We start from the raw sequence: 72089 nt of genomic DNA on the forward strand, positions 1-72089 counted from the left end.
ACACGATCATGTTTATAATCCTAAAAGGTCACACGTCCGATTTGGGTCCAATCGGACGTAAGAATCACATTCGGGGCCCCACAGGTGGGTCAGACAGCTTACTTGTCTGGCCCACTGGTTTGGCCCACCTGTCTGGACTAGCGGGCAGGTTGGCCCGCCGGTTGGGCCAGGGGGCCCTGTTAAGACCGGCGGGTAGGGTGGCCCACCGGTTAGCCTGTCGGTCTGGCCCGCCGGTTGTGCCCGAAGGCCCTGCCCTCTCAGGCGGGTGCTCACAGGCGGGCTATATGGCCCACCGGTTTGGCCCACCGGTCTGGGCGGGAAACCTGCTGTTTCTTCCTAACTTCCTCCATTCTTTGGGGATTCAAATGGGGGCTTTTCCCCACCCATTTTCCACACTTTCAAAGTCTTATAGGATGGTTCTAACCTAGACCTAGGTTAGATTCAAGTGATGGGAAACCATCTTACCTTCTTTGCTCAAGAACACCTTTAAACCCTCAAAATCACTTCAAACCCACAATGCTTCTCCAACCTTGTCAATACCTTTTCAAATCCTTCAAGATCAACACATAAATCATCTATTAAACCTTAGATTCATCATTTCAAAGGGGATTTACAAGATCTCAAGAAACCCTACTCGAATCAAGGGTTTATGCTTGGGTATGGTGAATGTTTAAGGAACCCCACTTTGCTTACCTCTAAATGTAGATCTAGTGTTGAAGATCACTCTTCCGGCGCCGGAATAGGAAGATGAAGCTTCGGCACCGCTGAAATCCTTCTCTTCTTCCTCTTCCTTCTCTTCTCTTCTTCTTTCCTTTCCTTTCTCTCTCCTCTTTACTATCCTCACCAACGTACGAGTGTCATAAATGAAAAGAAAAGAAAATCATAAATGCTATATATATACTTCCTAAATAACTAAATAGTTCACATGGATGGGTCACTCAGGTGGGTGGGTGCGCCCACCTGTCCGCCTACCTGAGGGCCAAAACATGGGGTTTTGACAGAGTTCGGGCCTCGGCACGAACCCCACCCTTGGTATACGATGTAATATACGTATAAGCTTTAAAATACAGCTACATACCTGCTTTATCCGTACATGGCCTTATGATAGGTGCATGTACACAGCTTGGGTACTCCCGTCTCTTCTGGCACTGGCTTGGACTTATCGGGCCAGCCGGTGTTTAAGGTCACCCTTGCCATCATAGTCCATAAGGAGCCCACTCTAACTCTCTCCGGTTCAGGTCCTGCATAGTTAAACCAGGTCAACCGTGTAATCAGACCGGGTTTAAGAAGTAGGGTATTACAGGTAGCAGCTCCAATTTTGACTATTCCGACTGGTACAGGTGGTATGGTTGTGTATAGTGATGCCTCCAAACTAGGGTTGGGTTGTGTATTGATGCAGCATGGGAACCTACCCATGAAGGATTATGAGAAGAACTACCCTACCCATGAATTGGAGTTGGTAGCAGTGATCTTTGCACTGAAAATCTGGAGACACTACCTATATAGTGAGAAATGTGAGATCTTCGGTGACCACAAGAGCCTCAAGTACTTCTTGACCCAAAAGGAGCTCAACATGAGGCAAAGGCGTTGGTTGGAATTGATGAAGGACTATGATTGTACTATCCACTATCATCTATGAAAGGCCAATGTGGTAGTTGATGCACTTAGTCAAAAATCCCAATCACTGAGTCTTGCATCACTGACCACCAATGAGCATCTCATAGAGGAGGCCAGGAAATTGGATTTGGAGCTACTAGTGGAAGGTGTCACTTTGTCACTATCAGCATTGGTGGTACAACCTAGTCTGGTGGATAGGATCACTACAACTCAGGGTACTAATGCAGAGTTGCAGAAATTGGTAAAGGAATGTGTAGAAGGAACCAAGAAAGACCTGAATTTCTCTATAACTGAAAGCGGGATTCTCAAGTTCAAAGGGAGGTTGTGTGTGCCTAGTGATGATGAATTGAGAGACAGTTTTGAAAGAGGCACACAACTCTCTATACTCCATTCACCTTGGCAGCACTAAAATGTATAAGGACCTCAAGGGCTCCTACTAGTGGAAAAGAATGAAGAATGATGTGGCCACGTATGTGTCTAGATGCCTCACATGCCAAGAAGTCAAGGCTGAAAGACAAAGGCCCCATGGTTAATTGCAATCACTGCCTATTTCAGAGTGGAAATGGGAGAACATTACCATGGACTTTGTCACAGGCTTATCCCGCACGCAGAAGGGTATGGATGCCATTTGGATAGTTGTGGACTGCTTGACCAAGGTAGCTCACTTTATCCCAATCAAGGTCACATTTTCTATGGACAAGTTAGTTAAGTTGTATATTGACAACATCATCAGGTTGCATGGTGTACCAGTTAGCATTCTCTTTGATCGAGATCCTAGATTCACTTTCAAGTTCTAGACATATGTACAGAAGGCTATGGGTACACAGTTGAATTTCAACATTGCTTTCACCCCCAGACTGATGGTCAGTCGGAGAGGACCATCCAGACATTGGAAGACCTACTTCAAGCATGTGCCTTAGATGTAAGTTATAGTCGGGATGAGAAAATTTCCCTTATTAAGTTCTCCTACAACAATAGTTATCAGCCACCATCGGAATGTCTCCATTTGAGGCATAGTATGGCAGAAAGTGTTGGACTCCACTATATTGGGATGAGGATGGTGAGCGGCATATTCTAGGTCCAGAATTGATACAAGCTACCAGTGAGAAGGTGAATGTGATCAGAGAAAGAATTAAAGTAGTTTAGTCCAGGTAGAAGAGCTATGCAGATGTCAGAAGGAAACATCTGGAATTTAGAGTTGGAGACAAGGTGTTCTTGTGGATCACCCCAGTTAAAGGGGTGATGCCGTTCGGGAAGAAGGGAAAGCTTAGTCCGAGGTTTATGGGACCGTATGATACACTGGAAAGGATCGGACTGGTAGCTTACCGGATAGATTTGCCACCAGAGTTGGAGGTACACATGATGTCTTCCATGTGTCTATGTTGAGGAAGTACATTCTCGAGCCCACTCACGTCTTGACTTACATACCCCGTGAGTTGGACGAGGATTTTGCATACGTGGAGTATCCGAAGAAGATTGTTGATCGGAAGAACATGTTCTCTGCAATCGCACTGTTTCCTTCGTCAAGGTGAAGTGGATGAACCACTCAGAATAGGAAGCATCATGGGAGCAGAAAGATGAGATGATGAAGCAGTATCTTAGATTGTTTGATTTTCCAGGTATGTTCAATTTCGAGGATGAAATTCTTGTAAGGTGGGAGGGATGTTACACCTGTGCCCTGACCTGGTCTAATTTGAACTGTTGTGATAAGTCTCTGACCGGAGATCGAAGGTATAGCTGGGTTTTGGCTCAGGCCACTCATTGCCAATGTGGGAGGGATGACCCCACATGTTCGGGCATCGCGTGCCAATCTAATTGGAGGGGGTTCGTATCATCTGATCCTAGATGGTGAGTGACCCAACTCCCCACACATGAATCTCGACACGTATCAATATTGTCAGAAGGCTATGAACACAGCCGAGGGTAACTATCCATGCGAGACCACTTGGAGGGTAGCAAGGAGTCAAGACAGCAAGCTATCTTGACCACCGGAAACAAGCCACCGATATCACTGGGCCTGATCTGGTGGGCTATTTCATGTCAGCCAAACAAGCACTGTCAAGGCTCCGATGCTCGTTGGTCCCACCACTCGCATTGTAGACAATCTCAAATGATCCCAAATCATCCTCCACATCTTCCTCATGATGTGAGCACATTGCGGACTTAAGTAGTCAGGTTCTCAGGCTCTGAAAGTCGTATTAACCTGTTCGGTTCGAATAGGGTTCAACCAAACAGACCTTAAGGCCCAACATAACACATAAGTTAGAAATGAGGACCTCACTTCCTCATTTCTCATTGTGTGAAAACGTGGGAGAGGAAATAAGAGAAGAATGAGAAGGAGAAGAAGAAGAAGAGGAAGAGGAAGAAGGAGAGAAGGACTTACCTTGGCCAGGATCGCCGCATCGTTGTCGAAAATCCCTACCGGAGGTGAGTACAACCTCCCATACAACTCTCACTCTTCATTTTGACCTAGGTGAAGCTAGGTATGGGTGTAATCTTAGTGCACAAACCCTCTTGAGCTCAGGGAATGGTCATTCCACCTCCCCAGTGCTATTGCCGAGCTCAAACCGAGTCTGGTGAACTCCGGTAACAAGATTTGCTAAATGACCAACTAGGGTTTCGATCATTCGATCGACGTATCTCCCAAACAAATCAGTAGAATCAAGATTTTATTAGCTTAGAATGATGCTAGGAACATTCCCTACAAACTCCACAGAACAAATCCTGGCGATCAGGCCCGAGCCGGAAAGCCCCCATTCCAGTTGGGCAGTTTTGTATTGCCACCAGAAGCAAGCCACCGGAAACACTGAGCCTGCTTCTGGTGGGTTGTTTCCGATGAACCACAAGGCCTTATATGCTCTCACCACCACCACTGGAAATAGGACTAATATTTCTAGTGGGTGTTTTTGGTGACATTACTGTCATTGGGGAACCTTGTCTGTACCTTTTGGGAGTAACCCATATGGGCCCCTCCCAATGTTCTCGACACGTATTAATGTACAATTGTCCTTGTGTCTAAGACAGTGATGCGAACGTGCCCTAAAGTCTGAACTAAGTTGATCGATTAGTGGCCTTATTTGAACCCTAGCACACATAGAGATAAACAAGGTGAGGGATGGTTGCTTTATTTTTGGGATTGTTTCATTACTATAGAACTGCACACATGTGTAGATTTGTACATGTTTATTATATTGTTCACATGATGACAATGATCTGTCACATGTACATTTTTATTTAATTTGATATGAAATGTTTATGGATATGTATGGCGGGATTCGGTGTGGCTGAGGTGGTACCGGTACCATGATTGCCGTGTATTTGTTGTATGTATGAGATAGAATCCGACGTGGCCGAGGTGGTACTGGTGCCATGATTGCCGTATGCTTGTTTCATTCATGCATTGATTATGTATATTAGAGTTAGGGCCCGTTTGATAACGTTTCTGCCGTTTCTGTTTCAAGAAACGACAGAAACATAAATTTCTGTTTTTAGAAACAGAAACGAAATTGAAGGTGTTTGATAAGTCATTTTTTTAGAAGTCGATAGTAACCAATGAAAAAATGGCTACAAGTCGTTTCCAGAAACGGCGAAACAAGTTGAACTTGTTTCGCCTGGGTCATTTCTTGAACCATAAATAAGTAAAAATTTTTATTTCTATTTCTGAAAATAAGTGAAACAAAACAGTTTTATCAAACGCTTTTTACTCCGTTTCTGCTGTTTCTGGAAACAGAAACGGCAGAAACGCGTTTTTTGAAACGTTATAAAACGGGCCCTTAGTTGTAGTCACAGATTACACCTTGTGGCCAATGTGTTGCCGGTATCATGTACTCCGGGACTGCATTTGGAAATGGATACACTTTGTGGCCAATGATTGGTACCGGTGTTGCGTAGTCCATACTCAACTATTATAGGCATGCTAGATTAGGTAAACGGTCTCAGGTTACACTTTGTAGCCAATGTGCTACCAGTATCGTGTAGCCAAGACTATATTTGGAGATGGATTACACTTTGTGGCCGAGGTGTTACTGGTATTGTGTAATTCATACTAGTGTATCATTATGAAGGCATGTAGCATATATGTGATTAGGTATCACTCCCTATGCTATGAACCCTTGCCAACATAGGTTAAGGTGTTGGATAACCCATTGTGGTATGTTCGATGTACCTTTCTAGAATGCCACACCAGCGGTACGATGTGATTGTTACCGGAGGCAAGAACTTGTCAGGAGTGGCCGATGGTTGGTACCGGTGCCATGATAGCCAGGATGGGGTTATCAGGGGTCTTCTGGGTGACCCATGGACGCATATGGGGACCGATAGGATTTTACTCATGTCTAGGGTTTGTATCCCTACATAGTCAGTGACAGTTCTGAGATGAGGGACACAGCCTAATGTGCCATAGTAGCATTTAACAGACGTAGTTGTATTGTTAGGTGGATAATAAAATAAATGAATTGCATTACAAGCATCATGGACTATGTGTTTATATTCTGTAATCATGCATCATAAATTATTACTGCATTTGTCATGCTTGGATGTGCTTGAACCCCACCCCTTACTGAGCAAGTTGGAAAGCTCACCCCACGTATACACCCCTTTTTAGATGATGATGCAGGTACTATGCTGCCAATTGCGTGCGACCCAGTATCTTCTGGGTCAGAGTACGGTGTGAGCGATTGGTGGATGCCAAAAATGGAGGAGCATGATTAGGACTGTGCTTGCGACTATTGTGCTTATGTTGGACTGTGAGATTGTACATCATATTTTAATACATTGATATAGATGGTGGATTTTATATTTTGGGATTATATTTATATGTCATGGATGAATGTAACAGAATAACTCGGTTATGAATAATATTTTATGTCACACCCCAATTCCAATCGACCCAATTTACCATTAGGAATACCGATGGTGTGAGTAAGACACATACCTATCTTACAAACCTACCAGGATCTTTGATAGCAGTACATTAACATTTTCACAATCTCACATCACAAATCAACATAAGCAGTGGAATCAGAGTATAGTAGCAGAATCATAAATAAAATGGAGAAACATCTAATAATAATATAATAGGAATAACCAAGTTATTCTGTTACATTCATCCATGACATATAATATAATCTCTCAAAAAAATATACAATCCACAGTTATACCCAAAAGTATCAAAGTATGATGTATAATCTCACGGTGCGGCATAAGCATAGTGGTCGCAAGCATAGTCCTGATCGTGCTCTTCCACTTCTGGCATCCACCAGTTGCTCACACTATACTCTAACCCAGAAGATACTAGGTCACCCGCCATTAGCACCACAGTACCTACATCATCATCTAAAAGAAAAGGGTGTATGCGTGGGGTGAGCTTTCCAACTCGCTCAATGAGGGGTGGGGTCAAGCACATCAAGACAATAGCAGTAATAATTTATGATGCATGATTACGGAAGTTAAACACATAGTCTATGATGCTCATGATGCATTTCATTTATTTATTAACCACCTAACAATACAAACTAAATCTAGTAAATGCTACTACGGCGCAATAGGCTGTATCCTTCATCTCGGAACCGCCATCGACTACACAAGGATACAAACCCTAGCCATGAATAGAAGCCTGTCGGTCCCCGTATGTGTCCATGGGTCACCCAGCAAACCCTTGATAACCCTCTCTTGGCAGTCATGTCACATATACATCATTGGCCACACCAGACAAGTTCTCGCCTCCGGTAACAATTGCATCATACCGCGGGTGTGGCATTCCAGAAAGGCACATCGAACATACCACAATGGGTTATCCAACACCTCAACCCCTGTTGGCAAGGGTTTGTAGCATAGGGAGTGATACCTAACCACATATATGCTACATGCCTTCATAGTGATACAGTTAGTATGAATTACACGATACCGGCAAGACCTCGGTCATAAAGTGTAATCCATCTCCAAATATAGTCCCGGGTACACGATACCAACGAGACCTTGGCCACAAAGTGAAACTTGAGATCCTTTACCTAATCTAGCATACATATCCTAGTTAAGTATGGACTGCACAACACCAGTACCAATCATCGACCACGAAGCTCATCCATTTCCAAATGCAGTCCCAGGGTACACGATACCAGCGAGACCTTGGCCACAAAGTGTAACCCGCAACTATAACTAACTCTAATGCACATAATCAATGCATGAATGCAACATACACATGGCAATCATAGCACCGATACCACCTCTGCCACTCTAGATTTCGTCTCACATACACAACTAAACACACGATGATCATGGTATCGGTACCACCTCAGCCACACCGGATCCCGTCATACATCTCATACAGTTCATATCATGATCGTAAAATGACAAATGTAACATATCATCATCTTATTTGAGCAATTAAAATTAAACATATAATTCTAAGCATGTGAGCAATTTAATAATAATAAACATTCCAAAAATAAACATAGTCCATCCCTCACTTGGTTTATGATCGAGTGTGTTCGGGTTCAAGTACGGCCATCGATCGATCAAATCAATTCTGGCTTTGGGGCACGTGCACGTCACTATCCTAGACACAATGGGAATCGTACATTAGTATATGTCGGGAACATCGGGAGGGACCCACACAGGTCACCCCCGAAGGGTACAGACGCTATCCCCAAGTGATAGTATTGTCACCGAAAACACCCACCGAAAAGCCCTGTTTCTGATGGAGAAGACAGAGAGCACTTAAGGCTCATTTTTCCACTGGAAACAACCCATCGGAATATCTATAGTGTTTCCTGTGCCATATTTCTGATGGTAATACAGAAAGGTCCAACTCGAATTGGGGCTTTTCGGCTCGGGCCTGATCGTCAGGATTTGTTCCATGGAGTTTGTAGGGGATGTTCCTAGTGTCATTCAAAGCAATAAAATCCTGATTCCACTGATCCGTTTGGAAGATATGTCGATCGAACAATCGAAACCCTAAGTGGCCATTTGGTGTTTCTTGTTGCCGAAGCTCATGGGGCTTGGTTTGAGCTTGTCAACGACATCGAGGGGGTGTAACATGCATTCCCCGACCCCAATAGAGTTTGTACACTAAAATCCTGTCCAACCCTAGCCCTAATTAGGTTGAAATGACGGGAGAGAGTTGTATGGGAGGTTATGCTTACCTCTGGCAACGATTCCAACAATAAGGCGGCAGCTGACACCAAGGTAGGCCTCCAACCTTCTTCTTCTTCCTTCCTCTCCTCTCCTACGCTGAGCACAAGGGAAATGAGGAGATGAATTCTCATTTCCCAACTTATAATTTAAGTGGACCCTAGGGTCTATTTAGGTTGGACCCCTTTTGGACCAATCGGGTTAAAATGAATTTTGGGGCACGAGGACCCAACCATTTAGGTTCGTAAAGTTCTCACGTCATGAGGAAGGTGTGGAGGATGATTTGGGATCATCCAAAATCATTTACAATGTAAGTGGCGGGACCCAAGGGCATCGGAACCCTGACAGCAGCCTGTTAACCCATTGAAAACAGGCACTGGATCCAGGCCCAGGCTACTTCCGATGGTATATTTCCGGTGGTCTGCTTGCTGCCATCTAGTTGGCCTCATACGATTAGCTGCTTTAGGCTATGCTCGTGGTATTTTAATAATTTTGATGCGTGCCAGAATTCAAGTGGGGGGAGTCAGGTTATTTACTGTCTGGAATCGGAAGGTATGAATCCCCTTCAGTTAGATAGGCACGCAATGCACGAGCATGTGGGGTCATCTCTACCCCTTGGGCAATGCGCAGCCACGAGCCAAAATCAAATTATACTTTTGATCTCCAATTCGAGGCCTGTCACAACAGTTTAAATTAGACCGGATTAGGGCACAGGTGTAACATTTTATCATTAGATAATTTTCCCCATTTATTCCTGATGATTCGACTATTATACTTTGATTCCACTGCTTTTGGTTGGTTTGTGATGTGAGATTGTGAAATGTTAAGGTACTGCTATCAGAGATCCTGGTAGGTTAACACTGGTATGTGTCTTACACACACCGCCGGTATTCCTAATAGTAAGTTGGGTCTACTAGTTGTGGGGTATGCCATTCAATCACTCAAGGGGGTCCATTGATCCTTGTTGGCATTTGAAATATTCCTTATACACCTAGGACAACTACAAACGGGCTGGTTCTGCATCTCAGTTCAGTTATGATCCATTATTCTTTTTCTGGCTCGAAAAGAATAATCACTTGTACAAGTGACCAAACAGATGTGTACTTTTAATGCAACACATCCATCTTGCTTAGAATCTTATCCTCTCCGTAACCATAAAAAGAAACGGGACCTCTTTACATGTAAAATTGGAGATACGACACCTGATAATCCTTAAGGCTTTTAAAATATAAAACCTGCAAAAAGAGAGTAAAACCCAAGGTAGCTCCATTCTAAATATGTAAAATGCATACTTTTATACTATAGATTTTACACATAAATGTGCTCATTAGAATTCCCCCACACTTAACTTTGCTAGTCCTCGAGCAAAACAAAAAAAAAAGTATAAAAATAAAAAACCTAACTCACTTTCGTAGGAATCACGGTTGTACTTATCATGGGCAACAAGCCTTTAAACCCCTAGGTCATCCTTAGTGGATGAGCTATGTCTCATAGGTGTATGCAGTCAATATACACTCAAAATTCAGGAAAAAGAAAAGAAAAACAAATCCTACCCTTGGCTAAAGGTAAGGACCATATGTATCTGGAGCAAAGATAATTCCTCTTACACTTGATCTGGGGACCCCCACACTTGAATTTGTATTACCCCATATCAATTTTAGGCACAAGCATATTCTTAATTTAGAACTCGCCTTGCCTCTTTCAAAACATCATTATCTTAAGGCAAAACCATTTGTGAAGTAATAGGGAACCCAGGACTAAGGCATTAGAGTGTTTTTGACCAAACATTTTACCAAGGCATTGATGACATTTACATATACTTTCCTGCTATGTAGTTTTTTTTTTTTTCATATTAGACTCTATCCTACTCCACTATGTTGGCCTGGATGATATGGTGGAGCAAACACCAGACACCCAAGTTACTATGTAGCTTTGATTTTTTACATATGGCCACATAGGCAGTGATGCTAGAGTTTTTTCAGAAGTTTTTTCCCTAGAATTTCAATCAAGACACCACACTTCCTGAGGCACAATGCCCTGTTTAGGTCTAAGGAAATCAACTCTTACTTTTCATTTATATCACTTTCCACGCTTCATTTAAAATTATGTATTTGTCAACTCATGCCAATCTAAAAAGAAAGTCTCAACTCCAAATCAAGAGTACAAGGAACCCACACATTTATATATGGTCCAACACCGTAAAACAAGGGTTTCTTACTTTTCAAAAGAGAGTCCCATCTCAAGACACAGGTTTGTTTCTTTTTTTCTCAACAGGGTTTTTATGGTTCAAGATGGGTACCTTAATAAAAAAATTCTTACATTCAAATATCAAGCAACCAAATGGTATGATCATTAGCCAAAAGCCAAAGTAGAACTTATATCCTTAGCAAGCTTAAAAACAAAAAGACAAAAACAAAAAGAAACACTGGTTTTCCTCCCCCACACTTAAGTCATGTAATGTCCCTAATGTATTAAAAGAATTAAAAGGAAAGACAATGCAAGGGGTTCATACCTGGGTAAAAGTTAGTCATTTATGTAAAGAGGTTCATGGAGATCCATGACCTCTTCTAGAGGAGAAGATGACAACTCAATAAATGGCTTCAACTTATGGGTGATTCCAAATTTCTTCATGAGGGCCTCAAATGATCTATTGCAAAAATGCTTGTCCCTGTAAAAAATGTAATAAATGATCCCATTATCCATCCACTTTAGAATTTCTTTTTGAATAGCTTCCTTCATCATTGGGTTAGCTCTCCTCTAGGGTTCCATTGAAGGTTTGGACCCCTCAATGAGGTGAATATGATGTTGAACAATAGAAAGGCTAATTCCTTTAATGTCAGCCATGGTCCAACCTAGGATTTCCTTATTGTATTTTAACACTTTAAATAATTCCTCTTCTTGGCTAGAAGTTAAATCTGAAGAAATTATTACTGGAAGAATTTGGTCAGGCCCTAGGAAAGCATACCTCATATCAGATGGCTACTCCTTAAGATCTAGCTTAGGGGGCTCCACTATAGAAGGTTTGGGAATGGAATTGGAAGCGGGTCCTAAAGGCTCTATAGGTGGTTGGAGACTCCAAACCTCAGACATAATTCTATCATCAAAATCACCTAATTGTTCCATACACTCTTGAAATTCAGAATCAAAATCAATATCAAAATATGTCTCAATGGAATCTGGAATTTCCTGGAGCATATGAACTTCTTTCTCATGGGGATTTGGTTACTTACCCAACCTAAAGACATTAAAATCCATAGAAGTGTTGTCAAAAGAAAGTTTTATGGTACCTAACAATTAATTATGGCATTACTGGTTACAAGGAATAGTCTACCAAGAATAATTGGGATCTGGTCCCGAATGTTTGCAACTTGTTGAGTGTCTAAAACAATGGAATCATCAGGGAATAAAAATTCCCCAACTTTAAGTAAGACATCCTCAACCATCTCTTTAGGAATCTTAACATATTTATCTGCCAACTGAAGAGTAGTTCCAGTGGCTTTTAATTCTCCCAATCCTAGTTGCTTATACACATAGTAAGGTAAAAGATTCACACTTGCACCAAGGTCAAGTAAGCCATGCTCAATGTAGGTGTTGCCTATGACACAGGCTATGATCCTTATACTTGGCGGCTATAGGCTGAGTAATTATGGAACTAATGTTGCCTGCCAAGAACACCTTTTTGGGCACACTAGTGATACATTTGTGAGTACAGAAATCTTTCAAGGCCTTTGCATAGGCGGGATCTGGGATATGCCATCCAAAAGAGAGATGTTCACTTCTACCTTTTTGAAGATTTCAAAATTTTTTCCATAGAGGCAGTCTTCTTTTTGTTTACCAACCGATTAGGAAAGGGGACAGGAGGAACATAAGCACTGTTAGGATTTTTCTCTTTTTCAGAAGAATCATATTTGGTTTTCTCAACCAAATCATTTGTAGTTGCTTTAGGTTCATCAGACAAACTTGGAATAAGAGGCATACTTGTGTCCTCAACAGAAGGAGAGTTAACAGGAGTAATAGATGGGGAAGATTTAGAAACACTCTATTGGTACTCTCAGCCACTCCTAAGAGCATAGGCAACATTACATTGGTTGGGGGGCTTTTGTTGTGGACTCTTTTGAATTGAATTCAATTGATTTGAAACTGGTTGATAATTCATATTCACATTCCTGGGATTTGGTTCAGGCTGACTAGGCATCTTCTCTTTCTCCCTGTCATGCAAACATTAACAAGTTGGGAGATTTGTTTTTCCATGTTATGTTGGCTTGTTATGAAAGTATTCATGAGAAGTTCTATGCTTTTCTCTAAATAAGAAAGCCTAGCCAAATCACCACCTCCTCTCATGAATCCTGGAGGTTGATTTACAGGAGGTGGTGGAATAGCAGATTGAGTGGGGATCCTAAAATTGTTTTGTTGATTGGGGGGCATGTTCCTCTGATTGGCTTACTGGGGAACAAACTGCCCTTGACTCAAGGGTTGAAAACTAGGACCTACTTGATTATTAGCTTGATTCCAAGAGAAGTTAGGATGGTTCCTCCATCCTGGATTATCGGCCTGACTATAAGGGTTGTTTTGGGATATGGCATTCACATTTTCAGGACCTAAATTCAAACTATTCACACGAGAAATGTTAGGGCACTCCTCCATCACATGCTTGGGAGATTGGCACCAACTGCACATAGGCACAGAATGATTTATTTGGTTCAGTTGGGCAGGTCCTTTGACTATTATGACTTCGAGTCTCTTGATAAGACTCTCAAATTGAGCCTCTTTGGCCACAACACCTTCTACAAGGTAACCTTTATTTGTCCTCTCAATTTCTTGAGTAGACTCTCATTCTCTGATTTTCTCAACCAATTCAAGCAAAAAGTTCCAAGTGTCGTCTTCATCTATAAAAGATGTAAAACCTTTGGGGCACATAGACTCTAACAACTGCTTAGTCTAATAATCAATTCCCTCATAATTGATTGGACAAAGTTTCCATGTATCGATTCCATGGTGAGGGCATTCCTGAAGGAGGTCCTTAAATCTCTCCATAAATTTGGAGAACTACTCACTAGATTTCTGCCTGAATTGAAGAATGTCACTCCTAAGTTTATTGGTTTTATGTAAAGGAATTTTTTTTTATGGAAGGCTATAGTAAACCCATCCCATGTGGTAATGGAATTGGTAGGCAGACCATCAAGTCATTTCTTAGCTTGGTCCTTGAGCGCAAAAGTTATGAACTTTAACTTTACAGCATCATCAGTCACTTAGTCAGAACACAAACCTCCTCAAATTCCCTAAGGAATAGGTATGCATCCTCAAAGGGCAGCCCATGAAAGTGGGGTAACATAGTGATGTATTGAGATTTGAGCTCAAAATTATTGTCCTGAGCTTGTGGTAGAACTATGCAGGAAGGTTGAGCTACTCTAGCAGGATAGAACCTATCTTTCAAAGATTTAGGTAGAGGGTTTTGCTGTTGGTCTCCCATATTGAAAGGTATTGATGAGAGTATAGGTATAGGGTCACAACTTGTTGGATTTCTTCTTTCTAACTGATTCTCAATATTATATACCCACCTAGCACTCATGCAACAGAAAACTACCCACAACTAGAATAAGACTAGAACAAAAGAATGGAAAATATATATTTTTTTGATTTTTGTGATTTTTTTTGGCTTTTTGTGAGCTTACGGGCATGGATCCGGGGTTTCTCAATTCAATTCTTGAGGTTCTACTATAGGGCAAAACCTATCCTTATCATACTGTGAGGCTTGGTGACCTCCACCGATACAACTATTATTGCAAGTTGTTCTTCTCAGGAATTCAATAAAAGAAAAGGAAAAAGAAAACAAAGCAAACATAGCACTCCAATTTACCAAAAGAAAGAAAAAAATAACATGGAACTGTCTCCCCAGTAACGGCACCAAAAACTTGTTTGAATTTTAAAAGTAACCACAAGAGTACGGATTAGTGTAGCTAACGGTTCGAACACAAGTAGAGCAACCACTTTATTTTTAACTTCTTTAAGTAATGCGTAAGTATACAGATTGATTGATTGTGATCTAATTCTAACTACCGCCCTAACACAAATGCATCTAAAAATACCCTAAACAACGCATCTAGGGAAATTGGAATTGTAATTGAAATAAAAATTGAACAATCTAACCATTCGCATCTAGGAATTTAAATACTCAAACCACACAATTAAAAAGTAAATAACTAAAAGTAAAAGTGCTAAAATAAAAAGTGTTGAAAAGTAAATAAATAAAAGGAAAAAGCTAGAGAGAGGCACATAAGTAGGTATCTCTACTTAGCCCGTGAGATGCATCATAAATAATATGAGCTTCCCTAATTGATCAGAGAGTACTCTTACAAGGGTTTTTCTACTTGGCTTCAGGGGAAGTGATGCAATATAAATAATCAAAATAAAATGATGGTTCCATGGCTAGAGAGGGGCAAAGCCAACGTATAATCTAGCCATGAACCTTGGAGGAAAGGGACAGCATTAATGTAAAACTGAAAATTTAAAACCTAATTTAAGAATAATGGGTAGAAAGAAGAGGGACTGAGAGGGGGGGGGTGAGAAGACTACTGTAGAAGCCTACTTACCTGAACTTCCATACTTCAATCCTTGAATTAAAATAACCTGATTGATTTGAAATACTACCAGCCCTAAGAATCAGATCTGAACTAAATCAAATCTAAAATTGCTAAGACTAATGAAGACAAATCTAGAAGAAAAAAACTGATCTTAAAAGAGATGCTCCACAACTTGTTCTTGTCAGCTAAAACTAAGCCTAGAACTAGAAATTAAAATTATTACACCTTTGAATAAATTGAACAATAAAACAAAAGGTTTGCATTAATCAAAATAAAAGACTTGCATTAATAAGAAAAAAAGATTACAAAAGTGCTTGCATAAAAAACTAAAAAAAAGAACTTAAGAGAAAAAGAGAGCACAACTAAAAACCAAGAAGAAGAGAGGAATAGAGGGATGCCTTCCCAGGGCTTGGTCGATCCTCTTATATAGGGGATAGGAGAGAGAATGCAATGGTTTTTTTTGGTAGAAAGAGTGCAACGGTTTGGGGGATTGGGGAAGAGAGAGATAAAATAGGAAGTAGGGGCGATTTTTATTTCTTGCCTTTTTTTTCCTATTTTTTTTTATTTTCTTCAAACTTGGGTAGCCTCTTAAGGTCGATTGTTGGTGAGGTGGAGGAGAAAGAGAGAGAGAGAGAGAGGAGAGAAAAGGTAGGAGGGATTTCCAATGATTTATTTTCTGTTTTCTTTCCATTTTTTTCTCCTCTTCAAACTTGCACACAAACACCCCTTACACGATTTCTACTTTCCTTGCTTTAAGTGATGAGTAGGAGAGAGAAAATCTTCTAAAAAAAATCTCCAATAAATTGTAGCCATGAGGTTCAAACTTGAGACCTCTTGGTGAGCAAGGGATTTTTGCACACCACAACTCACTAACTACACTAAGTAATTGTTGTTACCATAAAAGAATCTTCAATCACTCAAGGGGGGTCCATCGATCCTTGTTGGCATTTGAAATATTCCTTGTACACCTGGGACAACTGCAAACAGGCTGGTTCTGCATCTCGGTTCAGTTCTGATCCATTATTCTTTTTATAGCCCGAAAAGAATAATTACTTGCATGGGTGATGAAACTGATGTGTATTTTTAATGCAAGACGTCCATCTTGCTCAGAATTTTTTTGTCTTTGTAACTATGGAAAAAAAGAGGACCTCTTTACTTGTAAAATTGGAGATACGACGCTCGATAGTCCTTAGGGCCTTTAAAATACAAAACCTACAAAAAGAGAGTAAAACCCAAGGTAGCTCCATTCTTAATATGTAAAATGCATGCTTTTATACCCTAGATTTCACACATAAATGTGCTCATCACCATCCTCACGTTGCTGTTCATTTACTAGCGTAGGCTGGCTGTTCGGTAATTTATCCATTCATTGATGTCAATAGGCCAACACCGAATCCGGACAAGGTAACGATTCTCGACAGGAGACGTAGCTCGATTGGGACTAAAACAATCAACTGGGCTAAGACAAGCTATTGGTGCTCACTTGGCCCACTCTACTTGCATTGGTCACGTGCTTCTAATGGTAGCATATTTTACCATAACAGATGTCACACCCCACTCCTGGCAGACCCAACTTACTATTAGGAATACCGGCGGTGTGAGTAAGACACGTACCTGTCTTACAACCTACTAGGATCTCTGATAGCAGTACCTTAACATTTTCACAATCTCACATCACAAACCAGTATAAGCAGCGGATTCAGAGTATAGTAGAGAAATTATAAGTAAAATGGGGAAACATCTAATGGTAATACAATAGCAATAACCAAGTTATTCTGTTACATCCATCCATGACATATACTTATAACCTCAAGAATATATACAATCCACAGCTATATCCAAAAAATCAAAAAATAATATACAATCTCACGGTGCGGCGTAAGCACAGTGGTCGCAAGCACTGTCCTGGTCGTGCTCCTTTGCTTCCGGCATCCACCAGTCACTCACACCGTACTCCAACCCAGAAGATACTGGATCACCCACCATTGGCACCGTGATACCTGCATCATCATCTAAAAAGGGGTGTATATGTGGGGTGAGCTTTCCAACTCACTCAGTGAGGGGTGGAGTCAAGCACATCCAAGCAAGTCAATAGCAGTAGTAATTTATGATTCAAGATTGTAAAAATTAAACACATATTCCATGATGCTCGTGATGCAGTTCATTTATTTATTATCCACCTAACAATATAAACTAAGTCTGGTGAATGCTACTACGGTGCATTAGGCTGTATCCCTCGTCTCAAAAATGACATCGACTACGTAATGATACAAACCCTAGCCATGATTAGAAGCCTGTCGGTCCCCGCATTTGTCCATGGGTCACCCAGTAAACCCCTGATAACCCCCTCCTGGCAGTTATGGCACCAGTAACACATCGGCCACACTGAACAGGTTCTCGCCTCTGGCAACAATCACATCATACCATGGGAGTGGCACTTTGGAAAGACATATCAAACATACCACAATGGGTTATCCAACACCTCAACCCCTGTTGGCAAGGGTGCGTAGCATAGGGAGTGATACCTAACCACATATATACTACATGCCTTCATAATGATACAGTTAGTATATATTACACGATACCAGAGAGACCTCGGTCACAAAGTGTAATCCATCTCCAAATACAGTCCTGGGTACATGATACCAGAGAGAACTTGGCAATAAAGTGAAACCCGAGACCGTTTACCTGATCTAGCATACATATCACAGTTGAGTATGGACTATGCAACACCGGCAAGACCTCGGCCATGAAGCGTATCCATTTCCAAATGTAGTCCCGGGGTACATGATACCAGCAAGACCTTGGCCACAAAGTGTAACCCGCAACTACAACTAACTCTAATGCACATAATCAATGCATAAATACAACATACACATGGCAATCACGACACTGGTACCACCTCGGCCACATCGGATTCCGTCTCACACACACACATACATCTAATGTACATATGGCGATCATGGTACCGGTACCACCTCGGCCACACTGGATCCCGTCATACATTCCATACAATTCATATCATGATCGTGAAATAACAGTTTTAATTAAACATATAATTTTAAGCATGTGACCAATTTAATAAATAATAAACATTTCAAAAATAAACATAGTCCATCCCTCACCTTGTTGATCTTTGTTTAGTTTAGAGTTCAAGTAAGGCCACCGATCAATCAAATCAATTCTGACTTTGGGGCACGTGAGTGTCATTTTCCTAGACACAAATGGAATCGTACATTAGTACACATCAAAAACATCAGTAGGGACCCGCACAGGTCACACCTAAAGGGTATAGATACAGTTCTTAGGTGATAGTACTATCATCGGAAACACCCACCAGAAATAGGGCATTTCCACCTGAAATATTAGTCCTGTTTCTAGTGGAGGTGACAGAGAGCACATTAGGCTCATTTGTCCACCAAAAACAACCTATCGGAAAAAGCTACAATGCTTCCTATACCATATTATCGGTGGACATAGAAAGGTCTAACTCGAATTGGGGCTTTCCAGCTCGGGCCCGATCGTCGGGATTTGTTTTGCGGAGTTTGTAGGGGATGTTTCTAGCATCATTATAAGCCAAGAAAATTCCATTTCCACTGAGCTATTTGGGAGATATGTCGATCGAATGATTGAAACCCTAGCTGATATTTTGGCATTACATGTTACCGGAGCTCACAGGGCTTGGTTCGAGCTCGGGAACAACACCGGGAGGGTAGAACACCCATCCTACAACCCTAACATGGTGTGTACACCAAGATTCCATCCATACCTAGCTTTTTCTAGGCCAAAATGAAGAGAGAGAGTGGCATAGGAGGTTATACTTACCTCCGACAGTGATTCCGGCAACAAGGCAGTAGCCGACATCAAGGTAGGCCTTCAATCCCCTTCTCCTTCCTCTTCTTCTTCTTCCTCTCCTCTTTCTCTCCTCTCCTACATTGTGCACAAGGGAAAATGAGGAAATGAATCCTCATTTCCCAATTTATAACTTAAGTTGGGCCTTAGGATCCGTTTGGTTTGGGCCTCTTTTGAACCAATCGGGTTAAAATAAGTTTTGGGACACGAGGACCCACACATTTAGGTCCATAAGGTGTTCACATCAAGAGAAAGGTGTGGGGGATGATTTGGGATCATCCGGAACCATTTATGATGCGAGTGGTGGGACCCACAGGCATCAGAACCTCGACAGTAGCTAGTGTACGCATCGAAAACAGGCACCAGATTTATACCCAGGCTGCTTTTGGTGGCTTGTTTCCGGTGGTCAAGATAGCCTGCTATCTTGACAGCTTGCTGTCCTATGGTTGGCCTCACACGGGTGGCTGGCCTTGGACATGCTCAAGGCCTTTCGGTAATTATGACGCATGCTAGAAATCAAGTGAGGGGAGTCGGGTCACTTACCATCTGGGATTAGAAGGTATGAACACCCTCCAGTTAGACAGGCATGTGATGCACATCCCTACCCCTTTGGTAATGCATCGCCATGAGCCAAAATCCAATCATACTTTTGATCTCTGATCTGAGGTGTAACATCCCCCCCACCTTACAAGAATTTCATCCTCGAAATTGAACATACTTGGCAAATCAAACAATCCAGGATACTGCTTCATCATTTCATATTTTTGCTCCCAAGATGCTTCCTGTTCGGGGTGGTTCATCCATTTCACCTTGATGAAGGAAATGGTGCAGTTGCAAAGAACATGGTCCTTCCAATCAACAATCTTCTCCAGATACTCCACATAGGCAAAGTCCTCATCCAGCTCACGGGGTTTGTAAGTCAAGACATGTGTCGGGTCAGAAATGTACTTCCTCAACATAGATATATGGAAGACATCATGTGTACCTTCCAACTCTGGCGGTAAGGCTATCCGGTAAGCCACCAGTCCAATCCTCTTTAGTACATCATATGGTCCCATAAAACTTGGGCTAAGCTTTCCCTTATTGCCAAACCGTATCACCCCTTTAACTGGGGAGATCTGCAAGAAGACCTTGTCTCCAACGCCAAACTCTAGATGTTTCCTCCTAACATCTGCGTAGCTTTTCTACCTAGACTGAGCTACCTTGATCCTTTCTCTGATCACATTCACTTTCTCACTAGTAGCCTATATCAAGTCCAGACCCAAAATATGCCGCTCACCAACCTCATCCCAATAGAGTGGAGTCTGGCATTTCCTGCCATACTGTGCCTCGAATGGGGACATCTTGATGGTGGCCTGATAACTGTTGTTGTAGGAGAACTCAATAAGGGAAATGTGCTCATCCCAAATATAACTCATATCCAAGGCACATGCTTGTAGTAGGTCCTCCAATGTCTGAATAGTCCTCTCCGATTGACCATTGGACTGAGGATGAAAGGCAGTGCTGAAAGCCAACTGTGTGCCCATAGCCTTCTACACACAGGTCCAGAACTTGGAAGTGAACCTGGGATCTCAATCAGAGATGATACTAATTGGTAAACTATGCAACCTGTTGATTTTATCGACATACAACTTGGCTAACTTGTCCATAGAAAATGTGATCTTGATTGGGATAAAGTGAGCTACCTTAGTCAAGCGGTCCACAACTACCCAAATGACATCCATACCTTTTGTGTACGGGGTAGGCCTGTGACGAAGTCCATGGTAATATTCTCCCATTTCCACTCTAGAAAAGGGAGGGACTGCAATAACCCATGAGGCCTCTGCCTCTTAGCCTTGACTTGCTAGCATGTGAGGCATCTAGACACATGCGTGGCCACATCATTTTTCATTTCTTTCCACCAGTAGGAGCCTTTGAGGTCCTTGTACATTTTAGTGCTGTTGGGGTGAATGGAGTATGGAGAGCTATGTGCCACTCCCAAAATTGTGTCTCTCAAATCACCATTACTAGGCACACACAACCTCCCTTTGAACGTGAGAATCCCACTTTCAGGCACAGAGAAATCTAGGTCCTTTTGGGTTCCCTCCTGGCATTCTACTATCAACTTTTGCAACTCTGCATCAATAACCTGAGCTGCAGTAATCCTATCCACCAGACTAGGTTGTACAACCAATGCTGATAGTGACAAGGTGACATCCTTTACTAATAGTTCCAAGTCTAGTTTCCTGGCCTCCTCTAGGAGATACTCATTGGTGGTCAGGGATGCCAGAGTCAGTGATTGGGATTTCTGACTAAGTGCATCAGCTTCCACATTGGCCTTTCTTGGGTGATAGTGAATAGTACAATCATAATCCTTCATCAGCTCTAACCAACGCTGCTGTCTCATGTTGAGCTCCTTTTGGGTGAAGAAGTACTTGAGGCTCTTATGGTCACTGAAGACCTCACTCTTCTCACCATATGGGTAGTGTCTCTAGATTTTTAGTGCAAAAATCACACCTGCCAACTCCAAATTATGGGTGGGGTAGTTCTTCTCATAATCCTTCAACTGACAGGATGCATAGGCAATGACTTTCTCGTGTTGCATCAATACACAACCCAATCCCAACTTGGAGGCATCACTATGAACAACCATACCACCTGTACCGGTCGAAATAGTCAAAATTGGAGCTGATACCAACTTTTTCCTTAGCTACTTGAAGCTTTTCTCACAAGCATCAGACCACTCATATTTTACACCCTTCTGTGTGAGTTGGGTCATCGGAGTAGCAATGCGAGAGAAGTTCTCAATAAACCTCCTGTAGTATCCGGCCAATCCCAGAAAACTACGTATGTCTACTACACTCTTGGGAGTCTCCCATTCTAATATTGCCTTCACCTTGCCTGGGTCAGTCTCTATACCCTTGACTGAAACAATGTGGCCTAGGAATGCCACCTGTGACAGCCAAAACTTGCACTTGCCAACTTTGGCATAGAGTTACTTCTCTCTCAGCCGTTCCAGTACCAACCGCAGGTGAATAGCTTGTTCCTTTGCACTCTTGGAGTATACCAAAATGTCATCAATAAACACTATCATAAACTTGTCTAAGACATCCTAGAATCCCCGGTTCATCAAATCCATAAACGCAGTTGGTACATTGGTCAACCCAAATGACATTACCAAGAACTCATAATGTCCATACCTTGATCTGAAGGCTATCTTGCTGAATCACTATCCTTAATCCTGAGCTGGTGGTAGCCCAATCTAAGGTTGATCTTGGAGAACACCTTGGCACCCTGCAACTGATAAAATAAATCATCTATCCTTGGCAAAGGATATCGGTTCTTGATGGTTAGCTTATGAAGCTCCCCATAATCGATGCACAATCTCATACTTCCGTCTTTCTTCTTGATGAACAAGACCGGTGCTCCCCATGGAGACACACCAGGTCTAATAAATACCTTCTTTAGAAGATCTTGAAGTTGCACCTGCAATTCCTTCAACTTTGTGGAGGCCATGCGGTAAGGGGCCTTTGACATTGGTGCCGAACCGAGGAGTAGGTCTATAGCAAATTTTGGCTCTCGATTCGATGGAAAACCTATCAAGTCATCTGGGAATACATCAGGATATTCCCTCACCACATCTAGCTCGGTTAATGGCCTAATCTCTACCTCAGTATCCATCACAGATGCCAAGTAGCCTTAACATCCCTTATCCAGTAGCTTCTTCATCTAGAGTGTGGATATGATAACTTTCTTGGGTTTCTTGGGATTATTCCCTTGGAACACGAACTCATCATCATCATGAGGTCTGAAAATGATAGCCTTCTCTGCACATAGCACACTGGTTCTGTATGCAGATAACCAGTCCATTCCTAAAATCACATCGAAGTCGGTCATATCCAACTCGATCAAGTGAGCATTCAACTTATGATCACCTATGGTCACTGGGCAAGGCTCATAAACATGTTTAAACCCACTACACTTCCTGTAGGGGTGCTCACAGCCAAACATTGAGTCAGTCCCTTAGGTGGAATTCCCATCTTCTTCACAAACACCAGTGACATGAACGAATGCGAGGCTCTTGAGTCAAATAACACATGTGCAGGAAATAATGATATCAATAATGTACCTGTCACTACACTGGGTGCAGCCTCAGCATCTTTTGTAGTTATAGCAAACACTCTGCCCTGTGGTCTCTGGTCCTGTAGGGGCTGTGTTGGCCTAGGGGCTGAATATGTCTACTGGGGCCTAGGTGGCATAGTGTAGGGTGCATCACCTGGCCTTCGGTGGGGGCAGGTCCTCGCCATGTGGCCTGACTGATCATAATGAAAACATCTCGGGCCCGATCCCGAAGACTATGATACTGCACTAGATCGGGAGGATTGGGAAGTCTGACTAGCATCAGGCCTCCTAAATTGCACTGAAGTTGGGTTGGTGTAAGGCACTCGGAAAGGTTTTCTGCCTCCTCTAGAATCAGTAGATCCCATTGGCCTCCTTCCCATTCCTTTCTGAGCTGTGTAGTTATCCTTATGCCGGTCTTCAATAGACTTGGCCACTTAGACCACCTCAGCATAGGTTTATAGTTTCAACCCCACAATGGTTGACCCAATACCTGGCCTCAACCCTTTCTCAAACTTCTTTTCTTTGGCTCTATCAGCTCTGAGATGCTCAGGAGAAAAATGGAATAGCTCCTCGAAGCGTTGCTGATATTCGACCACAGACCGGGAACCTTGAACTAACTGAGAGAACTCACTCTCTCTCCTATCCCGGAAGCTTTTAGGAGGTAATTCTCAAAGAAGGCCCCTTTGAAGTTTGTCCAAGTAGGGTTTGGGTTACTAGCCCTCAGAATAGGCTCGGTGGCACTCCACCAATCATCTGCTTTATTTTGTAATTGAGAGCCCACACCCAAAATTTTCTGCTCATTAGTGCAGCCCATCAGTCTAAAAACCTTCTCCATTCCACAAATCCATCTTGATGGATACAATGGGTCTTGCCCCACCTTGGAGAAACATGGGGGCCTAAGCCGTTGAAACTTCTCCATCATCTTTGTAAAGTCTGTCCAGCCCTCTACATGGGCTTGAGCTTGTTTCAGCATCGGATCTTGCATATGCCCATGCACTTGTGCCCCACCAGAAGTTTTAAGGGTAGTCGATCCAATGGGTATTGGAATGGGTGCCGATGGAGTAGGAGGTGCGAGCGGTGCATTGCGGGCTTCCATTGCTGCTTGGATTCTATTATCGATCCCGGCCATAAACTGATTTTGTCTTTCTTCCACTTTCCGCATCATGTTATTCATGATGGATGCCACAAACTGGGCCGTAAGTGCAGGCGGGGCTGGAGGTGTATTGTGGGGTCTACCCCGATTCCATGTAGGGGAAGCGGGAGGTGACCGGCTTGATTGGGATCAGGATCGGGTGTTCCGACGCGACATGATTCCTGTGAAGGAATCCGATTAGTACACATGCATAAACAAGGTTGCATGTAATTGGAACACACACATACACAGTGGGTCCCACACGTATACCATAGTCAAAATTAGGGTTAGTGCATGCATAAGTGGGATCCACACATATTAAGATTCGATTACGCACACATCCCAAAGCAGCACACCATCAAGGAACCAAATAAAAACTTAGGTTTGAAAATTTAACATGATTTATATTTTTAATTGAATCCACCAGAAACAAGGAGTCAAACCACTAAAAATTTGGATTAACCCACTGGATATATCAGTGGTATTTCCGATGAGAAAAACAAAGGCTAAAACCAATTTTTCCCTTTCATCGGAAACAGGCACTGGAAGCATGCCCAGTGTTTCCAGTGACTTGTTTTCAGTGGCACCAAATTGGCCCTAAATAGGCTCGGGCCTTGGGTTATTCACACAAAACCCTATTTGCTCTTGTGAGAAAGGTGTGGAAACAGCCAAGGAGCCTTTCGCTACCTATTCCCTACCTTCCTCGTACTATTTCACAATTGATTGGAGCCACATTCGCATCTAAGGTATGTTTCTCTCTCTGAAACCTAGTTTTTGTGATTTTATTCTCTGTGAGTTTTGCATGCAGTCATTTAACTAGATTTTCCATTCCAAATCCTTAGGGATCATCTTGCAACAATGTCTGGACGCCGTGTATGTACCCGATGTGCTCTTTTACAAGAGGAACAAGATGTCGCAGAATAGTTCAACCCAATCCTGTTTTGCTCTGTGGTTGAGCGAGACCGTTGGGAGTTCTTTGAGCGCCATAACGTCAACCCAAGAGTCTATGTGAGGACTAATGACTTTCGCGCATTCGGTCTTTGTCAATGATTTGTGGAGATCGGGTGGTACCACATCCTAAAACCTAACTGATATTACTACCCTACCATGGTCAGGCTATTCTACTCCAACATGGAATGTGTGAACCGGGGTACTGGAGAGATGCGGATCACCTCCTATGTGAAGGGGATGGAGATCTCCTTTGACATGGGGCAGATGCAAAATATTTTGATGATCAACAATACAGGTGATCTAGTGTACTGCCCACCTCGGACTCCAGCATAGGAATTTCAGAGTCCTGATACCTTCCAGGAGATCAATGACATGCTGACTAAGGAAGCCCAGGGATGGAACCGTTCAGTCAACTACTTTGCCACTCCCAAGGTTGTCTGCCGTGCGATTCAGCTGAATGTCCTCCCCACCTATGAACATTATAATGAGGTATCCACCCTGCAAGCCTACGTGACATAGTGCGTGTACATAGGGGCGCAGATTCATCTGCCTTACCTCTTAATGTGGACTATGGTAACTCGGTCTGAAGGGTAGGATCACCGGGTAGGGAACCTCTGCTATAGGAGGATATTGACTGACATCTTCAGCCGCTTTGGGGTGGACTTGGAGGGTGAGGCATACTTGGGTGAAGAGGTCACAGACTTCAACCAAGATTCTCTGAGGAAGATGACTTTAGATCTACGAGAGGTGACACCTATTCTAGGAGAGGGTCAGCAGCCTATGGAGGTAATGGGTGGCGATGTCGGTGAGGCAGGAGGAGAAGCTACTGGGGTTGGTGGGGCTCCACCACCTGATCCCCAGGCTATGGGTTCTATGGCGGCTTCTACATCTTAGAGCACTAGGGGTGTGAGGCCTTATGGTCTCAATGACATTATGGCCCGACTGGACACCACTATGTCATTGATGAGGAGTAGGGACAGTCGCCTCGAGAGCATGGATAGGACCTATTGTCTTATGGACAATATAGTGGCCTCTCTAGAGGCACAGATGCAGGCGATGGTCTTCCATCTGGGTATCCTAGTGCCTCCTCCAGGAACGCATGGTCTGAATCAGGCTCAGGGTCAAGAACAGAACCGGCAACAGTAGCAGCAAGAGTAGTAGCATGCTTGCCACTGTAGCTTTTAGGATTTTTGTTGTTATGTTTTATATGAGTTTGATGTTTGAGGTTTAGTTGAAATTTTTCATTATGTCATATGCTTCAGTTGTTTAATTACTTAGTCTTAGGCTAGTTAGGATTTCCTGCTTTCTGTACTTTAATTTTATAAAAAGTGTAAGCTGTGTATTCAAGTTCTTCATTATAATAAAACGGCTTTAACACCTATACTTGTCTCCTAATTGTGCAAATTCTATTATTGTTGTCTTGAGACTTTTATTAAACCATAAATTCCCCAAAATCATGGTTTGGCTGAGATTGTGAGTTAAGGCAGAGCATCGCACTCTGATACCACAACTGTCACACCCCATTCCCAGCAGACCCAACTTACTATTTGGAATACTGACGGTGTGAGTAAGACACGTACCTATATTACAACCTACCAGGATCTCTGATAGCAGTACCTTAACATTTTCACAATCTCACATCACAAACCAGTATAAGCAGCAGAATCAGAGTATAGTAGCGGAATTATAAGTAAAATGGGAAAACATCTAATGGTAATATAATAGCAATAACCAAGTTATTCTGTTACATCCATCTATGACATATACTTATAATCTCAAGAATATATACAATCCATAGCTATATTCAAAAATATCAAAATATGATATACAATCTCACGGTGCGGCGTAAGCACAGTGGTCGCAAGCACAGTCTTGGTTGTGCTCCTCTGCTTCTGCCATCCACCAGTCGCTCACACCGTACTCCAACCCAAAAGATAATGGATCACCCACCATCAGCACCACGATACCTGCATCATCATCTAAAAATGGAAGTATACGTGGTGTGAGCTTTCCAACTCGCTCAGTGAGGGGTGGGGTCAAACACATCCAAGCAAGTCAATAGCAGTAGCAATTTATGATGCATGATTGTGAAAATTAAACACATAGTCCATGATGCTCGTGATGCAGTTCATTTATTTATTATCCACCTAACAATACAAATTAAGTCTGGTGAATGCTACTACGACGCATTCGGCTGTATCCCTCGTCTCAAAAAAGACATCAACTATGCAGTGATACAAACCCTAGCCGTGGTTAGAAGCTTGCCGATCCCGGTATGCGTCCATGGGTCACTCGACAAACCCCTGATAACCCCTCTTGGCAGTCATGGCACTGGTAACACATCAGCCACGTCAGATATTTTCCCACCTTCGGCAACAATCACATCGTACCGCGGGAGTGGCACTTCGAAAATACACATCAAACATACCACAATGGGTTATCCAACACCTCAAACCCTGTTGGCAAGGGTGCGTAGCATAGGAAGTGATACCTAACCACATATATACTACATGCCTTCATAATGATATAGTTAGTATGGATTACACGATACCGGAGAGACCTCGGCCACAAAGTGTAATCCATCTCCAAATACAGTCCTGGGTACACGATACCAGAGAGACCTTGGAGTGAAACCTAAGACCATTTACCTAATCTAGCATACATATCACAATTGAGTGTGGACTACGCAACACCTGCAAGACCTCGGCCATGAAGCGTATCTATTTCCAAATGTAGTCCCGGGGTACACGATACCGGCGAGACCTTGGCCACAAAGTGATACCCGCGACTACAAATGACTCTAATGTACATAATCAATGTATGAATGCAACATACATATGGTAATCATGGCACCGGTACCACCTCGGCCATGTCGAATTTCTTCTCACACACACACACATGCATCCAACATATATACGGCAATCACGGTACCTATACCACCTCGGCCACACTGGATCCCATCATACATTCCATACAATTCATATCATGATCCTGAAATGAAATTTTCAATTAAACATATAATTTTAAACATGTGAGAAATTTGATAAATAATAAAAATTTCAAAAATAAACACAGTCCATCCCTCACTTTGTTGATCTTTGTTTGGTTTAGAGTTTAAGCAAGGCCACCGATCAATCAAATCAATTCTGACTTCGGGGCACGTGCACATCACTGTCCTAGACACAAATGGAATCGTACATCAGTATGCATCAAAAACATTGGGAGGGACCCACACAGGTCACCCCCAAAGGGTACAGACATAGTTCTTAGGTGACAGTACTGTCACTGGAAACACCCACCGAAAACAAGGCATTTCCACTAAAAATATCAGTCCTATTTCCGATGGAGGTGATAGAGAGCACATTAGGCTCATTTTTCCACCAGAAACAACCCACTGGAAGCAGCTACAGTGCTTCCTATGCCATATTTTCGGTGGACATAGAAAGGTCCAACTCGAATTGGGGCCTTCCAGCTCGGGCCTGATCGCCGGGATTTGTCCCTTGGAGTTTATAGGGGATGTTACTAGCATCATTCTAAGCCAAGAAAATTCCATTTCCACTGAGCCATTTGGGAGATACATCGATCAAACGATCAAAACCCTAGTTGGTCTTTTGGCATTACATGTTGCCGGAGCTCATTGGGCTTGGTTCGAGCTCGGCAACAACACCGGGAGGGTAGAACACCCACCGTACAACTATAACATGGTGTGTACACCAAGATTCCATCCATTCATAGCTTTTTCTAGGTCAAAATGAAGAGAGAGAGTGGTATGAGAGGTTGTACTTACCTTCAACAGTGATTTCGGTAACAAGGCAGTAGCCGGCACCAAGGTAGGCCTTCAATCCCCTTCTCTTTCCTATTCTTCTTCTTTCTCTCCTCTTTCTCTCATCTCCTATGTTGGGCACAAGGGAAATGAGGATTTCCTCATTTCCCAACTTATAACTTAAGTTGGGCCTTAGGGTTGGTTTGGGCCTCTTTTGAACCAATCAGGTTAAAATAAGTTTTGGGACACGAGGACCCACACATTTTGGTCCATAAGGTGTTCACATCAAGAGGAAGGTGTGGAGGATGATTTGGCATCATCTGGAATCATTTATGATGTGAGTGGCGGGACCCACGGGCATCGAAACCTCGACAGCAGCCAGTGTACCCACTATAAATAGGCACTGAATTTATGCCCAGGATGCTTTTGGTGGCTTGTTTCCAGTGGTCAAGATAGCTTGCTGTCTTGACAGCTTGTTTTCCTATGGTTTACCTCGCACGGGTGGCTACCCTCCGACAGGCTCAAGGCCTTTTGGAAATTATGATGGGTGCCAAAAATCAAGTGTGGGGAGTCGGTTCACTTACCGTCTGGGATCAAAAGGTATGAACCCCCTCCAGTCTGACAGGCATGCAATGCACGAACATGTGGGGTCATCCCTACCCCTTCGACAATGCGTAGCCGCCAGCCAAAACTCGATCATACTTTCGATCTTTGATTTGTGGCCTGTCACAATAGTTTCAAATTATACTGGATTAGGGCATGTGTGTAACAACAGAATGCCCCCCACTCCTACTAAGTTGCGTGTCATCTGTTGGAGTAATAATATTCTTAGTCATTGTCATTGTGTTCCGCTTATCGTATCCTTAGGTTTAGTTAACTTGTGCAGCTTTTCATCAGACGGGACCCTCGTCCCTTTCGCTGTTGCTACTAAACAACTTCTTTTGCAGGAAGGACAACCGCCATGGGAATGTGTCTTTTGGATTCTTGGAACCTCACCTTCCCTTTGTCATTAATGCGCCGCAGATTTTCCAAGGCGCATGCTTAGATGGCAGCAACTTTTTATGATTGAGAAAAGATGCATTTTTTGTGGGCAAATGAATGGGGAAATGCCACCTCAGCATTCTTATTGCCAATCTGGCACTAGAGAGGCTGAACCAGGGCATTTTGCCAGTTCGTCGCTTTTTGCAACTCTTCTTCCCATCCTGTTGTCGGCATTCTTTGGTGCGCTTTCTTCATGTCCAAGACCGTCATTGATGTCACTACCCCCTCTTCTCCTCACTGGACTTTTTCTGGTCACTAGTAAGCCCTTCCTTAGAACTTTTCAGTTCCATCCCTTTACTTTCCAATTCCTATCCCACCATTCTCAAAACAGGATCTGCCGATGTTTGCCCCCTCCAATGACGCTCCATCAGAAAATCCTCAAGGGGGTGGTTCTGGTCGCACAGTCATGGTGTCTTCAATAGTGGTAGGGCCAATTTGGTGATCCGTAATGTTCAAAGGGGCATTGGCCCTGCCTTAGTTCCTTTGGGGATAGGCACTAATACCTTGAACTACCATAGCCACCTGGTGGAGGACCACCTGGTCAAGATTAGGTTGCACTACCATATACTTGACTCAGTAACCCTCCGAGTTCCTACTATAAATGAGTTGGCTTGTACCCCGATCAGTGGTTGTTTGAGATTTAAATGTAATCGGAAGCATACGGATCATCGTAGCTATGGGTCAAACAAAAGGAGACAACCACTTTATTTTTAGCTTCTTCTAGTAACGCGAAAGAGAAAACAAATCTTGAAGGGAAACTTGCACTTGAACAGACTTGGTTCTTATCACCTAGATCTAAGCTTTGAACTAGAAAATTAAATTACAACTTGAATAACTTGAATAACATAAACAAATAAAAATAAAAGACTTTACATTAATTCAATAAAACCAGTTATAAAAGTATTTGAAGCAAAAACTAAGAAGAACTAGAACTAAAGAGAGAGCATAATGAAAACTATAGAAGAGAAGAATAGAGAACTAAAAAAGGACCAAAGGAAGGATGCCCAAAGGAGATTTTCTATTGTGATCGTGTGTGATGAGGTGGAGGGTAGGAGAGAGGAGAAAAAAATGAGAGAAATAGGGGAGAAAAGGAAAGAAAATGATTTGGTTGGTGGGTTCAATTTGGTTTGGATTAGGAGAGATAGGGATATAAAATAGGAAAGATTTTATTCCCCTTTTTTTTTTTTTTTTTTTTTTTGTTTCCTTCTTCAAATGTGGGCAGCCTCTCTTGGACGATTTCTACTCTTGCTTGACTGATTTGGACAATCTTCTAATTGATGTGGAAATCCCATCCATGCCCTTGACTTTAAGTAAGTGGAACATAGGAGACAGAGAATCGTCAAAATCGTCCAAGTGGAAGGAGATCTTCAACACCTAAAGGTGAGGAGAGAGAGTGTATCCGATGCCTAAGGTGGGGCCCTCCATCTTTGTTGGCATCTGGACCATCTCTTGTACCCCTGGGACAACTACAGATGGGTTGGGCCTGCATCTCGGTTCTGTTTTGGTCCATTATTCTTTTTCTTGCCCGAAAAGAATAATTACGTGTACGGGGTGTCAAAACGAATGTGTACTTTTAATGCGACACATCAATCTTACTCAGAATTTCATCCTCTTCGCAGCCATGGAAATAAACAGGACCTCTTTACGTGTAAAATTGGAGATATGGTGCTGATAGTCCTGGCCTTTTAAATACAAAACCTACAAAAAGAAAGAAAACCCCAAGATAACTCCATTCTAAGTATGTAAAATGCATGCTTTACTACCTAAGATTTCACACATAAATGTGCTCATCAGTGGTGAAGTCTACCTATATGAGGAGTTCTTTTGAGCTGAACTCCGCTTCCCCATTCACCCCCTTTTGAGCGAGATCTTTGTCTGCCACTCCAGATGCCGCTATGGAGTGGTGTGAAGTTGAAGAAACTGCCACTTTGTTGGACATGCCAATCATGGAGGGATGGGTTCCTTGGCCTTCAGGGGTCCAAGCAGTCGAAGAGGTTCCTGTAGGAGATGATTTTCCTCTCGCTGGAGGTAAGCCCTCTTAGGATGACCACTTGTACCCCATTATTAAAGTCTCGTCTGATCAGGTGGAGTAGGGGGCTCTACGGGAGGAGTGTTTAGTATTACTTGTTGTGAACCCTCACAACACGAGAAGGTCCAATCAACCCGTACGGGAGGTAGGTCCTAAAAATGTTCCCCCAGAGGGAATCTATAGTGGGTCCTCTCTAACGAAGAAGTTGCCCAAGTGGAGGGTGCTAGTGGAAGGGGCGATTTGGTGGCTCTTGATGACCAAGATCGTCTGAGGATCATTCCATTTGATGACTGCTAGGTCTTTGGTGAGAAATTCATGTGGGGCTTCTGGTCCTGTAACTGGCGTTGCCCTTATGATCGTACGATCATGTGTGAAATGATGTTGCAGGAGCTCGGTTGGAATGAAAAGGCAACTCTTGCATAGGTAATAATTACCTTTCTTATTTTATTCTTTCATCTTGTGTTCAAATTTTAAGTCTTCTTTGCTGGTGTAGGCCACCCCATACACCTTGGAGGTGTACGATTGGGCAAAAAAATTGACCGATCGTGTGGAGGAGCTCCACTCCTTTGTTGTAGCTAAGGACAAGGAGATTGCTTCCTTGTCCAAACAGATGAGGAAGAAGACTGCTGAGGGTGAGAGGTTTAGAATTCTCTTATGGATGCTTGAGAATGGGCATTTTTTTTTTAGGACCAAGTCACTACAGCTATGGAATCCCATAAGATCGACAAGTCACACTGGAAGGAGGAGAATAAAGAGCTAACTGGGTCGTTAACAAATGCCCAAGCTGATTTGTTTTCTACCCAATCTCGGCTGGAAGAGGAAAACCTTTCCTTGTAGAGTAAGTGGACGACTAAAGAGGATGCCACGTGATGAGTGGCTTAGTTGGAGGCTGAGCTTAGGAGTTCTCAAAAGTAGTTGCCGAGTCTGTGTGATGGAAGATTATAAGATTTCAAAGGAATTCGAGGACTCCATTTCTACTTTCCACTTGGACACCTACATCTTTGGGCCCCGTGAGTGTCGGGATTACATCTTGACCAAGCAACTGACTTTCAGCTTTAAACCCTTTGCGCTCACCAATGATTGAACTAGGAAGGAGATTGAGGAGGAAGAGGAAGTGGCCCGGAAAGTAGATCCTAGCCTTGTGGAACTGTCAAGTGAAGATGAAATCAAAATAAGTGAGGCCTGACCATCCCACCCCTTTTATTTATTTATTTATTTTTTTGTAAAGTTTCCCTTTGGCCTTAATGAAAAATATCTTTTTAAGATCCTTACATCCTTGTAAATCTTGATCTCACCTTTTTTTTTTTTTGATCAGCATATACAATTTTCTTGCTCACAATTTTTCCCTTGCCAATTGGTAAGTATCATTCTCTAATTTCCAACTAGTGGTTGGTTTAATTTTTTTTTTCCATTGGTAAGGATTGGGCTTTATTAGCCAACTGAGGGTGGCCAGCTCGGGGTTGGACTTTAACTTTTCCAATCAGCATAGATTGGGCTTGCTTGCCAACTCTGGGTTGGTCTTTAAGTTTGCCGATTAGCATAGATCAGGCTTGGTTGGCAACTCAGAGTTGGTTTTATGTTTTCCGATCAGTATAGATTAGGCTTGCTTGCTAACTCAGGGTTGGTCTTTAAGTTGACATAGGATGAAGCAGTAGTAATTCTGATTTGTATTGATAATTGAAGTAAGAAAACTATATTAACTTGAAATTGAAATTGAAACTAATTAAAAGAAAGCAAAATTGAAACTAATGAAAAGCAAAGAGAAATTGAAATTAATGAAAAGCAAAGCAAAGAAAAGTAGCTAATAAATCAAAATTGTTCATGACCTGTTCGGTCGGCCCATGGTGGGCTTACTTATAGTATTTCTTAAGATTATCCAAGTATTATGCCCTTGGGATGGGTTCACCCTCTAGAGTCTACAAGTACTACGTTCTTGGGCATTCGACTTTCGAAACTATGTAAGCTCCTTCCAGTTTTCACTTAGCTTTCCTGTGTTGTGTGAGTCAGATGTCACACCCTGCCTCCAATTAGGGCAAGGTATGCGGTATTGAACACCTCACCGTATCCAGTCCATAGTTAGCAAAAATGGGAACGGCAAAAAAACAAAAACAGACAGTCTGGGTTTTAAACAATAAAATTTTTCGAACGATACTGTGAAATAAATGGTTAAAAAAATAGAGAACAGTAAAAAATGGAAAACAAATGGTACGGATTTATAAACAAACGGGACCAAGAAGACTGTACTATACTCGTATAAATTAAGGAATTATTACATGAATATTTGCATCTAATAGTCAAAATAACTATAGTATCCAACACTAATGCATACGTATCTCATGTCTCATCATAAGTTTTATGACATATAATCGAATATCATCCATTACCAATTCTAAATTCATACACCACACATATCCAAGTTTTATTTAGCAATGTGGCTTGGCTATGATGTTGTTCATTGTTATCAACATAGTCAACACACTCTTGGAGTAATGTATGTTCGGTTTGAGTTAGTAGTCATCACTTTAGGTCATTGATATTGAGTTAAAGGTGATATCATGAGAAATATAGGTCATTCAGTTAGCTTCAAGTCAGCATAAGAATCAGGTGGATCAGAGTTTGAGAGAGAGAGATATGGTAAATTACGTAGACATTATGTTCAACAAGTTAAGTCTTAAAAAAGGCCAAAAAACGGGAACGTGTTTAAATGTGTTTTTGCTAACAGTGATCCAGTCAGCCTATTTCCCCAGGATCTAGACTTAAGGAAGCTCATAACACCACAACTCATAACTATAAATTAGAGTTTATAATGATATAAACAGTCCATCTGAGAGAGATATTGCATCATTTTCCAATGTCTCTAAGTGATAAATTATATTACAGTTATCTAGATAAAGTCGTATATATAATGTTCAAAAATAATATTTACACAAAATCATGATATCCTAGAAGTAAGTATATACATCAGAGTGCTCTCCTGTGGATGTATAAAGAGAAAAAGAAATGTCAGAATAGTCTATCGACTCCTTAAAAGTACTGGCATCCATAGGCATAGTCATCACATCCACAGTCGGGTCCATGGTTGGCCTCATCCTCTAAAAAATGGGCCAAGTGATCTAAGGCCATTGTCTCATAAGCAGAGCAGGAAGATGACAAAACACTGGCCTCGTCATAGAAAAGTAAATGAGAGGGGTGAACACGTCATGCTCAGTGAGGGGGAGGGGGCAAGTAAGCACACACAATACGAATGATGTAATGCATGCTTCATTCCTTATATGATGCTCATGGATTCATTTAACATTACACTACTCCTTAGTCCATTACTAAGTCCGAAAATCAGTAGTATAGTGCTATGCAACGTAGGTGGCATTCCCTACTATGTATGTTGGGCCTCAGGAATATAAGCTCGTTGCAGACAAGAGTTAGCCAGTCCCAAAAAGTAGCCTCGGTCTCCCCGGCCAACCCCTAGGTTAGTAACCCAGCTAGTCAAGTATATAGTATGTCGTATCTTGTTGCTATCCATCTCTGGGAATAATACGTCATACCACGAAAGTGTACTACTAATAAGGCAGTCACAATTCGGGATTAGTCAGTACCTATCCCCCTCCTGACAAGGGGTTGTAGCACTAGGGTGGTGATAGCCTAACCCACAATGTCTATATGATGCACAACCAAACATCCACCATTCACATCAGCACAACAAGCTCTGGGCACTCCTCAGAGTCCCAACTTACCTGTCTTACCGGCTCTAGTTTCCTTGTCCACAACCAGTGCAACAATAATAATAATTATATGCATACAACCATAATTCATGAGTCATAGGCAAGACCATAATTTAATAAACACTCCATAAAATAAATCAAGGCACCCATTCACCTTGGTGTTCGAGTCTAGAAAATTCACTTATTTGGTTTGAGTAGGTTTACACACTGTAATTCAGATTTCCTATTACACAAGATATTTAAATCATCGGATATATAGCAAAATCCTACATTCTACTCACTTACTTTAAGTGGGGCATCCTCATTCCTAACCGTTTGAGATTTAAAAGTAACCGCAAGCGTACGGATCAGTGTAGCTAATGGGTCGAACACAAGGAGCGTAGCCACTTTATTTTTGACTTCTTCTAGTAATACGAAAGTGAATAGATTGATGATTGTGATCTAATTCTAACTACCGTCCTAAAACATATGCATCTAAAAATGTCCTAACCAACGCAACTAGGGAAATTGGAATTGAAATTGCAATAAAAATTGAACGACCTAACCATTCGTTATCTAGGAATTTAAATATTCAAACCACACAATTAAAAAGCAAATAACTGAAAGAAAAAGTGTTGAAATAAAAAGTACTGAAAAGTAACGAAAAGTGCAAATAAAGAGAACAAAGCCAAAGAGAGGCACACAAGTAGGTTTTTCTACTTAGCCCGAGGGATGCACCATAAACAATATGAGCTTCCCTACTTGATCAGAGAGTTACTCTTACAAGGGCATTTCTACTTAGCTTAAGGGGAAGGGATGACTAAAAATAAATAACTGAAATAACATGATGGTTCTATGGATAGAGGGGATCAAAACCAATGCATAATCCAGCCATTAATCGTAGGAGAAAGGGAAAACAATAATGTAAAACTGAAAATTTAAAACCTAATTTAAGAATGATGGGTAGTAAGAAGAGGGAATGAGAGGGGGGGGGTGAGAAGACTTATATAGAAGCCTACTTATCTAAACTTCAATACTTAAACTTCAAAACTTGGTCGATTTGAAATACTACCAGTCCTAAAAACCAGATCTGGGATAAACCAAACCTGAAAGTACTAGGCCTGGAGAAAACAAATCTAGAAGAGAAAAGTTGAACTTGAAAGTGATGCTCCACAACTTGTTCTTGTCATCTAGAACTATGCCTAGAACTAGAAATTAAAATTATTACACTTTTGAATAACTTGAATTGCATAAAAAAATAAAACATAAAAGGCTTTGCATTAATTTAATAAAACCAAATTACAAAAGTTTTAAAGCAAAAATAAAGAACTAAAACTAGAATTAAAAAGAGAGCATAATGAAAACTAGAAGAAGAAGAGAGAACTAGAGGAGAGAAGCACAAAAGAAGGATGCCCCTTTAGGGCTTGGACAATCCTCTTATATAGGGGATAGGGGAATTTTAGTATCTAAAAAATGGGATTTTTGGACAATCGATTGTGATGAGGTGGAAAATAGGAATTAGGAGAAAAAGGGAGAGAAAATAGGGGAGGAAAGAGGAGAACTCCCAAGAGTGGATCCTTTCGGAAATTTTGTGAGGTGGAGGGGAGAGAATAGTGAAAAAATAGGTGACAGAGGGAATCCCACGATTTTGCTTATTTTTATTTTTTTTTCTTTCCTATTTTTTTCTCTTTTCTTCAAACTTGCACAAAACCCCTCTCCTTTGGATGATTTTTCTTGCTTAGCTTTGACTAATCTTCTAATTTCATGGGAAATCTCGTCCATGCCCTTGGTGCTTTAAGTAGGTGGAAAATAGGATTGAGAAAATCTTCATAAAATCTCCAAAAAGAGAGAATTGCCCAATGTGGAGGAAAGAGAGTGTTCAATGCCCCATGTGGGTCCCATCTTGTTAGCATCTGGAATATTTCCTTGAGACAACTGCAGAAGGGTTGGCCTGCATCTCGGTTCAGTTCTGGTCCATTATTCTTTTTCTAGCCCGAAAAGAATAATCATGTGTACGGGTGTCTAAACGAATGTGTACTTTTAATGCAACACATCATTCTTATTCAAAATTTCATCCTCTTCACAACCATGAAAAGAAACGGACCTCTTTACATGTAAAACTGGAGATATGGTACCCGATAGTCCTTAAGACCTTTAAAATACAAAACCTGCAAAAAGAGAGTAAAACTCAAGGTAGCACCATTATAAATATGTAAAAATGCATGCTTTTATACCTTAGATTTCACACATAAATGTGTTCATCAGAATTCCCCCACACTTAGACTTTGCTAGTCCTCGAGCAAAAGAAAAAGAGTAAAAAGTAAACAACACAAAAAACCTAACTCACTTTCGTAGGAATCACGATTGCACTTAGCATGTGCAATAAGCCTTCAAACCCCTTAGATCATCCCTAGAGGACAAGTTGTGTCTCGTGGGTGTTTGCAGTGAATATAGACCTAAAATTCAGAAAAAAACCAATCCTACCCTTGGCTAAAGGTAAGGGTCATACCGATCCAGAGCAAAGATAATTTCTCTTACACTTGATCTAGGGACACCCACATTTTTTTTTACCCCATATCAATTTCAGGCATAAGCATATTACTTAATTTGGAACTCACCTTGTCTCTTTTAAAACATCCTTATAATAAGGCAAGACCACTTGTGAAGTAATAGAGAACAAAAGACTAAGGCATGGAGTGTTTTTAACCAAACATGTTACCAAGGCATTGATGACATTTACACATACTTTCCTGCTTTGTGATTTTTTTTTTTTAAAATAAACTCTATCCTACTCCACTACTATTAGCTTGAATGATAGTGGAGCAAACACCAGACACCCAAGTTACTATGTAGCTTCACTTTTTGCATATGCCCATATGGACAGTGATGCTAGAGTTCTTTCAGAAGTTTCTTCCCTAAGAGTTTTGATCAAGACACTCTGCTTCCTAAGGTGCAATGCCGTATCTAGTTCCAAGGAAATCAACTTTTACTTTTCATTTATATCACTTTCCACACTTCATTTAAAATTGTGTATTTGTCAACTCATGCCAATCTAAAAAGAAAGTCTCAACTCCATATCAAGAGTACAAGGAACCCATAGATTTACATATGGTCGAACACCGAAAAACAAGGGTTTCTTATTTTTTTAAAAGAGAGCCCCGCCTCAAGAGACATGCTTGTTTCTTTTTTCTCAACAGGGTATTTTTGGTTCAAGATGGGTACCTAAATCAAAATTGTTACTTTCATACATCAAGAAATCGAATGGTATGATCATTAGCCAAAAACCAAAGTAGGACTTCATCCTTAGCAAGCTTAAAAACAAAAAGAAAAAAAACACAATTAAAGGGAAGAAATAAAAACAAAAAGACACTAGTTTCCCTCCCCCACACTTAAGTTATGCAATGCCCTCAATGCATGGAAAGAATTAAAAGCAAAGACAATGCAATGGGGGTTACACTTGGTTAAAAGTTAGTCATTTATGTAAAGAGGTTCATGGAGATCCATGACCTCTTCCAGAGTAGAAGATGATAACTCAATGAAGGGTTCAACTGTTGACCATTGACCTTAAAAATTGCACCTATGCTAGGGTTCAACACCTTAATAGCACCATGAGAAAAAATAATTTGCACAACATAAGGACCATCTCAATGGGATCTCAACTTGCCTGGAAAAATATGCAACCTAAAATTGTAAAGCAAAACCTTATCACCAGATGTGAAAGAATTCCTAACGATTTGCTTATCATGAAAAGCCTTGGTTTTTGCCTTATAAATCCTAACATTGTCATAGGAATCATTGCAAAGCTCCTCTAACTCCGCTAATTGGAGTCCTCTATGAGTACTGGCAGTAGGCAGATCAAAATTCATAAAAGCTTCTTTATAGCCCAAAAGGCTTTATACTCTAACTCAACTGGAAGATGACATGCCTTCCCATACACAAGGTGGTAAGGAGATTGTCCAAGATCAGTCTTGAGTGCAGTTCTATGAGACCTTTTACGCTTAGGGTTGACAATCTTTTCCAAAATTTGTTTAATCTGCCTATTGGATACCTCAACCTGGCCACTAGTTTGGGGATGATAGGGTATATCAAGCTTATGGGTGATCCCATATTTCTTCATGAGGGCCTTAAATGATCTATTGCAAAAAAGCTTGTCCCTATCAAAAATGTAATAAATGATCCCATTATCCATCCACTTTAGAATTTCTTTTTGGATGGCTCCCTTCATCACTGGGTTAGCTCTTCTCTGGGGTTCCGTTGAATATTTGGACCCCTTAATGTGGTGAATATGATGTTAAACAATAGAAGGAATAATTCCTTTGATGTCAGCCATGGTCCATCCTATGGCTTGCTTATTTTCCTTTAGAAGCTTGATCAACTCCTCCTCCTGACTTGAAGTCAAATCAGAAGCAATGATGACTGGAAGAGTGCGATCCTTACCTCAGAAAGCATCCTTAAGACTAGAGGGCAACTACTTCAAGTCAAGCTTAGGGGGTTCAATAATGGAAGGCTTAGGCATTAAGGTAGATAAGGGTCAATGGGCTCTATAAGTGGTTGGAGACTCCAAACCTTAGACATAATTCCATCATGAAAACCACCCAATTATTCTATACACTCTTGAAATTCAGAATCAAAATCAATATCAAAATAAGTCTTAATGGAATCTAAAATTTCTTGGAGCGTATGAACTTCCTTCTCATGGGGATTTGGTTGTTTACCTAACTTAAAGACATTAAAATCCATAGAAGTGTTGCTAAAAGAAAGTTTCATGGTATCGTTCTTGCAATCGATTATGGCATTACTGGTGGTAAGGAACGGTCTACTAAGAATGATTAGGATCTGGTCCCAAATGTTGGCAACTGGTTGGTTGTCTAAAACAATGAAATCAATAGGGAATAAGAATTCCCCTACCTTAATTAAGACATCCTCAACCATATCTTTAGGAATCTTAACAGACCTATCTGCCAACTGAAGAGTAGTTCCAATGGCTTTCAATTCTCCTAATCCTAGTTGTTTATACACATGGTAAGGCAAAAGATTCACACTTGCACCAAGGTCAAGTAAGGCATGCTCAATGTAGGTGTTTCCTATGACACAAGCTATGGTAGGGCTCCCTGGATCCTTATACTTGGCTGCTATAGACTGAGTAATTATGGAACTAATGTTATCTGCCAAGAACGCCTTTTTGGGCACACTCCTGATACGTTTGTGAGTACAGAAATCTTTCAGGACCTTTGGATAGGTGGGGATCTGGGATATGGCATCTAAAAGAGGGATGTTCACTTCTACCTTTTTGAAGACATTTAAAATTTTATCCATGGAAACAATCTTCTTTTTGTTTACCAAGCGATTATGAAAGGGGATAGGGGGAACATAAGGACTGTCAGGATTTTACTCTTTTTCAGGAGAATTATATTTGGTTTCCTCAACCAAATCATATTTAGTTGCTTTAGGTTCATCAGACGAACCTGGAACAAGAGGCACACTTGTGTCCTCAATAGAAGGAGAGTTAACAGGAATAATAGATGGGAAAGATTTAGGAATAGTCTGTTGGTACTCTCTACCACTCCTAAGGGCATAAACAATATGACATTGGTTGGAGGGCCCTTGTTGGGTCTGACCTTGTACTACATTCAATGATGCATTAGGTGGCGCTTGTGAACTAATAGGCTAATGCCTAAGGTTAAGCTCTGGTTGACTAGGCAACGTTCCTTTCTCCTTCTCATGCAAAATTAAGACAACTTAGGAGAGTTCTCTCATAATATTTTGATGACTTGTCATAAGGAGGGTCATATTTTTTTCCAAGTCACTCAATCTACTTGCCTCTCCAGTGTTGGTAAACCTAGAGGGTTACTAATAAGATGATAGGAGATGGGGCCTACAAAAACTAGCTTGAGATCCTACATTTAGCCTAGGAAAATTATTTTGGGAAAAAGGCTATTGTGTAAAGGGAGGCCTTTGGGGTCTAGGTTGTCCTTGATTATGAAAATTGGAAGCAGGTCCTACTTGGTTGCCCTGGTTCCAGGAGAAATTTTGGTGATTTCTCCACCCTGGATTGTAAGAGTTACTATATGGATTATTCTGATATAAGGTATTAACACTGTCATTGGAAGTGCCTCCAAAGGTGTTGGGGCATTCTTCTATTACATGTCTAGGGGACTGGCACCAATTGCACATCTTAACCATATTGACTGATGATGGCTCTTTAGGAATAATACCCTCAATCCTTTTGATTAGACTATCCAAGTGGGCTTCCTTGGCTACTAACCCATCCACAAAATATTATTTTTCTCCTATGGTTCTTTCACTCTCTTGGGTTGATTCCACTCACGGGTTTTGTCAATTAAGTCAAGTAAGAATTCCCATGCCTTTCCTTCATCTGTAAAGGATGTGAATCCCCCAGGGTACACAGACTATCATTTATTTAGTTGGTAATCAATACCCTCATAAATTGTTTGACATAAATGCCATAAATCTAGGCCATGGTGAAGGCATTATTGGAGTAGATCCTTGAATCTCTCCATAAGTTTGGAAAAGGACTCACTAGGCTTTTGGCTAAACTGAAGGATATCACTTCTAAGCTTATTGGTCTTGTGAGTTGAGAAACACTTCTTAAGGAAAAAAATTGTGAAGTTTTCCTATGTGGTTGTAGAATTTGTGGGTAACCCATACAACCACTTCTTAGCTTGGTCTTTTAATGCAAAAGTGATGAACCTAAGCTTAACAACATCATCAGAAAGCTATTGGATCTTAATTAGGACACATACCCCTTCAAATTCCCTTAAAAATTGGTATGCATCCTTAGAGGTCAGCCCATGGAAGTGGGGCAACATAATGATGAATTGAGATTTAAGCTCAAAATTATTGCCCTGGGCTTGTGGTAGGACTATGCAGGAAGGTTGGATTGCTCTAGCAGGGTAGAACCTATCTTTCAGAGATTCAGGTGGAGGGTTTTGCTATTGGTCTAGGCCTCCCATAATGAAAGGTATTAATGACAGTATACGTATAGGATCCCTACTTGTTGGATTTATTCTTTCTAACTGGTTCACATTATTATGTACCCACCTAGCACTCATGCAACAGAACACTATCCACAACTAGAATAAGACTAGAACAAGAGAATGGAAAATATTTTTTTTGATTTTTGATTTTTTTTTGGCTTTTTGCGAGCTTATCGGCATGGATCCAGGGTTTCTCAATTCCTGAGGTACTGCTACAGGGCGAAACTTATCTTTACCATACTGTGTGGCTTGGCGATCTCCACCAATACAACCATTATTGCAAGTTGTTCTTCTCAGGAATTCAATAAATGATAAAACAAAAATAAAATAAAGCACTTCGATTTACCAAAAGAAAGCGAAAAATAACATGGAACTGTCTCCTCGGAAACGGTGCCAAAAACTTGTTTGAGATTTAAAAGTAACCACAAGTGTACGGATCAGTGTAACTAATGGGTCAAATACAAGGAGAGTAGCCACTTTATTTTTGGCTTCTTCTAATAATGTGAAAGTGAACAGATTGATGATTGTGATCTAATTCTAACTACTGCCCTAAAACACATGCATCTAAAAATGTCCTACCAAACGCATCTAGGGAAATTGGAATTGAAATTGCAATAAAAATTAAATGGCCTAACCATTCACATCTAACCCTAGCCATTCGTCATCTAGGAATTTAAATACTCAAACCACACAATTAAAAAGCAAATAAATGAAAGTAAAAGTGCTGAAATGAAAGGTGCTGAAAAGTAAAGAAAAGTACAAATAAAGAGGACAATGTCAGAGAGAGGCACGTAAGTAGGTTCTCTACTTAGCTCGAGGGATGAACCATAAATAATATGAGCTTCCCTACTTGACCAGAGAGTTACTCTTACAAGGGCTTTTCTACTTAGCTTAAGGGGAAGGGATGACTAAAAGTAAATAACTGAAATAGAAGGATGGTTCTATGGCTAGAGAGGGGCAAAGCCAATGCATAATCTAGCCATGAACCTTGGGGGAAAGGGAAAACAATAATGTAAAACCAAAAATTTAAAACCTAATTTAAGAATGATGGGTAGCAAGAAGAGAGAATGAGAGGGGGGGGGTGAGAAGACTTATATAGAAGCCTACTTACCTGAACTTTAATAGCTGAACTTCAAAACTTGGTTAATTTGAAATACTACCAGTCCTAAAAACCAGATCTAGAATAAACCAAATCTGAAATTGCAAGGCCTGGAGAAAACAAATCTAGAAGAGAAAAGATGAACTTGAAAGAGATGCTCCACAACTTGGTCTTGTCATCTAGAACTAAGCCTATAACTAGAAATTAAAATTATTACACTTTTGAATAACTTGAATTGCATAAAAAAATAAACATAAAATAATTTGCATTAATTTAATAAAACCAAATTGCAAAAGTGTTTAAAGCAAAAATAAAGAACTAAAACTAGAACTAAAAAGAGAGCATAATGAAAACTAGGCGAAGAAGAGAGAACTAGAGGTGAGAAGCACAAAAGAAGGATGCCCCTTTAGGGCTTGGATGATCCTCTTATATAGGGTATAGGGGAATTTTGGTTTCCTAAAAAATGGGATTTTAGACAATCGACTGTGATGAGTTGGAAAATAGAAATTAAGAGAAAAATGGAGAGAAAGTAGGGGAGAAAAGAGGAGAATGCCCAAGGGTGGATCCCTTGGGCGATTTTGTGAGGTGGAGGGGAGAGAATGAAGAAAAAATAGGAGAGAGAGGGAATCCCACGATTTTTCTTCTTTTTCCTTTTTCTTTTCCTATTTTTTCTCTCTTTTCTTCTAACTTGCGTAGAACTCCTCTCCTTTGGATGATTTTTCTTGCTTAGCTTTGACTAATCTTCTAATTTAATGGGGAATCTCGTCCATGCCCTTGGTGCTTTAAGTAGGTGGAAAATAGGAGAGAAAATCTTCACAAAATCTCCAAAAGAGAGAATCACCCAAAGTGGAGGAGAGAGAGTGTTCAACACCCCATATGGGTTCCTCCATCTTGTTGGCATCTAGACTATTCCCCTGGGACAACTGCAGAAGGGCTGGCCTACATCTCGGTTCAGTTCTGGTCCATTATTCTTTTTCTGGCCCGAAAAGAATAATCACATGTATGGGTGTCTAAACAAATGTGTACTTTTAATACAACACGTCCATCTTGCTCAGAATTTTGTCCTCTTCACAGCCATGAAAAGAAACAGGACCTCTTTATGTGTAAAATTGGAGATATGGTGCTCGACATTTCTTAAGGCTTTTAAAATACAAAACTTGCAAAAAGAGAGTAAAACCCAAGATAGCTCCATTTAAAATATGTAAAAATTGATGCTTTTATGCCCTAGATTTCACATATAAATGTGCTAATCACTAACCATAGAGGTCTTTTGTTTTTTCTTCCCATTTTTGTATTCTGGTTCCGAACTTCCTCTATAGTGGTATTTGTATAAAGATTTATTGACAGGATCTCATCCGAGTAGAGGGGTTCCACCCATACCTGCAGTCCTTATGGCCATTTGCAATTCCAAGCATTAAATCCTATGGTCTTGGGTCATAATTTCATAAATTTTATATATACTAAGTCCCCAATATATCCAAAGGGTTACTAATCTATTGCATAGCTTAACTGGCTTCTGGAACCTTAACCGGTGGGTTACTCGGGTGACAACCGGCTGGCCGGTCGTGTAGCACCGTTTACCCTTAATTCTGCAGAATCTGATTCTGCTAACCACATACTACTTATTGTAAACCCTGTTTGAGTTTAATTCCTCAATTCCGGGTTTCCATAAGGTATGTGAGACTTGGGTACATGATTTTGGCTTCCATTTATTGAAATTCCATGTGAAATTCAAAAAACTGTTTGCAGTGAACAAGGATATATCATTTCTGAAATTCAATTGATTCATCTCCCTATTCAATTTCTCAATTCAGAATTGATATACCTACCCACAAGTTTAAAAGAGAGTATCTAAGTCCCATTTAAGCTCATATCAGAATCTTCGAGATGGGATTTATAAAATTAAACTTTGAATTTAAACTCCTGTGTTAGAGTTTTAACAGAATTTTGCCCATATAGATTATTGTAACCTCAATTCCTAAAATTTCTTTCAATTAATTATCAACCTAGGTCTTAGTATTCAACAGGGATAAGGTCTTGCCAATTTAAATTTCAGTATCCCCTTAGAATTTGGGGTTTCTCCCAGTAACTTCCAGTTGAACCAAAACTTAGGGTTTACCTACCCACTTAATTAAACTACCAACAATCCTCTATTGAAATGTATATTAACACTTACCTATTTACTGAAGTGTCCAGCAGTTGTCTAAGAGTCAACAGTTCTCTTTATATCTCCTCTTCTTCTCTTCTTTCTTTCTCCTCTCTTCTTTTTCCCCTTTTCTCGTTCTTCTTTCCTTTTCTGTAGTAATCAGTAGCCAACTATTAAGGGTGGTTTTTCTAACACTAATATTCCTTATATAGGGTAGTTCAAACAGACCTAAGGGATAACCCCCTCCTAACCCCTTTAATATTTTCTCTATCTAACCTTATATACATATACTTAATTTAAAGTTAAATTTTCCACATTTTATCTGTGAATATAAAATATACATTTCATACTTTGAGGATAAAGTAGGGATTGCACAGCAGAGGGTGTGGGACCCACAATGCCAAAATCCAAAAACAACATTATGCCTGCCCAACCGACTGGCCAGTTTGTACATGGGTTTGGTAGCAAATATGGTTCTTTTGCATGTTTACCCTACTCTCCTATACCTAGCCCCATAACTAACCTTACCTCTTTATCCACACCTCTTGATGAGTTTTCCAGTGATGTTGACAGGCTGAACAGGAGCAGGTGGGGTCACTTCTACCTTCTTGACACTCCACAACTACCAACCAAGCCAGCATTTGTTTCCTCTGCTTTGGCTTCTTGCTTGTTCACAAGTAGGGGTATAAATGTCAAATTAGGTATTACAATTTCCCTCTCCTTACAAAAATTTCATCCTCGAAATTCGTGAGGCATACCTAATAATCCAAACAATTCTGGATCTCTCTTTTACTTCCTCTTCTCTTTCCCGAGAGGATTCTTACTCTTAGTGGTTCTTCCATTTAATCTTCGCATAAGATATAGTACGATTCTGGAGTTGATGTTCTTTCCTATCAAAAATCCTTTCAGACTGTTCTTCATAGCTCAAATCATCATCTAGGTCTAGTGACTCCACAATAGGCAACACATGTGAAGGATCCATAATATACTTCTTCAGCATGGATACATGAAACACATAGTGAAATCTTTCCAACTCTGGGGGCAATGCTAACCTGTAAGTTGTTTGGCCAATCCGATCTAAAATCTCAAATGGTCCCACATACCTAGGACTCAACTTCCCTCTCTTTCCAAATCTTCTTACACCTCTGACTGGTGAAATTTCAGAAACAATTTATTACCCACATCAAATTCCGGAGGCTTCCTCCTATTCTTTGCATAGCTCTTTTGTCTAGATTGAGATGCTTTGATTCTTTCCCTAATCGTGTCCACATTCTCACATGTTGTTTGGATCAGTAATGGTCCCAAAATTCTTCTTTCTCCAACTTCATCCTAATATAATGGAGTTCTACATTTCTTCCCATACAAAGCTTCAAATGGTGCCATACCAATAGTTGTTTGCTAACTATTATTATATGCAAATTCAATTAATGGCACATGCTCATCCCAACTATAGTTCATGTTTATGCACATGCTCTTAACATATCTTCCAAGATTTGGACTGTTCTTTTTTATTATCCATCAGTCTGTGGATGAAATGCTGTGCTAAATTTTAACTTGGTCCCCATTACTTTCTGTACCATTCAAGAATTTATAAGTAAACCAGGAATCACGATTACAAACAATACAAACTAGCACACCATGATATCTCATAATATTATAAATATATAATTGTGCTAATCTTTCCATGGAATGAGACATTTTCATAGGTATGAAATGTGCTACATTTGTTAATTTGTCAACAATCACCTAGATAGTGTTGTTACCCTTTCTAGTCCTTGGTAACCCTGTCACAAAGTCCATAGTGATATGTTCCCATTTCCATTGTGGTACTGGGAGAGGCTGTAGTAGTCCATGGAGTCTCTATCCACTGCTTTCACCATCTGACAATTCATACATTTAGCTATATGTTCAGCCACGTCATTCTTCATACTATGCCCATCACACCCCAATTTCAGTAAACCCGATTTACCATTAGGAATACCAGTGGTGTGAGTAAGACGCGTACCCGTCTTACAAACCTACCAGGATCTCTAATAATAGTACCTTAACATAAACAATCTCATAACACAAGCCAACGAATTTGCAACGAGATCAGAATATAATAGTGGAATCGTAGTTAAAAAGGGGGAACATCTAGTGATACCATATATAGATAACCAAGTTATTTTGTTACAAATATCCATGAATTATAAATAATAAGCCCAAAATATACTGTTCACCAGTTCTGTATCAGACTAATCAAAATGCGTCACATGTCTCATGGTGCTACGTAAGCACAATAATCACAGGCATAATCCTAATCATGCTTCTCGGCCTCTAGCATCTACCAGTCACCTATGCCATAATCAAGCCCCACTGAGGTCGAGTCACCACCAAGCTGCACTACTATACTTGCATCATCATCTAAAAAGGGCATATACATGGGGTGAGCTTCCAACTTGCTCAGTGAGGTGGGGGGTTCATGCACATTCAAGCACAAGCATTCATATAGTCCATGATGCAAATGATGTAATCCATTTGATTATTAACCACCTAACAATACAACTAAGTCTAGTAAATGCTACTACAGAACATTAGGCTGAATCCCTGGTCTCGGAACCGCCATCAACTAAATAGTGATACAAACCCTAGCTGCGATTAGGAGCCTGTAGATCTTGGTATGAATCCATCAGTCACCCAATAAACCCCTGATAACCCCCTCCTGGCAGTCACGACACCGATATCACCATCAGACACTTCGAACAAGTTTCCACCTTCGACAACAATCACATCGTACCATGGGTGTGGCATTCCAGGATGGTTCATCGGATATACTACCATTGGGTTATCCAACACCTTACCCCTATTGGCAAGGGGATGTAGCATGAGAAATGTCACCTAACCACAATATCCTATATGCCTTTCATAATGATACAGTTAGTATGGACCACGCGACACCGGTATAACCATTGGCCACGAAGCGGGTCCATTTCTATGTATAGTCTCGGGGTACATAAAATAGGGAACACATCGGCCATAAGGTGTAACCCACGACTATATAACTATCTAGCGTGCATAACATTTGAGTATGGACTATGCAACACTGGGATTCCCATCAACCACAAAGCGCATCCATTATCAAATGCAGTCCTAGAGTACACGATATCAGTAACACATCGGCCACAAAGTGTAATCCACGACTACAACTAATTTTAATGCACATAATCAATACCTAAATGCAACAAACATAAGACAATCACGGTACCAGTACCACCTCGGCCACACTGGATTCTGTCTCACAACATACATCTCATATCATTTCCATCAAAATTTAACATGTTATAGAACATCATCATCATTTAAGAAATTTAAATAATCATGTGAAAATCCTACACATGCGAGTAGTTCTATAATAATTAAACATTCCCAAAATAAAAGTCAACCATCCCTCACTTTTTTTAAGTTCGAACGGATCGTCTCTGTCCTAGACACAAAGGCAATCAGGTGTTGTTGCATGTCGGAAACGTCAGAAGGAACCCACAGGGGTTACCTCCAAAGGGTACATGTATTGTCAAATATTGACAGTCCAGCATGTCATCAGATTCAGTCACTCGAAACAGGGTTAGAACCCACTAGATTCATCAGATGTGAATCCGATGGCCCTAGCAGAGAGCTACTAAAGCTTAGACACTTCATTGGAAATAGCCACTGGATCCTGGCCCAGTGTTTCCGATGGATACACAGGAACTACCCGTGGGTTTTGGGGCTTTTCGGCTCGGGTCTGATCGTCAGGGTTTGTTTTGTGGAGTTTGTAAGCGGTGTTCCTAGCATTATTTTGAGCTAAAGAAATCTCAATTCCATTAGGCCATTTGGGAGATACATAGACCAAACAATCAAAGCCCTAGATGGTCATTTGGTCACAAGTGTTGCTAAAGTTCATCGGACTTGGTTTGAGCTTGGCAATCACACCAGAGAGGTGAAATGATCATTCCCCAATCTCTTGGAGGTGACAAGGTCAACGATCACCTCTTGTACAACTATCCTAGGTCAAATTGAAGAGAGAGAATGTAATAGGAGAAGTAGAACCTACCTCCGGCAAGGATTCCGGCAATGATGCAGGCAGGCGGCACCAAGGTGAGGTCCAAACTCCTTCTTCCCCTTCTTTTTCTTCCTTCCTCTTCCTCTTTCTCCCTTTCTCTTCTCTTCCTTCCCTCTCCCATGACTTGTACAAGTGAGAAATGAGGAAATGATTCCTCATTTCCACTTATATAGTAAGTTAGGTCCTCAGGGCCTGTTTGGTTGGTCCTAATCCAGTCCAAGTAGGTTAATCTAACCTTTGGGACACACAGGCCTATCTCCTTGGACTTATAAGAAACACAAGTCACAGGGAATGTATGGGAGAGTGCATGTTTTCATCCGAGGATGTTCCTGATGCAGGAGGTGGGACCCATGGGCATCGGAACTAGTTCAGCAGCACAGGTGGCCATTGGATTTAGCCCATCGAATTCAAGCCTAGGTGCTTTTGATGGCATATTTTTGGTGGTCAAGATAGTTTGCTATTTTGATTGCGTATTGTCCACCAGTTGGTCTTGTACAGGTAGTTACCCTAGGCTACGCTCATAGTCTTCTGGTAGTTTTGATGCATGCTAGGATTTTGGTGTGGGGTCTCAGCTCACTTACCATCTGGGATCAGAAGGCTTGAATCCCCTTCAGTTGTATTGGCAAGCAACACATGAGCATATGGGGTCATCTCTCCTGCTTTTATAATGGGCAGTTGAGAGACAAAACCTGGTGGTACTTTTTAATTCCTGTCCAAGACCTATCACAATAGTTCAAATTAGACCAGGTTAGGGCACGGGTGTAACATCCCCCCACTTTACAAGAATTTCGTCCTTGAAATTAGACATACTTGGTAAATCAAATAGTCTAGGGTACTACTTCTTCATCTCATCTTCCTGTTCCCAGGATGCTTCCTGTTTTGGGTGATTCATCTACTTCACCTTGACAAAGGAAACAGTGCGATTGTGGAGAACATGGTCTTTCCAGTTAAAAATCTTCTTCAGATACTCTAAGTAGGCAAAATCCTCATCCAACTCACGTGGTATGTAAGTCAAGACATGAGTGGGGTCAAGAACGTACTTCCTCAACATGGATACATGGAAGACATCATGTGTACCCTCCAACTCTAGTGGTAAAGCTATCCTGTAAGCTACCAATCCAATCCTTTTCAGCACATTATATGGTCCCATAAATCTAGGATTCAACTTTCCCTTCTTACCGAACTGCATCACTCCGTTGACTGGGGAGATCCACAAGAATACCTTGTCTCCAACTCCAAAATCCAGATGCTTCCTCCTTACATCTGCATAACTCTTCTGTCTGGACTGAGCTGCCTTGATTCTTTTTCTAATCACATTTACCTTCTCACTAGTGACCTGAATTAAGTCCGGGCCTAGAATGTGTGGTTCACCACGTTCATCCCAATACAAAGCAGTCTGGCATTTCCTACCATACTGTGCCTCGAACGGAGACATACCAATGGTGACTTGGTAACTGTTGTTATAGGAGAACTCAATAAGGGAAATGTGCTCCTCCCAACTATAACTTATATCCAAGGCACATGCTCGAAGTAGGTCCTCCAAGGTCTGGATAATCCTCTCCGACTATCCATCGATCTATGGATGGAATGCCGTGCTGAAATTCAATTGTGTGCACATAGCTTTCTGCACACATGTCTAGAACTTGGAAGTGAATCTGAATCTGATCGGAGATGATGCTAATTGGTACACCATTCAACCAGATGATGTTGTCAATATACAACTTGGCCAATTTGTCCATGGAGAAAGTGACATTAATTGGGATGAAGTGAGCTGCCTTGGTCAAGTGGCCCACAACTACCCAAATGTATCCATACCCTTGCTGGTGCGGGGTAAGCCTATGATGAAGTCCATGGTTATATTCTCCCATTTCCATTTCAGAATAGGTAGTGACTATAATAAACCATGGGGCCTTTGTCTTTCTTCCTTGACTTGCTGACATGTGAGGCACCTTGCCACATGCGTGGCCACATTATTCTTCATTCCTCTCACCAGTAGGAACCCTTCAGATCCTTGTACATCTTGTTGCTGCCTAGGTGAATGGAGTATGGAGAGCTGTGTGCTTCTCTTAGTATCTCTCAAATCACCAACACTAAGCACAATAATCTATCTTTGAACTTAAGAATCCCCCCTTTAGTTAGGGAGAAATCCGGGTCCTTCTGGTTCCCTTCCTTATAGTCAACCATCAATTTCTACAACTCTGCATCAATACCCTAAGTTGCAGTGATTTTGTCCATTAGACTGGGTTGTACCATCAATACCGATAGTGACATGGTGACACCTTCCACCAATAATTCTAAATCTAGTTTCCTGGCCTTTTCTAAGAGATGCTTATTGGTAGTCAAGGATGCAAGCGTCAGTGACTGAGATTTCTGACTAAGTGCATCGACTACCACATTGGCCTTCCCTGGGTGATAGTGGATAGTACAGTCATAATCTTTCATCAATTTCAACCAATGTCTCTGCCTCATGTTGAGCTCCTTCTGGATGAAGAAGCACTTGAGGCTCTTCTGGTCACTGTATATCTCACTCTTCTCACAATACAAGTAATGCCTTCAGATTTTCAAGGCAAAAATTACTGCTACCAATTCCAATCATGGGTGGGGTAGTTCTTCTTATAGTCCTTCAACTGACAGGATGTATAGGCAATGACCTTCCCATGCTGCATCAACACACAGCCCAATCCTGGCTTGGAGGCATCACTATACACAACCATACCACCGGTACCAGTTGGAATAGTTAAAATTGGAGCTGATACCAACCTTTACCTTAGCTCCTTGAAGCTCTTCTCACTAGCATTGGACCACTCATTCACACCCTTATATGTGAGTCAGGTCATTGGTACAAAAATGTGGAAGAAGTTCTCAATAAATCTCCTATACCTCCTATAGTATCCGGCCAATCCTAGAAAACTATGAATGTGTGCCACACTCTTAGGGGTGTCCCACTCTAGATTTTCCTTCACCTTGCTTGGGTCAACCTCTATCCCCTTATCTGAGACAATGTGGCCTAGGAATGCCACTTGTGAAAGCCAAAACTCACACTTGTTGAATTTAGCGTAGGGTTGCTTTTCTCTCAGACGTCGCAGTACTAGCCTCAGGTGAACAACATGTTCCTTAGCACTCTTGGAGTATACCGATTTCATCAATGAATACAATCACAAACTTGTCTAAGACATCCTAAAATACCCAGTTTATCAAGTCCATAAATGCAGCCGATGCATTCGTTAGTCCAAATGACATCACCAAGAACTCGTAATGTCCATACCAAGATTTGAAAGCAATTTTACTGACATCACTATCTTTGATTATGAGCTGGTGGTAGCTTGATCAAAGGTCAATCTTGGAGAATACCTTAGCACCTTGTAGTTGATTGAACAAATCATCAATCCTTGGCAAGGGGTACCAATTCTTGATGGTTTCTTGATAAGCACCCCATAATCAATACGTAACCTCATACTTCTATCCTTCTTCTTGATGAACAGTACCAATGCTCCCCAAGGAGACACTGTCATACCTATGGCCTGACCCGGTCTAATTTGAACTGTTGTGATAGGTCTCGGACCGGAGATTGGAAGTACAGTCAGGTTTTGGCTCACGGTTGCCCATTGCCAAAGGGGGAGAAATGACCCCATGTGTTTTTGCATTACGTGTGTGTCCAACTGGAGGGGATTCATACCTTCCGATCCCAGACGGTAAGTGACCCAACTCCCCACACTTGAATCTCGGCACATACTGACATTACTGGAAGACTATGAGCATGGCCGAGGTCAACTACCCATGTGAGACCAATTGAGGGACACAAACAATTAAGACAGGCCACCAAAAATAGCTTGGGCCTGAATCCGATGACTACTTTTGGTGACCAAACAGGATGCTATCAGGGTTCTGATGCCTGTGGGTCCTGCCACTCTCATCATAGATAGCCCCGGATGATCCCAAATCATCCTCTTCAACTTCCTTATGATATGATCAATTTATGGACCTAAGTAGATGGGTCCTCATGCTCCGAAAATTAGATTAACCCGATTGGACCAAATAGGGTTCAACCAAACGAACCCTAAGGCCCAACTTAACTCATAAGTTGAAATAAGGATCTCATTTCCTCATTTCAATTGTGCCCAATGTAAGAGAGGAGAGAAATGGAGAGAAAGAAGAAGAAGAAGAAGAAGAAGAAGGAGAAGAAGAATAAGAGGAAGAAGAGGAAGAAGAGGGGAAAGGGCTTTCCTTGGTGCTGGCTACCGCCTAGTTTCTGGACTCTCTGCCGGAGGTAAGTACAATCTCTTTTACTACTCTCTCTCTTCATTTTGACCTAGGTTAAGCTAGGTTTAGATGGAATCTTAGTATACAAACCATATTAAGCTCAGGGAATGCGTGTTCCACCTACCCAGTGCCATTGCTGAGCTCAAACCGAGTCCGGTGAGCTCTGTCAACAAGATTAGCTAAATGACCAACTAGGGTTTCGATCATTCGATCGATGTATCTCCCAAAAAAATTGATGGAATCGAGATTTTATTAGCTTAGAATGATGCTAAGAACATCCCCTACAAACTCCATGGAACGAATCCCGGTGATCGGCCCGAGCCAGAAAGCCCTAAATCACACTGGCAGTTCTGTACTGCCATCAGAAGCAAGCCACTAGAAAAACTATGCCTGCTTTCGGTGGGCCATTTCTGGTGATCCTCAAAGCCTTTGGAGCTATCTGCCAGTTCCACCAGAAACAAGACTGATATTTTTTTATGGAAATACCCTGTTTTTGGTGACATAACTGTCGCTGATGGATCTTGTCTATACCCTTTGGGGGTGACCCATGTGGGTCCCTTTTGGTGTTTCTAACTTCTACTGATGTACGGTTGCCTTTGTGCATAGGATAGGGATGTGCATGTGCCCCGAGGTCAAAGTTGAGTTGATCGATCGGTGGCTATACTTATACCCTAGCACACACGAGCATAAACCAGGTGAGGGATGGTTGCTTTACTTTTTGGAATGTTTATTTAAATTTAGAATTTGCTCACATGTGTAGAATTTTACCTGTCATTTATATTGCTCACATGATGATGATGATATATCACATGTTACATTTTACGGATATGATATGAAATGTATGAAATTGTATGGCGGGATCCGGTGTGACCGAGGTGGTACCGGTGCCGTGATTGCCAAATGTGTGTTGCATTCATGCATTGATTATGTGCATTAGAGTTAGTTGTAGTCATGGATTACACCTTATGGCCGATGTGTTACCAGTATCATGTACTTTAGGACTGCATTTGGAAGTGGACACGCTTCTTAGCCTACGATTGGTACCGGTGTTGCGTAGTCCATACTCAATTGTTATATGCATGCTAGATTAGGTAAACGGCTGCATTTTACACTTTGTGGCCAAGGTGTTACCGGTATCGTGTGCCCCGTGACTGTATTTGGAGATGGATTACACTTTGTGGCCAATTTGTTACTAGTGTAATTCATACTAACTATATAATTATGAAGGCATGTAGCATATATATGATTAGGTATCACTCCCTATGCTAGGAACCCTTGCCAACAGGGGTTAAGGTGTTTGATAACCCATTGTGGTATGTTCGATGTGCCTTTCCACAGTGCCACACCCATGGTATGATGTGATTGTTGTCGGAGGTAGGAACTTGTCAGGCATGGCCGATGATTGGTACCGATGCCATGATAGCTAGAAGGGGCTTATCAGGGGTTTCTTGGGTGACCCATGGACACATACGAGGACTGACATGCTTCTATTCATGGCTAGGTTTTGTATCCCTACGTAGTCAATGGCGGTTCCGAGATGAAGGATACAGCCTAATGTGCCATAGTAGCACTTACCAGACATAATTGTATTGTTAGGTGGATAATAAAATAAATGAATTGCATCACAAGCATCATGGAATATGTGTTTAATTTTTGTTATTATGCATTATAAATTATTACTGTGATTTTTTTTCTTGGATGTGCTTGAACCCACCCATCATTGAGTGAGTTGGAAAGCTCACCCCACGTATACACCCTTTTTTAGATGATGATGCAGGTGCGGTCGTGCCCATGGCTAGTGACTCTCTTTCCTTTAGACATGAGTACGGAGTGAGTGACTGGTGGATGCTGGAAGTGGAGCAGCATAGCTAGGACTGTGCATGTGATTTCTGTGCATACGCGACACCATGAGGTGTTCAACGTATTTTTGGTGATTTTGATCCAAGTTTGTAGATGGTACACTTTTAACCTTAATAGTTATAAGTCATGGATGATTGTAACAAAATAACTCAGTTATGGATAATATTTTATCATTAGATAATTTCCCCATTTATGTTGATGACTCCACTATTATACTTTGATTTTGCTAATTTTGGTTGGTTTTTGATGTGAGATTGTGAAATGTTAAGGTACTGCTATTAGAGATCCTGGTAGTTTTGTAAGACAGGTATATGTCTTACTCACACCACCGGTATTCCTAATGGTAAGTTGGGTCTACCGGAAGTGGGGTGTGACAGCTTGGTATCAGAGCGTAAAGCTCTGCCTTAACTCACAATCTCAACCAAACCATGACTTGGGAAAATTAGGATTTAAATAAAAATCTCAAAGACAACAATTTATAGAATTGCACAATTAGGAGATAAGCATAGGTGTTAAAGCCGTTTCATTAAATAAGGAATTTGATTACATAAGCTTACACCTTTTTTATAAAAATAAAATACTGAAAGCTAGAAATCCTAACTAGCCTAAGTTTAGGAAACTCAAATAATTGAAGCAAATGATAGAAAATAAAAATTCAACTAAAACTAGAACACGAAACTCAAATAAAAACATGGAAAGGGAAATCCTAAAACTACAGTGGCAACAAGCCACTACTCTTGCTGATCCTGCTGCTCCTGGTTCTATCCTTGGCCTTGAGCTTGGCTCTAGTTCAGACCATGTGTTCCTAGAAGCGGCATCGGTATGGCAAGGTGGAAGATGAGATCATCGCCTGCATCTATGCCTCTAGGGAGGCCACCCTATTGTCCATAAGACAATAGTTCCTATCCATGCTCTTGAGGCGGTTATCCATACTCCTCAACAGTGCTATAGTAGTGTCCAAATGAGCCATCACATCATTGAGACCAAAAGGCTTTGCATCCCTTGTGCCTTGGGAAGTGGAAGCTACTCTGGAATCCATAGCCTGTGGGTTAGGTGTTGGGTCCTCATCCTACTATGTGTTATTTTCTTTTTGAATTTGGCCATACTGTATTATTTTATATTTTTTGTCCTCTTTTAAATATAATTTCTGAACTTCTAGCTAAAATTCCACACTTTTGTGGAATATTTCTGGTCCAATGAGCCGAATGTAAAGGCCACATCATTGGACAATTCTCAACACCTATTTCTGAACTTGAAATGTTGTGCTTACTTTCCCACCATTTTTTTTCCTCTCATCACCAAAGGCCCTTTTTTGTTTCGAAAAGATCATATGTATTAAAGTAATGAAAATAGAAAAATTAAAAGAGAAACAACACTCTGACCTAACCCAGACATTGCAACAATGAAGGAACTCCTAGATAATCTAACCCATCTTCGGCATTACCATCAGCAGGCGAGACCAATCAAGGCAGCCCCTCTGGGAATGGAAAGAAAAACTCCAACTACTAGGTGATTTGAAGCGGAATCTTAGATGTCTTAGTGCATCTATTTCCAACTCCATATTGACCAGAACCAGCCAAGCACAAAATTCATCGGAGTTGAAATCTCAAATCTAACTGCTGATTTTGCAAGGTAATCAGCAATGGGGTTCGCTTCCCGATAACAACACCTCTACCAATGCCTCCACCAACATCATCGGCACCGCCACCCAGCTGACCCTTTACATCCATAGGGTGTTCATCCTCCTCCTCAGTAGGTGATACCTCATCCATGTCTAGAGTCATCTTCCTCAAGGAGTCTTGGTTGAAATCTAGGGCCTCACCACCCAAGCACCCCTCACCCTCCAAACTCACCCCAAAACAAAGGAAGATGTCTATCAATATCCTCCCATAGCATAAGTTCCAACTCTGCGATACCCTCCCCCGGATTGAGTTACCATGGTCCACATCAGACGGTAGGGAAGATGTATTTGCACCCCCATGTAAATGCAATATGGATACCTCATTATAATGTCCACAGGTGGGGAGAATGTTCAGCTGGACTGCTCGGTAGACAACATTTGGAGTGGCAAGGTAGTTGGTTGTGCGATCCCATCCACAAGCATTATTGGTCAATATGTTGTTTACCTCTTGAAGAACATCTAGACTCTAGAAATCATAGGCTGGAGTCTGAGGAGGGCAGTAAACTAAATCCCCTGTGTTGTCATTCATTAGGAGGTTGGCCAGTTACCTCATGTCAAAAGAAATCTCAACCCCCTTCATGTAGGAGGTGATCCACATCTCTTTAGTGCCTCTATTCACGCACTGGAGGTTGGAGTAGAACAACCTCACCAGCCTTGGGTAGTAATTCTTGTTGGGTTTCAAGATGCTGTACGACCTAATCGCCTCGAAGTGTTGAAGGAGGTGGAACCGCTGAAAATCCCTTGTCCTCACATATTTCCCTGGGTCCACATTATGGTACTCGAAGCTTTCCCAATGATCTTGCTTAGCCACAGAGCGGAATAGGAGTGGGTCGTACTGTGCTTTAGTGTGAACGACTTGTTCCTCTTATGCAATGGCACAACGAGTACGTACATGGCATCCAGACATGCTTGCAATATGATTCCTAAGCATTCAAAGAGCAAAACCTAGTTTAGGAGATTGAAACAAAACTCACACAGAAGAAAATCTCAAAACTAGGTCAGAGAAGGAAGAAAACGTACCTTAGATGCATAGATGGCATCGATCAATCGTGAAATAGCAAGAGGGAAGTGGGAAATAAGTTGGAAAACTCTCCTTGGCCATTTCCTCACCTTCTCCATGAGTTAGATTAGGGTTATATGAGCTAAACCCCAATCCTAAGCCCTTTTATAGAGATTTTAGGTCCACCAGAAACAACCCACCGGAAACACTAAACTTGCTTCTGGTGCCTATTTCTGGTGAGTTGAAAAGTCCCAAATCAGCCTCTGCCAATCCCACCAGAAACAATACTGATATTTCCGGTGGAATGGTTCATATGTTTGGTGAAAATGGCCCCTATTTCCGATGAACTGTTTTGGAAATAATATATTTATTTTTTTATTTCTCAAATCTTTATTATTATTTGCTTCCTCAAATATGTGCCTCTTAGGGATATGCGTGTGATCGGATCCTAATATGTGTGGACCCCACTTATACATGCTCTAACCCTAATTTTACCTTATGTATACGTGTGGGACCCACTATGTATGCATGTGTTCCAATTACATGCTACTTTGTATATCCATGTGAACTAATCGGATTCCTCCACAGGAGTCATGTCATATCGAAACACTAAGCCCCGATCCCAGTCATGCCCCTCACCTCCTGCTTCCCCTACACAGAATCAGGGTTGACCCTGCAATATACCTAGGGCTCCGCCGGTGCTTACTTCTCATGATGTGGCCTCCATCATGGATAATATGATGCGGGGAGTTGAGGAAAGATAAAATCAGTTTATGGTCGGTATCAATGATCGGATCCAAGCAGCAATGGAAGCCCATAGTGCACCGCCCGCACCTCCTACTCCACCAGTACCCCTTCTGGTATCCATCGGATTGGCTACCCTTCAAATGTTAGGTGGGGCATAAATGCATGGGCCAGGGCATCAAAATGTGTATGGGCATGTACAAGACCCAGCACCGGGACAAGTCCAGACACACGTAGAGGGCTAGACAAAGATGATGGAGAAATTTCAATGGCTTAGGCCTCCATGCTTCTCAAAGGTGGGCCATTGTTATATCCATCAAGATGGATTGGTGGTATGGAAATCGTGTTCAGGCTAATGGGCTGCATTGAAGAGTAGAAAATTTTATGTGTGGGCTATCAGCTGCAAAATGACATTGATGATTGGTGGAGTGATACTGAGCCCATTTTGAGGGCGGGAAACCCAAACCCTACTTGGGTAGACTTCAAAGGGGCCTTCTTTGAGAACTATTTTTTGAAAAGCTTTTGGAATAGGAGAGAGAGTGAGTTCTCCCAGTTGGTACAAGGTTCCCGATCTGTGCTTGAATATCAGCAACCTTTTGAGGAGCTATTCCATTTTTCTCCTGAGCATCTAAGAGGTGATAGGGCTAAAGCAAAGAAGTTTGAAGAAGGGTTGAGGCCAGGTATTGGGTCAACCATAGTTGGGTCGAAATTACAGACTTATGCCGAGGTGGTCTAAGTGGCCAAGTCTATTGAAGACTGGCATAGAGAAAATTTCTCAGCCCAACAGGGAATAGGAAAGAGGCCAATGGGGTCTACTGATTCTAGGGGAGGTAGCAAGCCCTTCCAAGTGCCTTATATCAAACCAACTCTAGTACAATTTAGAAATCCTGAAGCCAGTCAAACTTCCCAGTCCTCCCGATCTAGTGCTGCGTCTCAATCTTCGAGATTGAGCCTAAGGTGTTTTTATTGTGATCAGTAGAGCCATCTAGCGAGGACATGCCCCCTTCAGAGGCCAGGTGATGTACCATACACCATGCCACCTAGGCCCCAATAGACTATTGCAGCCATCATACCAGCATAGCCCCCTCAAGGCCAGAGACCATTGGGAAGGGTATTTTCCATGACAGCCGAAGACGCTGAGGCTACACCCGGTGTAGTGATAGGTACATTATTGATATCATTATTGTCTACATATGTGTTATTTGACTCAGGAGCCTCGCATTCATTTGTGTCACCGACATTTGCAAAGAAGATGGGAATTCCACCTAGAGAATTGACTCAGTGTTTGGCAGTGAGTATCTGTTTGATATTTAAAATGTAACCGCAAGCGTACAGATCAGTGTAGCTACGGGTCGAACACAGGGAGAGCAGCCACTTTATTTTTTTATTTCTTTTAATAATGCGAAAGTGAACTGATTAATGGTTGTGATCTAATTCTAATTACCGTCCTAAAAATAACGTCCTAACCATTCGTCATCTAAGAATTTAAAGACGCAAGCCACGCAATTAAAATTAAATAAATAAATAACTAAAAATAAACAACTCACGCAATTAAAAAAAAATAATAATAAATAAAGGAAAAAAATGCTGAAATAAAAATAAAGTAAAAGAAAGGGGATAAAGCTAGAGAGAGACTCACAAGTAGGTTTCTCTACTTAGCCCGAGGGATGCATCATAATATGAGCTTCCCTACTTGACCAGAGAGTCACTCTTACAAGGGTTTCTCTACTTGGCTTTAGGGAAAGGGAGACAATTAAAATAAAAGTAATAAATTGATGGTTTTATGGCTAGGAGGGGCAAAGCCAACACATACACTAGCCATGAACCTTGGGGGAAAGGGATAGCAATAATGTAATGACTGAATAAAAATCCTAAATTAAGAAAGAAATGGTAGTCAGAAGAGGAAATGAGAGGGGGGAGAGAAGACTACTGAAGGAGCCTACTTACTTAAATCAATGCTTGAACTTGAAAAAAATTGCTCCACGGCTCGTGATCTTGTCACCTAGATCTAAGCCTAGAACTATAACTTAAAAAAATTACAACTCAATTGCATAAATCATAAACATAAAAAAGGTTGAATAAGAATAAAAGAGTGCTTGCATTAATTGACATAAAAAAAAAAACTATTACAAAAGTGATTAAAGCAAAAATAGAGAAGAACTAGAACTAAAGAGAGAGCAAGAGAAAGAGAGAGCAACTAAAAAAAAACTAGAAGAAGAATGAATTGTGTCTCCTCCTCTTACATGAGTTGTATTTATAGGGAATGGAGAGGTAGGGTAACAATTTTCTCTTTCCTAAAAGAGAGAAACCCACAATTGATTATGAGATCTTTTGAGTCCAAAAGTGCTAAGATGGAGGAGAGAGAAGAGAGAAATAAATTTTGAGAAATTTCCTAAAATTTTTTGCTTATTTTCTTTCCTTTTTTTTTCTAATTTATTTTTCTTCTTTTTTTCTCTCTCCTAGGGACGATTTTTTTTTTCTTCCTTTGTGTGATTTGGACAATCTTTGGTGATGATGTGGAGGAGAGAGAAGATTTGGACAATTTTTGGTTCTCCCCTTTTTTCTCTTTCCTTTTTTTTCTTCTCTTCTTGCTTCCACGATTTTGCTTTCCTTTTTTTTTTTCTTTTTCTTCTCTTCTTGCTTCCACGATTTTGCTTGCTTCTAACTTGATGTGGAAATCCCCTCCATGCCCTTAGTGCTTTAAGTGAGTGAAAAGCAGGAAATCTTCAACAAAATCTTCTAAAAAAACAACCATAAGATTCGAACTTGAGACCTCTTGGTGAGCAAGAGAATTTTGTACACCATAGCTCACCAACTAAGCTAGGTAGTTGTTGTTACCAAAAACAAATCTTTAATCACTTAAAGATGTGGTCCATCGATCCTTGTTGGCATTTGGAGTATTCCTTGTACCTCTGGGACAATTACAAACGGGCTGGTTCTGCATCTCGGTTCAGTTCTGATCCATTATTCTTTTTCTGACCCGAAAAAAGAATAATCATTTGTATGGGTGACCAAACAAATGTGTACTTTTAATTGAACACGTCCATCTTGCTCAGAATTTCGTCCTCTTCGCAACCATGGAAAGAAATAGGACCTCTTTACGTGTAAAATTAAAGATATAGCTCCCGATAGTCCTTAAGGCCTTGAAAATATAAAACCTGCAAAAAGAGAGTAAAACCCAAGGTAGCTCAATTCTAAATATGTAAAATGCATGCTTTACTACCCTATATTTCACACATAAATGTGCTCATCAGAATTCCCCCACACTTAGACTTTGCTAGTCCTCGAGCAAAACAAAAAGAAAAAGAATAAAGACAAAAAACTTAACTCACTTTCGTAGGAATCACGGTTGCACTTAGCATGTGCAACAAGCTTTTAAACCCCTAGGTCACGCCTAGTGGACGAGTTGTGTCTCGTGGGTGTTTGCAGTGAATATACACCCAAAATTCAGAATAAACAAATCCCAACCTTGGTTAAAGGTAAGGCTCATACCGATCCGGAGCAAAGATAATTTCTCTTACAAAGGACCCCCACACTTGAACTTTTATTACCCTTTATCAATTCCAGGCACTAGCATATTTCTTAATTTGGAACTCACCTCATCTCTTCCAAAACATCCTTATCTTAAGGCAAAACCACTTGTGAAGAAATAGGGAACCAATGACTAAAGCGTTGGAGTGTTTTTGACCAAACATGTTACCAAGCAATAATGACATTTGCACATTTTTTTTCTCTTTTTTTTTCCTGCTTAATAAACTCTATTCTACTCCACTACTTTTGGCTTGAATGACATGGTGGAGCAAACACTAGACACCCAAGTTACTATGTAGCTTTGCTTTTTGCATATGTCCACAAAGGCAGTGATGCTAGAGTTACTTCAGAAGTTTCCTCCCAAGGAATTTCGATCAAGACACCACGCTTCCTGAGGCGCAATGCCCTGTCTAGTTCCAAGGGAATCAACTCTTATTCTTTTTTATACCATATTTCACGTTTCATTTAAAATTGTGCATTTATCAACCCATGCCAAATTAAAAAGAAAGTCTCAACTCCAAATCAAAAGTACAAGGAACCCACGGACTTACATATAGTCCATCACCATAAAACAGGGGTCTCTTATTTTTCAAAAGAAAGTCCCATCTCAAGACACATGCTTGTTTCTTTCTTCTCAACAGGGTTTTTATACGTTCAAAATGGGTACCTTAATCAAAAATTTTATTTTCATACATCAAGCAACCGAATGGTATGATCATTAGCCAAAAGCCAAAGTAGGACTTCATCCTTAGCAAGCTCAAAAATAAAAAGAAAAACAAACAAAACAAAGTGAAAAAAACAAAAACTGGTTTCCCTCCCCCACACTTAAGTCATGCAATGTCCTCAATGCATGGAAAGAATTAAAGCAAAGACAATGCAAGGGGGTCATACCTGATTAAAAGTTAGTCATCAGTGTAAAGAGGTTCATGGAGATCCATGACCTCTTCACTACTAGTATTAGGAAACTCAAGGAACAATTTCAAACGCTGACCATTAACTTTCGAAATTACCCCTGTTCATGGATTCAAAATCTCCACAGCCCCATGGGGATGTACATTATGGACAATAAATGGGCCATCCCATTGGGATCTAAGTTTACTAGGAAAAAGATGCAATCGAGAGTTGTACAATAAGACCTTATCACCAATTGCAAAAGATTTGCGCAGAATGTGCTTATCATGGAAAGCTTTGGTCTTTTCCTTGTAAATCCTAGAAGTTTTATAGGCATCATTCCTAAGTTCCTCCAACTCAGATAGTTGAAGCCTACTATGAAGTCCCACATCAGATAAATCAAAGTTGAGCTTCTTGATGGCCAAAAAGGCCTAATGTTCCAATTCAACTGGTAAGTGACATGCTTTTTCATACACCAAACTGTAGGGAGACTGACCAAGGTCGGTCTTGAATGCAGTCCGATGAGCCCACAAGGCATCAATGAGCCTAAGGGACCAATCCTTACGGTTGGGATTAACAATTTTTTCTAAGATTTGTTTGATCTGCCTATTAGACACCTCCACTTGGCCACTAGTTTGGGGGTGACAAGGGGTAGATAACTTATGGGTGATCCCATACTTTTTCATTAAGGCCTCAAAAGGCCGATTACAAAAATGAGTACCCCTATCACTAATTATTGCACGTGGTGCACCAAAGCAGGAAAAAAATTTTCTCTTTGAGAAACTAGACCACCACTTTGTGGTCATTAGATTTACAAGGTATGGCCTCTATCCATTGAGAAACATAATCAACGGCCAAAAGTATGTACAAATTTTCAAAGGAATTAGGGAATGATCCCATAAAATTGATGCCCCATACATCAAAGATCTCAACTACTAAAATGGGGTTGAGGGGCATCATGTTCCTTTTATTAATACGGCCAAAAGACTGGCAGGCAGGGCAAGCCTTGCAAAAATCAAAAGCATCTCTAAAAAGAGTGGGCCAATAAAATCCGCATTGGAGAACCTTTGCGGTAGTCTTCTTAGGTCCAAAGTGTCCACCACATGAATGATCATGATAAAAAGAGAGAATGAAATGTTGCTCATGATCAGGAACATATCATCAGATAATCTGATCTGGTTCATTATTGCCTAGAACTTACAAATCATGTGGACCATTGATGTCCAAAAAGCCTAGGCCGGGTTTCGGGGCGTCAAAACCTACTATCTGGAGTCCCATTTGACCACTAATAATACTTCCCATGGTCCAACGGAACAATGACAAATATGAACCATTTGTGTTCAACTTGTTCTAATTAACCACAATAAAGCAACTAATCACTGAATAAAAGCTATAGCCATCAATAATTATTGTGTATATTTTCATTCCTTAATACTCAAACATTCATTTAAGAACACCCGAATGTGATGTTTTGAATTATTGCTCTGCTCTACAACTGTAGAGAAGCCTTTAATATATACAAGATTGCAATGGCTTGATGGCCAAGAAGAGAAACATACGAGGAAGGTAGAAGTCTACTCAAACTAAGAAAGTACCAATATGATGAGGAAAGAAGAATTTTGCTTATACAAGGAAGCCTAGGAAATCTAAGTAACACATGAACCTCAATTTCTCCATCTATGAAATTGCATGAGATATTATCCAAACACCCCCTCAAGTTGATGTCCTCTGGGACAGACCTTTCGCTTGTCAGGAAGAACCTGTAACCTTGGCGTCAATAAGCTTTTAGTCATGATGTCTGCTATCTGATCAATACTAGAGATGAACTTGGTTGTTAACTCACATCATGCTACTTTCTCATGTATAAAATGGAAGTCGATCTTCTTATGTTTAGTGCGAGCATGGAAGGCAAGGTTGGTTGAGAGGTAATTAAGTAGCATCGATGTTGTCACACTATCAAATGGGAGGACACTATAATCAGAACCCAAACTCAAAAAAGAGAGAGTGTAGCCAAGTGAGCTCAGTCGAGACATCTGCAAGAGCCTTGTACTCTAACTCAGTGGACAAACAAACCACAATCTTCTATTTGTGAGATGGCCATGAGATATGGTTGTTGTCGAGATAGACTACAAACATGTCAGTAGACTTATGATCATCAATAAAACTTACCCAATTAGCATCTGTAAATGCCTACAGTTGTCCGGTAGACGACCACTCAATTAGAAGACTATAATTTGATGTGTGATTAAATAGTATTAAATATGCTTGACCAAATCCCAATGATTTTCAAAAAGGGCATTCATAAATTAACAAGCACGATTAACAACAAAGGCAATACATCTGGTCTGGTGACCGGTAAGGGTCATATACTGAAGGGCACCAACCACTTGACTATAGTCTCTCTTTACAAACTCACACACATATTTACAGGGCCTCACGCGCACTCATAGCCATGCTACAAGGCCCACGGCTTTCTGCCAGAGGCCCTGCCGCACGGCCTAGGCAAGGGCCAGCCCATGGGTTGGGTTTGATGCCTTTTGAGGCCGAGTGCTTTATTGCATACAACCTATTCGACTAAAGTCCAACTGATGGAACTTTTATTGTTGCTCTTGGGAAGTCCTCCAATTACCAACGTGTAGTTAATGTGTTTTAACTTCCAGATTCAAGTTGTACGTCAGATCCATACCAGTTTGTGGATACTTGTAGGTAGCGGTGTCAAAAAAGCCCGGCCAACCCAAACCCGCCCTAGCTCACTCTGCCCTAAGCCCGAACAGGGCCTAGGTTGAGATTTCAGCCCGTAGGATGGGTTAGGGTTGAGAGTTTGAGGTCCAAGGCCGGGTCGGGCTGAGTCTAGGTTGAGGTCTTGGCCCAACCCAACCCAACCCTACCCTACCCTGTAGGCATATATAGCAAGTATTTAATAATAATAATAATAAATGAGTATTCAAAATGATTTTTCTTTTTAAAATACTCAAAGTGACTTGATGGAATGACGGTAAAAAAATTGGAAAAGTACTCTTCTCCATAAGGCCCTACATCAGACTTTTTTTTAAAATGATTAGTGGTGATCATGTATTTTTCTTAGTGCATATAGAAACAAATGAAATGCAAGGTTAATTAGGGCCCTAACAGGGTCAATCAGGGCCAACACAACCCATCCCAGTCCAATCCTGGTCCATCAGGGCTGGGTTGGATTGAGGTAAACCCGACAGAATTGGGCCTAGACTAAGATATCCCAGCTCGACCTAGGGATGGGCTGGGCCTGAACTGAGTTAAGATACCATAGGGTAAGACTGGGTTTCTTAAAACCCAGTCCAACCCGGCCCATTTACACCCCTACTTGTAGGGCATTGTGTAAGCCATTTTCTTATTAAACTAGGAGTCTCTGTTCCCTGACAATAGGTGATGTCATTTGTATTGGCACTATATGTGCCCTTTTAATTCTATATTGGGAAATTTTGGTTGTGGAAGCTCACAAATATGGTTTATTGAGTAGATACGAAACGTTTTGAGGCACTATTCCAGGACAAAAGTATATTGTCAAATTTCGTAAAAATCTGTGTTGTGGGTATCATAATTTTGTATTGTTTGTGTTGCAATTGGAGTGCATGTGTACTGCACAATGGGTATTCACACCAGGAGTAAAAATAAGTAGGGGATGTACGGAAATGTGTATGCCTATATACAGTGCTAAAATGATTGCCGCATCAATGTCTGTCATTGAAAAGGAAAATCAGGGTCCACCGCCTCCCCACTCAGTGATTATCATAGTTCAACACCCTCGGCCTAGTACCTTTGGGTACATAAAAGGGGTGTATCACCACATTGTTGGATCACCGTAGGGTAGCTGAGTGAAGGGCATATGCAGTGGTCGTAGCCATGGATGAATCTCAAGTCTTCCAAAACAGATTCATACATCATGTAAAAACATAGAGCTAATACGCTTAAGATGTGACCATTAATTTTATTATTATAAAAATAGCAACCCAGTGCATGAGGCTTTTACTATTGCAAGTTCTAGGAGGGACAAATGTACACAATCCTACTTTCTTCTTCGCAAGAGAGACTACTTCCAAAATATTATATAGCATTGAAATTAACTTAACTATACTTACCTAGACAAGTAAAATGGAAAACAGCAAGGGCAAGGCTCACTTGGATCTTTTTTTGGCTAGAAGATCAAATTGTATTAAAATATGGATAAAAGAAAAAAAAAAAGAATACAAAAGCCAAAAGTGAGCCTCCACCTTCGGCAATGCCATCAGCAAAGGCTCACAACTGCTATCTCAAAAGAGTCAAAAATCTAAAACGTTGGCGCCCATCCATATCAGATTGTAGCTCATTAGCAATGTGAAGGGGGAGTTGCACATCATTACTGTCGTTCCCCGACTTTGCTGCTTCCTTAGCTAGGAAGTCTGCGACTGGGTTTGCTTCTCTAAAGCAATGGGAGATCTTCTACTCAATGGAATTTAAATAGCCAAGGAGATGAGACCATTCCTGAAGCACAGACCAAGGAATTAATCTGTGATGGAAAAGATAAACCGCAGAAGAGGAATCGGACTCAATCCAAAGGCTCACTTGGATCTTATCCTCCCCTTTCTTTCCCCTTTGCTTTGGGAGAGAGGAGTATGATAGGGTAGAATCCTCACCCTTACACTAAAAGGGTATTACACTTGCCATCTATGTTTTCTTACATGGTATGAAATCCTCATCCTTACCACCCAAACCAAGCTAAGTTAAAATCAGTAAACGACCTACAACCATTTGATTTAAGGACGGTTTCGGTATGCGTATCGGAACTAGTATCTTCTGATACAACCTGGATTGGTCAGTTTTGCCTTTGTTTTTCTTAAAAGGTACATTTTTTTACCGTTTTACCCCTGAAACGATATGGGTAATCGATCTAGATTAGTCAGGGATCGGGGAACGGTCTCAGATACAGCCGATTGGCCGATCCAGCCAATACAACACCGATACTTGAAACCATGCCTACAACCAAAGCCATGCCCACATATCCCTTCAAGCTTTGGACTTGTTTGGGACAACCTACACAAAGTAAAGCCAGAAAGTGAAATTTGTTTGGTGTGAAGCTACAAGCTTTTGCTCTTTCATTCTGAGCCCATATGTTCCAATGACAGAAATTTCAAATATCATATAAATTTCTATTTAGACTCTTCTCCATCTGATGTGTTAGCAGTATTACCTAATGATCTAAAGGGAACTGCAGCCAGTCTTGGTTTTGAATAAATATGCAAATCAAGCATTAACTCAGAAGAGAATTTATTGAACTGATAGTCTCATTATACCCAAAACACAATGGGACTTCTTACATTATGTATGCCATCAGACCACACTAGCCAAGTAGAGACAACCAAATCATCTTGATCAATTGCTTTTCCAGTAACATTGACAGTGAACTGTTGCTTCTCATTCAAAGACTTGAAAGATAAAACATCAGGATTAACAGTGATGTTTAGTAGTGGTTGCATGCCAACGGTCGCCTTGTATGTGGAATTAGGTATGCCAACGTTTGTAACTGTCCTTGGGAAAAAGTGTGTGAAGGATGCTCCGGAATTGACTCTAGCACCAAAGGAAGGGTAGTTAAGACGAGATCCAAATTGTTTAACCTTGGCACAAGTGATATCTTCTCCGGTGATGATTTTAATCTCTTTTGGATCATATCCCATGCTGCACAAATATTGTATGTACTCACTCTTCTGGAGATCATACACAAGACCAGGATTTATAGCCTTTAATGGATCAATATGACCAGCACCATAAGCCAATTCAGCCTCTTCATTATAAGAACTATTCATGGGAGAAGCTAGAAAACAAAAGCAAGAACAAGAAAGGTTTTTTTGAGTTAGTTTAAAAAATTTATGTCATTGGTAATGGTACATTGATACTTATGGAAGAGAGAAAATCACCTGTTGTCATTAGAGCAGATTTAATTGCCGCAGGGGACCATGATGGATGAAATGTTTTGACATAGGCAGCAGCACCGGTTGCATGGGGGCAAGACATGGATGTTCCAGATATAATGTTGTACATTACAGAGCGCTTGTCATCTTCATAATTTGAGACCCACCTTTTGGAGACCATGCAGCTAAGATGTCTACTCCTGGAGCACTTAAGTCTGGCTGTGATATTAAAAATAACACATTGGTGTGGAAAAAAAAAACATATGGATGAACCCTACTATAGTTAGCACTTGAACAATTTGTAGAGTTGAAGTACCTTGAGTATGTTTGGTGAAAATCTGCTGGATCCCCCTCCTCTTGAAGAAAATGAAGCCACATAAGGAGCTTTAGGGTCATGAATAGCTTGACTTTTGTAGATCTTGGCCACAGGTTTCCTACATGCATGCAAAGATGATCACTATTAACAAAAATTCAAGACAAAGACTAGTGAAAAGAGAAAAACTACTACAGTGTTAAAGGATTTCTATGCAAGCTCCAATTTGACACAGACTTATAAAACTTAAGAGAGCATGTTCCTTGCATTCATTTAACCTGGTACCATTCATATATTGCTCAAATTCTCTGCCTTCAGCAATGGTAAGAGCCGCTGCTGGTAGAGGATAAGAAAAGGCTGTATCATCATATCCAGTATCGTCTAGAACCACCATTCCCAGAGCATTAGCAACGAATGGTCCGCCACCACTGGAGTATGTATCGCAGTAGACAATCTTCCCTTTCACTAAATCTTTGTCCAAACTGTTAGGAAGACATTTCCTGAATTAAGAGGGGGTGGGGGGAAGAGTAAAAGTAGAATCATGTTTACTTTAAACACAGAAAAAAGAAGGAAAATGAACTTATCACTAATGTCATTTACCTTGCAGATCCAGTACTATAGTTTCTTGCAGCTTTAACTGCAGATATGATGGGGTAGAACTTTTCCTGAGTTGGGAAAGTATTTACAGCATGTCCCTGATTAATAAAGCAGAAAATTAAATCAGAACATACAATTATATATGTACTGCACAAATAAACAGGAAAGCAACTGAAATCTCTCAAATCCTATCATATGAATGAGACTATTCCTCCTTCAACAACTTTAGATGGATTAACCACTCAACAAACTATGCTTAATTAGACTATTTAAATAATCAATCATATACCCAAAAGCATCAAAATCCATAAGTCAAGGTTCTTGCTATAACACAAGATGGAAGTATAGAGATAAAGAAGAATGGATGTTTCCATGCCTTGAACAATATATAAGGGGCTAAAAATTTAAAAGAAAAAAGGAAAACAATCACTCTCACCATCATAGTAATTTTATTTCCTGTTGTGACATTGCTTATGATCCGACGATCAGTGGTGCTCGCTGCTAGAGTTAACACCCATGGGGAAAAATTTGTAATAGTTGCTGTTGCTGGTCCACTGTTTCCTGCAGAAGCAGAGGTAAGGATTCCTTTCTTCATTGCATGAAATGATCCTATTGAAACAACATCTTCGGCGAAACTTCCAATGAATTCAGCCCCAAGAGAAACTGATAATATATCAACACCATCTTCAATTGCATCATCAAATGCAGCCAGCAAATCGTGGTCAGAGCAACCAAATTTCCAACAGACTTTGTAGACTGCGATCCTTGCAGAGGGAACAGCTCCTCTTACAGTCCCTTCAGCAATGCCAAAAAGGCTTGTATTTTTAACTTCAACACCTGCTACTGTAGGAGCAGTGTGGGTTCCATGTCCTATAGTATCACGGGGGGACTTCTCTTCCTCTTCGGTGTATATATTTTCGGCATTGTAAAATCGTGCCCCGATTATCTTACTGTAGTTTCCATTCAAAGAAATGTTGAAATCAAAATCATAACTTTCTTTTCACATTCTTGAAGGAATTTTATGTAAATCTTCGATAAGCCCCACCCCTCCTCCCCCTCCCCCAGAAAAAAGGA

The 72089-nt window shown here is 41.0% G+C and overlaps 2 non-coding genes and 1 pseudogene across 2 annotated transcripts; 2 read left to right on the forward strand and 1 right to left on the reverse strand.

Annotated features, from left to right (window-relative positions):
• The first annotated feature begins 13735 nt into the window (after nucleotides 1-13735).
• LOC122090297 lies at nucleotides 13736-13842 on the forward strand. The gene has a single exon (XR_006143535.1). It is a non-coding gene; the product is annotated as a small nucleolar RNA R71 (small nucleolar RNA).
• A 28528-nt stretch (nucleotides 13843-42370) lies between these two features.
• LOC122090284 lies at nucleotides 42371-42477 on the forward strand. Its single transcript, XR_006143523.1, has one exon. It is a non-coding gene; the product is annotated as a small nucleolar RNA R71 (small nucleolar RNA).
• Nucleotides 42478-69426: 26949 nt separating this feature from the next.
• LOC122088661 overlaps nucleotides 69427-72089 on the reverse strand; it is a 4837-nt pseudogene continuing 2174 nt past the window's right edge.

This window comes from Macadamia integrifolia, chromosome 9 (genome assembly GCF_013358625.1).
Source record: "Macadamia integrifolia cultivar HAES 741 chromosome 9, SCU_Mint_v3, whole genome shotgun sequence".
Taxonomy (NCBI): Eukaryota; Viridiplantae; Streptophyta; class Magnoliopsida; order Proteales; family Proteaceae; genus Macadamia; species Macadamia integrifolia.